The sequence below is a fragment of the Polyodon spathula genome, chromosome 8 (assembly GCF_017654505.1).
Source record: "Polyodon spathula isolate WHYD16114869_AA chromosome 8, ASM1765450v1, whole genome shotgun sequence".
In the NCBI taxonomy this organism is placed as follows: Eukaryota; Metazoa; Chordata; class Actinopteri; order Acipenseriformes; family Polyodontidae; genus Polyodon; species Polyodon spathula.
The window spans coordinates 44990980-45063068 of record NC_054541.1 but is presented as its reverse complement, the minus strand read 5'-3'; the positions used below and the strand labels follow the sequence as shown (position 1 = coordinate 45063068).

The 72089-nt window shown below is 39.1% G+C and overlaps 2 protein-coding genes across 2 annotated transcripts; both read right to left on the bottom strand.

Moving 5' to 3' along the window:
- Positions 1-14140: 14140 nt before the first annotated feature.
- Positions 14141-48024, bottom strand: LOC121320024 (potassium voltage-gated channel subfamily A member 2-like). The gene is made up of 3 exons (XM_041258136.1): positions 44997-48024; positions 23656-23769; positions 14141-15288 (listed from the first exon to the last, which is right to left on the bottom strand). The coding sequence occupies exon 1, from the start codon at positions 48017-48019 to the stop codon at positions 46331-46333; it is 1689 nt and encodes a 562-aa protein (XP_041114070.1). The 5' UTR covers positions 48020-48024; the 3' UTR covers positions 14141-15288; positions 23656-23769; positions 44997-46330.
- An 8189-nt stretch (positions 48025-56213) lies between these two features.
- On the bottom strand, positions 56214-58409 carry LOC121320023 (potassium voltage-gated channel subfamily A member 5-like). Its single transcript, XM_041258134.1, has one exon. The coding sequence runs from the start codon at positions 58261-58263 to the stop codon at positions 56719-56721; it is 1545 nt and encodes a 514-aa protein (XP_041114068.1). The 5' UTR covers positions 58264-58409; the 3' UTR covers positions 56214-56718.
- Positions 58410-72089: the final 13680 nt, after the last annotated feature.

Genomic DNA, 72089 nt, shown 5'->3' with positions numbered 1-72089 from the left:
GTTAGCTCTCTGATAATGTAGGTAGTTAAGTCTCTGATAATGTAGTTAGTTAGTCCATGTGTCCTCCAGAGTTCTCAATCATAATGTGGATGATTACCTGCTTGGGTGTTTTCTGGGTTGCTGGCACAGTAAGTATTGCCTTGAGTTTGGAGTGAGATGGCCAGCAACATGGAGTGTAAAGAGGCAACTGACTTGGTCATGGCATTGGAGGACCCCCAGTGACCTTTAACAAATTCCATTACAATGCATTATTATTTTAGCAATTACTCTTTATTGCTAAGGAATAGACATGAAAAGAAAATCTAATAGGCCCTTTCCTGAAAAAACAATCAATTGAATAGAATTTTCTTTCAAAAGTAAATTTAAAACGGAGGTCCCAATAGAGTCTCCTTAGAAAGATAATCTTACCAGAATAGTTTAGGAAAACTTCTCAGAATAAATCCAGTAAAGGGTTGTTTTAATGGTGTAAACACCTAACCATTTACACACTATTGTGACTACAATCTTCTCAAGAAATTAAACTATTTTAAATCTGAGACATGCCACATTTTTCGGTGCCAGCATTGCCCTGGAGTCAGATATAATTTGTAAAACAGGAATGTACCAGTTTGCCCATTATCTTAATGACATTCTATTGATAAGCTGTTCTCACATTGGAATTTTCCATGAAGTATGTGGGGAACACCAATGGCATAAATATGTATCACTGTTGTAACGTTATTAGAACTGTAAATATGGCATATGATGCCCATTTACAATGTGGTAATGTTTCTACTTATTTATTTATTTACGTTTGTAATTGTACTTTATCCTTCATAAAAACCAGACATATTTTTTGCTCATCTTCCATTTCTACACAACTTCAATAAGCCAGGAACTCAAGAGCGACACTACCGTACGCCAATCAAAATACAGTTTATAATCTACCAACTACCAACAATGTTTAATTAATCAAGCTAGTTTGTCATGAAAAATATTATAACCGAGAGCCTTATAACACTCCTCGGGTATAACGCTCCTACAGTATGTCCCCCAATTCCTTATATCATTGATTCATGCAATATTTCTAAAGTAAACACAGTACCGGTGTTGCTCAAACTGTAAACAACTTCTCAGTCTAACTAGTCTCTCCCTTTTGATACAGTATTTGAACTGAAGAAAAGCTGGGCTGGCACTTTATAACACAGACATCTTATTCAGAATTCGTATATTATAACTAAATAAATATTAGGCCTATTACGTGGTTCTTTCGTAATGTATTTATTTACTTTTCTAAGCTGCAAGAGGAGCTACAGCTTTCTCCGGGAGAGGAAACGCTTCAACGCCGCTCCGGCAGCCGCACCTGAGGCGAGCCCATTTCCTCTTCACCCCTCCTGACCCGCTCTCCTTGTCGCCCTTGGTTTGCTTGTCTGTCGTTTCGAACTAAACCTACCGCTGTTTATCCAGGCTATTTATAGATTAAAAACTGCTAGTTAAAATGATCCACGAGTGGGAATGTTACCTTTTTTTAAATATAGCATTGATTACATAGTGCTTTAGGCATGGTTAATTCACGGAAAGTTATTTTTTTCTTCACTATATGTGCATTACGGAGAGGGAATTATTTTGTTTTGTATTTCAGTCAGGTGTGTGTTGTTATGTGTCCCGCAGGCGCATCACACAGGGCGTGGCAATCCACACACTGACTGAGGACGGGATCTCGCACTAAAACATAGCGCCAATACCGCCGTACAAATGAGCCGGCTCCTTGCAGAGTATATGGAGCTTATGTCTTTCTGTGTGATTACGTCACCCACCAGCCCTGGGGCTGCCTTCCAGCATGCTCTCTTTTGTACAGCGGTATCGGCGCTATGCTTTATTGTATCCCGGGTCCGCGCCCGCCCTTCGCCTGTGTGTGGATGGCCTTGAACTGGGTGATGCACCTGCCTGCGTTAACCGAGATCGCTACTTTTATATATATATATAGTGTGTATATTTAATGTTACAGTCTATATAATATCTCCCAGGACATGCCTGGAATCTGAAATTAATTTTAATAATTTGCTAATGGTGAAATTATATATATATATAGAGAGAGAGAGAGAGAGAGAGAATACAGTGAGTTGGAATGCTTCCCAGTGATGTCAACATTGTTAAACATCGCCCTCTACTGTGCACACCATAGGGCTGCTAAAGGAGCGTTAAAGAGAGCAGTGGTTCCCAACACTGGTACTGGGGACCCCCTGTGTCTGCTGGTTTTCATTCCAACTGAGCTCTCAATTACTTAACTAGACCCTTAATTGAACTGATAATTTGCTTAAATAGACCTTTGTAATTGTTTCCACGCTCTTAAACAATTGCAGATTTATAAATAACTTGAACTCTGCAACTGTGTAAGAACTGAAAACAATTATCAATTCAATTCAATTAAGGGCATAGTTAAGTAACTGAGAGCTCTGTTGGAATGAAAACCAGCAAAGACAGGGGGTCCCCATTACCAGGGCTGGGAACCACTTAAAAAGTAACACAAAGGAAGAATCCTACGGAATGTATAACTTATTTATACATTATTATTGGGAAGGGGACTTAGTTAGGGGAAACACCAGTATGTGATGGATGCCTAATGACTTTCTACATAGATAGCAGGTAGCAATTATTGTGTTTAAAGGCTAGGATCATAAATTGGAATAGAAGATTACCTTTTACCTCTTAGAGGATTTAGATTTTTTCCTCTAACAAATGGTTCCTTTATAACAGACACTGAGACTAATTTTCAATTTCACGCCTGCATTATTAACCCTAATTTTAAAAGTATAGTTAGGAGGAGGAAAAATACGGTAACACATGGGCTCTCGTGGTCATTGTCATGTGAATTGTTAATTTTGTTATGTCATTTGACTTCCTGGATCAAATGAAAGAAGACTGCTGTCCATTCAAAAAGCTTAAATAACTTGGCTATGGGAAATCGTTCAGCACAGGATAATAACTGAGTTGTGAACTTTTGAACATTGAATATAGAGAGGGGTAGCAAAGGCCGGGGGAAATTATTTTATTGATGGTAGGAAGAATCCAACTGGACACCTGCCCCCTGCTGATTTCACCTGCCCCCTGCTGTTTTCACCTGCCCCCTTCTGATTTCACGTGCTCCCTTCTGATTTCACCTGCCCCCTGCTGATTTCACCTGCCCCCTTCTGATTTCACCTGCCTCCTGCTGATTTCACCTGCCCTCTGCTGATTTCACCTGCCCCCTTTTGATTTCACCTGACCTTTGTCACTAGCTCTGACAAGAAAAGTTTGTTTTTTTCCAGAAACCACACAGTCCCTGTCATCTGTCCTCCATGCATTAAATAAGCAGCTGTGATTTTCCCAGTTACATTTTGTCTGAAAATTATACTTTCATATTATTTACAGAGAAGATTAAAAGACTGCATTGTTTTCATAAAGATTTCAGAGAAAATGATCCATCGCTGTCGCATATGTAATTTGATAAAAAAATGTGTACATGAAACTTTTTCTAATAATTTTTAATATACTGCCAGTATGTTCTTCATTTTTTGTCTATGTAAACACATGCAAATGTTTTTGTTTCATCTTGACTGTGAAAGGGAACTGGCTTATTTTGTCTGTTGTGATGAAGGATATATAATTTCTTACCAGGTGACACAAGCACCAGATGCACAGGAAACAGAGACCACTGGGATGTGGGCAGCAGGATTGTTGACAGGTGAAGAACTGAGAAAAAAATAAAAGCTGAAGACTGAACTGATAAAGCAGAGAGATCCAGTCCCATGCATGCTTATCAATATAACAACATTATTGAACTCATAGTTTTAATATGAAGTCTTTATGAAGATATCTGGCACCACTTTCATTGATTGGTTCCTCTGTTATATTCAGTAAACTATAATGAGGCAACTTAAGAGCACCTTGACGTTGTTTCTTGGTAGCTTGAAAGTTCACAGCTTTGTATCCTGCTGCCTTCTTTGGTGTTTAGTATTGTGTGCAGCTGCAGGAACTGCAATGTAAAGTCATGGCTGCGTTTGCCTCTACATTATTATTTATTTATTTATTTGTTTGTTTATTTATTTATCCAGTGTGACTTGCAACTGTTCCTAAATATCACAGTACAAAGTATTGCATTTTAAAATATCACGCTACAAGTTATCACATTATAAAATATCACATTACAGAATATCATAATACAGATAAGAGCAGTTATGAAGGTACAATAAGATGAAATACAAGTAAGAGCAAAATAAAGAGTACAATAAATTATAAGTAAGAGCGAGTTTGACTAAGAGCAGTTTAAACTTATAGTAAATATTTGCTTATACGAGTGAAGTCCAGTAAGAATACGTAGTAAGTATGACAAATGGACGAGAAAGATTTCAGATAAGAGCTATTACAAAAAATGTGAGTACGGTTACCTATAAGAGTAAAATCAAATACAAGATGCAGTAAGTAGTTATAGTTAGGAGCAGTAGTTGAATGTGACAAGGTATGGAGCAGTTTAGTACAAGTACTGGTACAATTGGGTGCCTATAGTCCAGTATGGTTAAGATTTGTGATGTTTACAAATACTGTCTGAGCAGGTGTGTCTTGAGGAGGTGCTGGAATTTTGTCAGGGACCGAGCAGTCCTGATCCATGGATAGGATGTTCCACCACTGAGGGGCAACTGTGGAGAAGGAGCGGGCTCTGGAGGCGGGGGAGCGGAGGGGGGGTACAGCTAGTCTGCCGGAGGTGGAGGAGCGGAGGTGGCAAGAGGGGGTGTAGGCAAAAATGATAGTCTGGAGATAGGTGGGAGCAGAAAGGTCAAAGCTATAGAGAACCAGTGCAAAGAGCGGAGCAGCGGTGTACTGTGGAAGAAAAAAGGAAGGGAAGATAAGGCAAACAGCAGAGCTTTGGATAAGCTGGAGCGGACGGATAGCAGAGGCAGGAAGGCCAGCCAGAAGGGAGTTGCAGTAGTCAAGGCAGGACAGTACCAGGGCCTGAACTAGTATCTGAGTGCAGTAGTCGGTGATAAAGGAGCGATTTCTGCATATATTGCTGAGGTTGAAACATCAGGAACATGCCAGAGTAGAGATGTGCTGAGAGTAGGAGAGGGAGGGGTCAAGGGTGACTAGAAATAGAGATAGAGAGATCTGTGGTGGGGAATGAAGAGGGGGGGGGAGAAAATGTCTGATTTGGAGAGGTGTTGAGTTTGAGATGATGTAAGTGCACCCAGGAGGAGATGGCTGAGAGACAGGTAGAGATACAGGAGGAAATGTTGGAGTCAGAGGTGGGAAAGGAGAGGAAGATCTGAACATCTTCTGCATAGAAGTAACACGAGAAGCCATGGGAGGGGATGAGGGGACCCAGGGAGCGGGAGAGAAAACAGGACAGGTCCCACAACTGAACTTTGGAATCATTTAATCATTGTATAATGTATGATTTATGTTAATAGATTACATTTTTCTAGATCAAAAAGTTTGACTAAGTAAACAAGCCTAAAACAATGACCCCGGTTCCCTGAAAGAGAAAATAACCATCAACGTATGAGACATTGCAGTCAGGCAGTAGGGATTGGCTGAGCTTTATAGCAAAGCTGCCGATAGGCCTCTGTGCGAGCTGCCATGTAAGCCCGCCCCCCTGGGAGCTTACTATACGCAGCACGCAGAGAATCTCTTCCTCTTTTGCTCTTCGGGCCGAGAAGGCTTCCGGAGCGACCTCGCGGGTTGATGGTTATTTTATCTTTCAGGGAACCGGGGTTGCATCCGCAACCTATTGTTCCCTTTCAATTTGAAAATAACCATCAAAGTATGGGAACAGTGTACCCAAGCCGTCGCGAGGGAGGATTCTCGGCAGTAGGACAGACTTACGTCATAACGCAATTGCGTAGGTAAGACATCTAGGCATATGCGGAGCTGCGCCTCAGCGTCTATGCTCGCAATGACAGCTGTCAGAAGTGAAATAGTAAACATCGTACTGGCATCCTAGGATGCCATAGTGTGTAGTACAGAAGCTCCAAATAGTGGAGCAGAGAAATCCAGTATGTTTAACGGGTAAAACCTCATAAAGTATGCGGTGTAGCTCAACTGGCTGCCGCGCAAATGTCGGACACCGGCACTCCCTTAAAGAGGGTCCTGGATGTCGCCATACCCCTAGTGGAATGCGCCTTCAATTGCCCTGGTGGTGGAAGGCCTGCAGACTCATAAGCTAATTTAATAGCATCCACTATCCAATGGGAAATGCGTTGTTTAGACAACAGCTGACCCAAGGTCTTAGAACCATGGCATATGAACAACTGTTCTGTTTGCCTCATAGTCTTTGTACGGTCAATATAACACCTCAATGCCCGCACAGGGCAGAGCATGTGTAACCGTTCTTCCTCTGGGTAAGAAAAAAGAGGAGGATGGAACGCCATCAACTCGACTGGCTGGTTCATGTGGAACAGGGATATGACCTTTGGCAAAAAGGCTGGATTTGGGCGCATGGAGACCTTAGAACCGTCTCCTGCGAAATGAGTATATGAAGGATTCACTGAGAGAGCATGTAACTCGCTGACACGTTTAGCTGACACCACTGACAGCAGAAATGCAGTTTTAATAGACACGAGCCTCATATCCACAGTGTGGAGAGGCTCAAATGGTGCCTTGGTAAGGGCTTCTAGCACCTTTGAGGAACTGTGATGCCAGAAAATGGCAACCTGGTGATAACCCGTCAATGCGTACATGGCAAGCTGATATGGCGGCTAAATACACTTTAAGTGTAGAGGGAGATTTCCCTTCATCTAACAGTTTCTGTAGAAACTGTAATATCACTGCCATAGGACAAGATATTCCCCAACCTTGGTTGGAAGCATCAGTCGTAATCACTTCCCTCCGGAAGATGAGACCCAGGCGAACGCCCTGGCGGATGTTTGACTGAACTTTCCACTCGGGATACCGTCAACCTGCGGTGTTTGTCTCTCCGCGGATGTAACGCGAAGGCATTGAACCAGGCCTGTAGAGGTCTCTGGTGGGAAGGGCCACCTGGGGCTGTGCCATCAGCCCCAGGTGCGCTGGCACAGCTCTATGCTGATTGTTTCTCTCAACCTGAACAGGGAGAGACACCATTCCAGTGAGGCAACTCTTTGTGTCAATAAGGTCGCTTCCATGGACACCGAGTCCAGATGCAGACCCACAAATTCAGTCTGTTGGCTTGGCACGAGGCGGCTCTTTTCTGAATTGACCTTCAGACCCAGCCGCTGAAGATGGTCCATAACCATCACTGTGTGCTGTGCCAGCTGCTCCTTGGACTGCGCACAGACGAGCCAGTCATCCAGATAGTTCAGCAGTCGGACACCTTGAGCCTGCAAAGGAGCTAAAATGGCATCCATACATTTGGAAAAGATTCGAGGAGCTAGTGACAGACCGAATGGGAGGACACAAAACTCGTACACCCTGCTCTGGAATGTGAAACGCAGATACTTCCTGTGACCCGGGCAGATGGGAACGTGAAAGTACGCTTCTGTCAGGTCCACGTGGTAAACCAGTCGCCATGTCGGACTGACTGGATGATGTGCCTGTGCGTAAGCATCCTGAATGATAACCGTCGTAGGTATCTGTTCAGTACTCGCAGATCTAAAATAGGGCGGAACCCGCCATCCTTTTTGGGCACTAGGAAGTATTTGGAATAGAACCCCTGGTCGATCAGAGCAGGGTCTACTTGTTGAATGGCACGCTTCCTGAACAGTGCCTGTATCTCCACATTCAGAGCTGAGGACTGAGCCAAGTCCTTCACTGCAGTTACGACCACCCCCTGAAGGGGGGGGGGCTTTAACCAGAACTGAAGGGTGTACCCGGTGGAAATGGTCTTGTGCACCCAGATGTCGTTGGCGCACTGTTGCCAGAACTGGAGCTGTGGAACTGTATAAGGGTGGGCTAATAGCTGCCTGGGTGCCTCAGGGCTGTTTTGGCTGTGCTCGCCCACGAGGGGCCTGGCCAGAGCCACGAGGACATGACCTGCCACCTCCTCTAGGGCGCCATTCTACGCACCGCGGCTTTGTAAAGCCAGGCTGGCCGCGTGCTGATGGACCTACGGGGGGAGGTTCTACTACCCCGTGGTTGCACCTGCTGCTGTGGCGGTGTCTTACTCCATGGCTGTTCCTGAGGCCGCTTCGGCTGGAACTGCTTATTTGGCCACATCTTGGCCATTTGCTGTGATGCCTACCATGCCTTGATGGAGCGTTGCAGCATCTCCTCCACTGCCGGACCAAATGTGTGTCCGGGTGTAATTGGAGCTTCCAGCAAGGGGGCCTTGTCAGGCTCCTGCACTCTCGCCTGCAAGAGCCAGAGCTGTCTTCTGGCCACAACCATAGAAGCAATGCTCCTGCCCTGAGCCCGCACGCAGCTGGCTGACTGTGCCTAGCTCGCTTCTGAGGGCCGCAGAAGGGCACTCAGGTAGGTCTATAATGAGTGCCGCTTGGTAAACCGCCAGTAGACTGGCTACATTAGACAGTCTGACTGCCTCCGTGGCCGCAGAGTACCCTTTTTTGAGGTGTATCTCTGTGGTCCTGCATTGCTTATTAGGACACGCTGGGTCCTTTGTAAGCCCAGATAGTGTCCGCATTTTAACCAATGCGGCGAAAAAAGCGTCCACCGGTGGAAAGGACGCTAGACCAGCCTCACTGGCCCCCTGCATAGTAAAGGCCGAAGCCTTGCGAGACGTCGCAGGAGCAGAGGCCGGGGCACCCCAGGGAGACTGCACTTCCTTGACTGATGGGAATGGGCTGAAGGCGACTTAAACAGAGATCGCCGGGGAAGCTCTGTCTTGGGCCAATCGATACCCAAGTGGCGGGTTGCCCTGTCTACCACAGACCACATAGGGTCGTCAGTGTCCATCACCTCGGACTCAGAATCCTGGTCCGAGTGGTGGGAGGCTACCTCAGCCTCTACATTGTCCCCTTCCAGGATGTCAGAGGCTTCTCTGGAGACGGTATCGATATCCCAGTCCTTCTGCGGTTGCATTGGAAGGGAAACGGCCAAGGGAGATTGTGGGGGGGCCACTGGTTGGCTGGTGACGGGCCCAGTGGGTTGTTCTGGGGCTCGAGGCACTGCAGTAGCTAGAGACATGAGAAGGTCTCAAACTCCAAAACTACCGACCTGTCTCTGTATCGCCTGTCACGACGAGGGGAACGAGAGCGTCCTCTATGTCGAGGCGATCTGAAGGGCAAGCTAGACTCCCGACAAGGGCATGCCCTAGGAGGGAGGGGCTACTAGCCCAAGTGCGTTTGGTGGGGGACCTCTGACCGGCTGTAATCTGGGAGGCCGGGCTCGTGGAGAGCTGCAATCGCCCTGGTGGCGTCGCAATAGATGACGGCGGGGCTGAAATGGTGTGGGAAGATCCCAACGAAGGGGAGTGCCCACCCACTGACTACTTAGCCCTTTGCCGAAGGGCACGTGCTTGAAATCCAGCACAAAGGTGGCAAAAAGCCTTATCCGCCAACGCGGATGCAGCATGTTCTGGCCTAAGACATGCCACGCACTCTTTGTGAGGGTCACTGGCAGACAGCTTTGCCTGGCAGGACGTGCAGTGGTGAAAGCCAGACATCTTAGTCGAGCGCGGCATGGCAAACATCGACCAAGGCACCGAGCGTCGAGAGTCGAAATGCCGAGCGTCTAGCGTCGAAGCGCCAAGCGCGAGCGGCAGAGCGTCGATACGTCGAGTGTGTAGTGTCGAGGCACCGCGCGTCGAGCGTGTGGTGTCGAAGCACCGAGCGTCGAGCATGAAGCGACGTAGCATCTAGCGTCGAAGCTCCGAGCATGTAGCGTCGAGCATGTGGCATCGAAGCGCCGAGCGTCGAGCGAGTAGCGTCGAAGCGCTGAGCGTGTAGCGTCGAGGTGCAGAGCGTCGAGCATGAAGCGTCGAAGCACCGAGTGTCAAGCATGTGGCATCGAAGTGCCGAGCGTCGAGCGTTGAAGCACCGAGCGTATAGCGTCAAGGCGCCGAGCGTCGAGCACGTGGCATCGAAGCGCTGAGCGTCAAGCATGTGGCGTTGAAGTGCCGAGCGTCAAGCACGTGGGTCGAAGTGCCGAGCGTCGAGCATCAAGAGCCGAGCGTCTAGCACGTGGCGTTGAAGCGCAGAGCGGCGAGCGCGTAGCATCAAAGTGCCGAGCGTCGAGCATCGAAGCGCCGAGTGTATATCGTCGAAGCGCCGAGCGTATAGTGTCGTGGCGCCGAGCGTCGAGCACGTGGCTTCGAAGCGCCAAGTGTCGAGCATATAGTGTCGTAGTGCCGAGCGTATAGCGTCGAGGCGCCGAGCATCGAGCACGTGGCGTAGAAGCACCGAGTGTCAAGCACGGAGCGCTGCACCGAGTGCGGAAGCGCTACACCGAGCGCTGAAGTGCTGACACCTCGCAGAGCGAGTACCGAGCGTCGAGACCCTAGAACAAGACGCCTAAGCATCAGCTGACCCGCAAAGAGGAGACGCTGGTGCTGGTACAGTGTCTTATTTGGTGTTAATACTTACCTTGGTGCTAAGGGAGTATATGCTTGGTGGTCGTCTTCTTATGGTGTCTCAAGCTGCAGCAAGTGCTTGGTGTACTTGGTGAGAGATACTGTAGGGCAAATAAATTTAGAATTATCTAATAAAGAGAAGATGAGGGAGACCACAAGGTTAAACAAAAACGCAACGCCGAAGCAAAGCGTGAAAGGATATATAAAGTAATATATAAATTATATATACACAACTATATAACCCAATAACCAATAATAAACCTAACTGAAATAAACTCGGAGAAGGGGCCAAAACCAGTTTCTCAAGCCTAAGCTTAGTGAGTACAGACAGTCAAGTACCTACCGCTACCGATGCTGAAGACAAAAGAGGAAGAGAGTCTATCGGCAGCTTTGCTATAAAGCTCAGCCAACCCCTACTGCCTGACGGCAATGTCCCATACGTTGATAGTTATTTTCGAATTGAAAGGTAACTATTTAATAGCATTGACTGAGGTTAATATCTGTCCATTTCATTGCAAAAAAGCATAATTGCTTTTGCCGATATATGTTTGAGATTAATGTCAAAAATAATTATAAAAGAAAGCCACATAAATCCACCTGTTATGTTTGCACTTTTTCTGTGTTTTCCTGAAGCGATGAGTTGGTAATACTCTCAACCCAGATGTTTAGCACTGTCGCAGACCCAGCCATTCATTCTTCAATTGTTCAGGATCAGTAGAAAAGTAAGATTTACACTGCTTCCGTTTTCCATGTGGACCTTTAATACAGGCACATTTCCAGACCTTTAATACAGACAACACTAATTCTAGCAACTGTGCTGAAGAGGAATGATGTCATTGTGTTCAGTTTGCCATCATAAATACTGCATTGCATGTATTTCTTAAGAAAGTACTTTAGAGGGAGAATTTGCTTATAAGGAATGGTCAAAATTCAAACCCATTAAAAAAACAAAAATGGAAATGGCCACTTAACATATTGTTAGCTGAGTTTCCTAACCTGTAATTAATCAACCTTTTATGGTTTACTGGAGAAACAATAACTTTTTCCGAAGACTGTTGCAGTTTTCGATGTTTGGGATGTGGCCAGGAAGTGGTCAAAATAGAATAAAGATGAACAAATATCCAGATAACTTTACACTTCCTCAGTTAGAGCTGCACGGACCGACTATCATATTATTGGGAATGTGCTTTCCTCAGACGAGGGTCGTTGGTGCGGATTGGGTTAATTGACCATTCCAAGTGAAACAAGTGAAGAAAAAGCCGCTTGAGTTTGTGTGGATCTCTGTTCTCCAGTCTAACAAAAAGCAGCAATCATCACAAACCCAAGCAGCTGTTTCTTCACTAGTTTCACTTTGAATGATATATTAGCCCATTCAGCACCAACGACCCTCGTCTGATTGTCAGAGCCTGATTTCATTGGAGCTCAATCCGAATAACCGAATTGGTTCATGCAGCATTATTCTCAGAAATGGCCAAATCTGCAAAGCTTTTACAAATTCTGAAACTTTGAATCGCCAGTAAATCAAATCTGCACTGTGTTTGAATTTTGACCGCCTCTTGTAGACAAACTTAGTAGATCCAAAGATATCTGGTTGAAACACAAATCTCCTGAAGACTCTGATTCGCATTAGGGATCATGAACTGGGCATACACATTTAAGCCCATGTCAAGGCAGTGCCAGGCTGTGAATAAGGCCAAGTAAGACCAACACTCACTGCAGCAATAAGTGACATATTTAATTCTGATGTCTATTCCAAAAGTAAACAGGTAAGGTATGTATGTATTTATTTATTTATTTATTTATTTTACACTTAATGCACAGAACATCTTATGAACAAAATAAATGGCTTCTTTTCTGTAGTTTGTGGGGTTTTTTTAATACATTTTAGGATCACAATTATACCTGTTATAACCGTGTGGTTTTACTAGTAAAAACTGTAACATGATACAGTGTGCATGGGCACAAGAGCAGTTTACAGGTTTGTCTGGGAAAATGGAATAGACCCTAAACAAAGTTTCCACAAGCATGTTGCATGCATAATATCTGCTCTGTATAACAAAAACACTATCTGGAATAAATAGAAATCCCCTTTAATTCCTGCTCTGTTACAGAGATTGAAGATTTCATTTCTATCATATATAACCCACTGCTGCTGCAATGCCTGTTTAGTTACACAGACATGGCTGTGAGGTGACAGCTTGTGTGCCTGTGGCTGAAATTACATTTGGGGAAGGTAGACACACTGGATAGTCAACAAAGTCTTGTTTCTATGAAGTAGAGTGCACAGAAGACTAAGGTATTGGTGAATGTACATTACCAGACAGTGTCTGCAGTTATACATTGAAGTATAAAGAAGTGAAGGATGTTGGCCTTGAAGAATCACAATTGCTTTAATGAAAGTGTTAAACAAAAGTTCTACAAATGGAACACAATTAAATACAGATACATCAGATTCACTGTAAGCCCACAGGATATGCAACCACAATTAAATAGCCACAATCAATAATTAGTTCATGTAAGATTTCATGTTAGTTCATTCACATTTCTTATCTGTTTGCTTATAACTAGTTCAAATATTGTATGCAAGTTTTTGTTTTGTTTAGTTTTTTTTTTTTAAGTTTCATTAGGAATCCCCCCCCCCCCCCCCCCCCCCCCCCACACACACACACACCACCCACACACCCACACAAGCACACAAGCACACACACACCAAAAAACCCCAAAACAGTTAAATAGCAGCATTGCATTGCTTTAAAGCAATAGAGACTGATGGACCTGAATTTACATTACAAATACAGTAGTTTTCCCAGTATGAATAACCTTGGTAGGTTGTGGTACTGTAATTTCAAATGTATTAAACTGACTTTTATGTAATTTCAAATGTATTAAATATTTCCTGACTTTTAAAGGTATTGTGCTATATATATATATATATATATATATAGATATATATATATATATATATATATATATATATATATATATATATATATATATATATATATATATATATATATATTATATAATATTATTTCTTATTGAAAATCAACAAGGCTTGTGTTTCCTCTGCAATATACAGCATCAGCATAAAACACATTTTGGAAAAAAGGCAACCAATTTTTCAAAATGTTTGCTTTAACTTCCTGAGATGCTGTAATACAACCTCTTACTGCTGAAGGTAGAATCAGGAGCGTGGCTCTGTCCCTGTTTCATGATATCTACCTTCAGCTGAAATGTCCTTTGAGGAATGTAAACAAACTGGACTGCTTCCAGAAAGAGTAATGTGTAAAGGCTACAAGACTGGATAAAACAGACATCAACCAATCATACTGTAGAAAAAAAAACAAAAAAAAAAAAAAAAAACTGAACATGACAACGTAACTCTAAAAGCTCTTGTGATGTATTAGGACCTGTATTAAACCTCCATTACACTTTTGTTTATTAAAACAAACATACTGAATTATTTACTGTACTCACAAAATATTTGTAACATTGAAAGAGATTCTATTCTATTCCATATTTTATGCTATACAATAAATAAATAAATAAAATACTGAATGGTCAGTTTACAGATTAGATGCAATAATGCACAACTGATCATAAAATGAGTTATTTTGACTCTATAGATAGTAGATTTTGCTGCCACATTGTATTTATTAAATCTGTATTAGGATTGTATTGTGATACAATGTGCATTCGTAAGGACAACAAAAATATGTTGCATTTACTTTTGTTTAGAAAGCAATAAATAGTAAACCCTAAGTAACTGATGGTTATAAGGCAGTATGCCCATTTGTGATGCTGTGATAGTAAAACCATTGAGCACAGAGCAACAGCTTCTGGCAGATAGACACAAATAATGAGATTCTTAGACTATCCTCCATAGGTCATACCATTGGTACTAAATGTTCATTACATTTAAAATTGTAAAAGCTAAAACATTATCATTCAATTTTAACAAAAAAGAGCCAGATACGTTTAATTATATGTTTGGTTTAGAGGTGGTCTTTGTTTGTTTTTTTGTTTTGTTTTTTTTGTATCTGTGGTACATTATTAATGAATTAGGCTACCTAAAATATACTGTAATAAGCAAAAAGGAGTCACATATGTTCTCACCTTTTGTCAACTCTCTACAACTAAGAGGTCAGTTTGAGAATTGCCCACTATTACACAATGTACATTGTAATTACCAACAGGCAGTAGCACAGTGTACTCTCTGTGTATTTTGAGGTGAAAGTCCTTTGTACAGTAAGTCTTGTATTGTTAATGCCTACCTCTAGTTTCTGTTGTTGCCCCTGTTGGTTTGCTCTGTGTTCAATAGCCATGAAATTATTACTTATCTTCTTTAGGGTTTCTATTTACTTTTTAGTTCTGAAAGTGCCCGTCTTCCTAGAATTTCAGATATTGTCACAAGCCCTTCTTTTTCTTTCATCAATTGGCTTGGCAATGCAAACAAGGTTTCTCATCGGTTCCTCTTTGCCTTGTTTGCTGTCTGTCTTTGCTAGCAAGGCTCGATCATTGGCTGAGGCACTTGTCTTTTCTAACAGAAGCACACTAACCAGGTAAACACCGGTCATCCAATACAGTGTTTTTATCCGTCTCCAGCACATTGAAATCAATGATTTCAAAATGTCAACAGGATTAACCGGCATGAATTTATAAGGGATTTCCACTTTTAGTTAATGTTCACTTCATGTTCTGAAGTAGGTAGGCTTGAGGTTTACATAAACATAAACTAACAGTTTTACATAAAAAGAGCTGCGATTCTTTCTTTTGACGAAGGAAATTCTTGACATTTGCTAGATGAACCAAGTCTTCTTTAGGCACAAATTCTGAAAAAGAAGATAAAAGTTTTAACTAAAAGACACATCCACAGAGAACAGTGTGTAGGTGAGAACTAGTCTGTTAGATCAGCAAGGATCTGGAATAACAAATCATGCAAGGAAACATGGTTGTCTTTAATACAAGATACAGTCATCTAAGACTTAGCCAAAAAAAAAAAAAAAAAAAATATATATATATATATATATATATATATATATATATATATATATATATATATATATATATATATATATATATATATATATTTGCTATCATTTAGTTAGCTTTCACATTTTAGTTTTCAATTATTTACACTTTGTGTTTGTGACTCTTTCTGAGTGCGCTAGTTGTCAGCATTGTTCTTTTAACCAACACAGATACAATGTTTAATTGTCCAGAGAAAAGCCATGTTGTATACCAAGTGTGACTGCCACCTTGAGGTAATTATTCTGAACCAGTGGGCCTTGCTAAAGAAAGCAATGTCACAGTGTGCCGCTGCATAGCGTATAGGGCTTGAAATAAGACCCTTTTGCAGTGATTTCTGGGATAAAGACGCTCAGGTGCCCGTTATCATGCCTCCAGTATTTTCGTGTACCCATTTTATGACCAACTAACAGACAAATAACAAAGACAACTTAACTCATCTAATGCTTGCTTGCAAATAAGATGCCACTTTTCCCAGGTACTTTTAAAATAATTGATACTATACGGTATTAGTAGTGTGGTGTGCGTCCGTAGGAAATCTGTCCATTGCTTTAAAAATGTGAGTTTCATCCCTTAAAACTTTGTGTCACTGAAAATGTATTACACTATAAAAAACTGGTTACCATTTCTTAATACACAAATGTTACCGATTTTATTAAAGTAGAAAATTGGTCACTCATTATAATAAATTGTTTATGAAAACAATTAGTTCTTTTGAGTTGAGGATTAAATTGATTAAAAAATATTAGGTTAATGGCACAAGTTACTTTTAGTCTATTGCATCTGTTTTTTCACGGTATATATATTTTTTTTATACTGCCCAAAATACTGTAATCTCTTTCAAGAGAAATGTATTCATGAAACCTGCTAATGTGCAAGAATCTTTCACATTTCATGTCCCCTAGGTTCTTATTGTAAATAAGATGGGGTGCATTAATATCCAACTTCTCTGCCCTCAACACTGTGTGTGGAACGCATGGTATGTGTCGATTTATTTTTTTTCCAACCCCTGTAGTACACTGTATTTTTGCTTTTGGAGTCATGGCCTCACTTGCCTGACACTGTTCAACCTGTAAAAGTAGGGGAGCGTTGCGTCTCCAGATCTAAATCATTCACATTATTGGAAATTCGTTTTTCCGGAGGTACAGGTATTGGTTGAACCAGTTAATCTGCAGTGACACATAGTATTGACTGTACCAGAGAGCTAAGCAGTTTGATTCTTTAGCCCTTCATCTCCCAAGTGGCCAGACGAAGTGTTTTGCCATTGATTAGGCAAAAATCTCGGGGATATTTAAGTACAGTTTGTTTGGGGCTTTTTTTTTCATAAAGAGGTTGTTGTCAGTACTTCCCTGCCTGATTGAGGAAAGTTTGACTAAGTCTGACCTCAGATTCATTTTGCATATAAAAGATAGCAGTCACTTTCTCGTACCAGACAATGAAGTCCTAGAAACTAAGTCATTAAAAACCACATTTGAGAAATTGACTTCAAGGTCCTTTATAGACAATGCACAGGTATTGCACTCTTCCCATTAGTGATCTGCAAGCTCATCTCACTCCTAACCTGTGTACACCCTGCTTGTCAGTCCTGGGCCATTCTCAAGTAAACACACTGATCTTTGCTTTGATCTTTAATGATCTTTAGCTCAAATTAAATTAAATCCTAGGATCTCTATAAGCACTTTTATTTCATTGACCTATCCTAGCACTTCAGCATGTTATTTGCTTGTTTCATTCTTGATGTGAAGTATGTCCTTCTGCAGTGGTAACAGGCACCTTGGTGCTGCTAAGCCTTTTAAGTAACATTGCAGCTATTATAAAATGTTGAGTTTTAACTTTGACTTCACAGCAGAAAGTCCTCTGGCTATATGTAAAGTTATTTGTTCATGAGTTCTGTCTAATTTACCTTTTGGTAATTATGTAAGGTTTTGCGAATGCTACAGGCTCTTTCTTGCTGCAAGACCGTTGTGACATTTGTCATTTATTTCAACTCAGCTTATGCTTGGATATGTTTAAAAAATCCATCCCAGTTCAGCAGTGTTTAAGGTCCTTTTCATAAAGCTTCAACTCATGAGTTACATTATTTAAAGTTGTGTTACTGATCACATAAGCCAACTTGTCAAAGTTGTAGTTTTCACATACACAACACCATTTTACTCCCTAGCAATCACTCCTTGTTACCTAATTCAGATTCACAATTCACTTATGATGGACAACAGCAATGTTGCATCACCTACAATGAAGAGAACACAGTAAATGTACAAATTAAATGCATTTAATCATCTCTTTGAACCACCCCTTAAACAAGCGCAGTAAAATTCATCCTGCAGTTTCTGTCTTAGAATAATTGTAGCTAACAAAATAATTCCATAATTCTTACCTTGCACTTTCATGTCTACATACTACTGGTAATCAGTTTGGAAATCAACATGTGTTACAGCAAACATATTCATTTTAAAACATGGTACCTGGTACTACTTTAAATGAAAGAAAGTTCTCAGTGTCGTCTGGGTCAAAGCATGCTACTGACTGAAAGCATGTATGTCAATAGGGGAGCTGCTGGTGGGTTCATTACAGGAAAAAAGCCATTGAAGTGGTGAAGACAATTTTGCCCTACAGGTGAAATGAAATAGCAAGTTCAGTGAACAGAGATTTCTTTAACCAAGTGTAGTACCATATATCATGTTTTTTGACTATAACAAATTTGACATTTGAGACCGGTATATAACGAAATGTAATATTTATGAAATTATTTTTAGTTTGCTACAATCACTTTAACAAGGCCCAAGTAACCCATATCCACCCTAAACCAAAGGCATGCCTTATCCTTGGCTCTCTTTGTCTTGTCTGACTAAAGATAGAGACCCCTCAGGTCATTATTTGACAAGCTTGAACGAAAACCACAAGGGGTCCTTCAGCCAATGGCACAACTGATAAGAACTCATCTCGATTTATACAGCGAGAGTGCGAGGAAATGAAAAATCCTCTGAGGCCTGCTGGGTTCATGCAGGGCAGCAGTCAAGAGTGAGTCATCCAGAGAAAACACTGACTGCCCATTCCAGCACAAAGCACAAATGAGTTGTTAAAACACAGAATAGCACTAAGTTGAATTTACCGAACCATTCTAACCCCAGAAGAACATCAATTACATTACAAATAACCCCATTCTGAACTTGTTGTTTTCTGTTGCTGTTAATACATTATAATGTCATGCTACCACCCTACATACGTTAAAAAAAATGAAGTACAAACTCTAGCTTACTCTCACAATGACAAATTTGTTTTGAAAAGATTGCAAAAACCATTTGAATTTGAGTTTGATAATGATGAGTTATCAGGTTACAAAACAATACTGTATCAGTTTGAATCATTTAGCAACAAATCGCTGTTCTGTGTGAAGTTCATGCTCTTTTAGGTGGCGTGTTTACAATGGGACAATTCCATTTCACCACAACTGAGTTTCTTAAGCCAAAGTCTTCTCTTAGGCGGTTCCTATACACAGAGACTACTGTACACTGGTATTAAGATTGTATGCTTCTGTACTTTCAAACCTTTCTGTTTAGGATTGAAATGAAACAGAGTGAACATGTCACTTCCATCAATTTTGTTCACATATGGGTTCATCTGCATATCACTTCTTGATTTAGCTTAATTTTTGACTCTGACTACACAGTGTAATAATGGATCCAGTCTCTCCCTTTTGTCTGCCTGGCCACCTGTAAAGTGTGCTGAAGTTCATGATGGCCTATAAAAGATTAAGCCTGGAGATTTCTAGGACAGAGTTTGATAACAAAAGACAGGGCCCCTTAGTTCCAAGTCCTTTTCATGAGACAATGCTGTTGTTACAAAACTCATTGGAAAGGTGATACTCTGCTCACATAAGTATTGAATGCAGTCTAGCAGGTGAAAGGCAGAATCCAATATTGATACAGTCAGCTTTCTAACCCTCTGTTTCTCAGAATAGAGTGGTGTCACTGGTACTGAAGTGTAACTGATGCTGCTTATGGTTGCAAATTATTTATTTTTTTTAAACTCGGTCATGTGCCTTGGGTCTAACCTAGCCATTTCACTCACCTAAAAGAGCACCTTAACGTAAATTTTCTGAACACCATATTGCACACACTTGTGTCTTAAATAAAAAAAAAAAAAACACTAAATAATCTACTTTTACTGAAACAGAAAAAAGCAAAGCAAGTTCAGAGGTTTTTTTAGTTGCACACAAAGATGCTTCAATATAACACCCAGAAGAAATTCTTCACAAATATACAGTACAAGCGGTGGGGAGTGACTTCAGTAACCTTCCCCTGAAGATGAATGATCCAGGATGAATGATCAAAACAATCAAACAGTAAACTGTGAGAATCTAATAAAAGTCAAGAGAGTTCACTAAGACTCTAAAGGATTATTTACTAAATAAAGCAAAATTAACAAATTAGGATTTTTATTTATAGTCAGATATGACTGATAAAGGACTGCATTTGACAGCACTTTGAAACCCAGTCTTCCAAGTTTCATTGCTCTGCATAGTGGTTCCTAAGACCATCTTGGTCTTCTAAAGATTTTCCAACAGACCAATACCAGCATGGTACTAAAAACATACTTATTGATACTACATTTAGTACAAACTACAAAAGTAGTGGTAAGTTAGATATTATTGTTAAAGGGGTTGTACTACAGATAATGAAATAATTCGAAAACACAAAAATGTCAAGCATTTCCATTCATTTTGCAAGTCTCGTGTGAGCAGTTCATGAAAGAAGTTCACATTATAGCTATATATATATATATATACAATTCTCAGAAGTATATAAGAAGTACAATTATAAATAGAACAGCACAGCCACTCAGGGGATTATTTAATTAGCTATAACCACTTTAATTAAAAAATACATAAATAGACAAGCTAATTATACGTTCTATTGTCTAATTTGACCAAATTATTACACAAATTAATGTCAAATCCATATGTTCATTAACAACATTCCAGTATTTCAATTACCAAATATATACCCCAATAGATGTTTTTAATCTTCTATAATATCCTAAAACACATCACCATACACAAAATAACTCTTGCTCTTGTTGGCGATGTCCGTGCACTGTATGTTTTTCAGCACTCATTTAGTGGGGCCATGCCCCCTTGAACACATGCACGCACACGCACACACACACCAACACACACATGCAGAGATATGCATACACGCACACACACATACCATCACACACATACAGAGATATGCAGACACACACACATGCACATACACAAACCACCACACACATGCAGAGATATGCAGACACATACTCACGCACACGCACACACACACACACACACACACCAACACACACATGTAAAGATATGCAGACACACATACACACACACACCCCAACACACACATGCAGAGATATGCACACACACACACACCAACACACATATGCTGAGACATGCAGACACACACACACGCACACACACACACACACTTACACATGCATAAATATGCAGACACAAACACGCACCCTCTCCCCTCTCCTTAACATCTCCAGTAATTAATTAAAAGTTGTTGTTTGTTTATTGTTCCAATGTAGACAGGACAGACAGTGAGCTCCATTACAGGACTGGATAAGCGATGCAGTGCTCTAGTGCTCGACCCCCCCTCCCCCCCGGATATACACTTACTTTGGGTCTCCAGTGTCTCCTGACTCACCAGGGGTTCAGTTTCACTTCCCAATTAGCACTCTTAATATGTGATTCTCCATGTCCATGACAACTCACCTAACACTGAAACCTGGTGACTCCCCTCTAATCCCAGGCTCGATCACAATGCTATTCAAGTGGAAACACCTGCCCAGCCAAGGACAGACATTAGCCCTTTAATCGAAATCTGGACCGGATACAGTCCACAAAAATGAAATGATGACTCACTAACTAGTAGTCCCCTTGAAACCACTGGCTTCTAGTGTTACAAATGGAAAAATAAATATTCATAACATTTCAAATCCCCAAACATGGCTTGTTCATAAAAATCCTTTGCATACATTTGAAGAGGAGGCAATACATTCTCTATGTATTCAATGTATACATTCATTTATAAAACTTGGTATTGAAGCTCCGCAATATAAAAGCAGTGCCTAAGGCATATACTGTAATGCAGTTGAGGTATCAGATCTGTTATTTTCCAAGAAGCTAATCCTGTCCTGTAACAGCAGATGGTACTGGTGCCAGTGGTCACACAAAGAATTGCATGACTCTCACAGTTCTGAATGATTGCGTCTTCTTCAGTGTTAAGATAGATCACTGTAAGCCACCCCAGTATATGCAATGGCATTAGACACAAGAATAGTCCCTGGGGTTGATGCTTGGATCATATTGTATTTGTTTAAATAACATACCATAACTACTCATGAACATTACTTACAATATCCTGCTCCAATAAAAAAAGAAGGAATAAGAACATTGGACAACATTTGTAATTCAATTTAATTTAATATTGGCAAGAATTACACTTTAAAAGCCACATTTACAATATATTATTTATATGTACATTATGTATAAAATAGCAAAGGACAGTAATGTAGAGTCTCTATGGCAAAAGCTCAGAATTCTTTCAGCCAAACTTTCAGTTTTGATGGCTTACCAAAAGAGTTTCCATAGGGACAGTTATGGTCACACTCTCGTCATTTTGCTTCAAAAGGATTAAACACTTAACTCCTGCTTATTTGTAATCTTTAACAAAAAATCTCTTAATTTCTTTAAAAACATGGCTGTAAAACAAACAAACAATGTGTTTCGACACTAACGTGTCTTCATCAGGTTCACACTGATACTCTTTTGGTAAGCAATCAAAACTGAAAGTTTGGCTGAAAGAATTCAGAACTTTTGGATTGCCGTAGAGACTATCTATCTATCTATCTATATATATATATATATATATATATATATATATATATATATATATATATATATATATATATGCTGCAACACAGTATTTTCATTGTATTTTATTAGCCAGAAACGGTTAATTTGCCAAATTACTCATATAGTCAGCTTTGTTTATTATTAGAATTTCTCCTCCAACCATTTGAAGTGATATTGAAGGTTTTCACAGTTTATTAGGAATCATGGTAGTAAGAAAAAACAGATTGTAAATGAACATAGTTCCTTTTATTTATGTAGCCTCTGGTTCCTTCTGCAATAAAAATGTGGCAAATCTGCCACTTGTGCCTTGTTTAATTTTGCCATTTTTATATTAAATGTCTAAATTAAACAATTAAAGGCATGACCTGTTTTTGTATCTAACTTGACTGGTCCCTTTACTCTAACATGGTTGTTGTTGCACTGTACATGTGAAATGTTTTTGGACAGATATTTCATGGGTTTTTAATGTAAATATCCAGCAGAGGGCACCAGCACTCTACACTGCTGCTGCTGTGCAGTATTCGCTCTGTCTCTTCGACAGCAGTGCAGATGATACTGGCCTGGTTCATTTTAACACTGCTGCTACTGTATGTAGGTCACTGGAGTAGGATATAGAGCTTATCATTTCACTCCATCAGGTAATCTTTTTGAACGACCGGTGGTATTCAATTTGAGGACTGAAAGGGTTATTTCTATAAACCATATTAAACAATACGGTTGGGCTGGTGTGTCCTAAACGTCAGTTTAAAAAAAAATACAGTGATACCAAAAACCATGCAGAGAGTTGCTGAAAGTTTTGAATATTCATCTTTATACAATTGTTTAAAAACCAACTAAGAATGATACTTACCTTATTATTAAAAATTAAAAGAGATTGTTAAAATACATAATTACAGACAGTGTACGGTACTGTACATGAGTTGGAGAAACTGAAACCTTATTTTAGCAAGAAATTACTCCATCTTGTGCTAATTAAAAAAATTCATGTCAATTGAATAAGCGGTCAGGCTATTTATGAAGCACGGTTCAGGGGTGTATTAAATATAGATTACAGCAACAAGAAGGTAAGAGCTAACACTAAACAATGAGAGCAGAGCTCGAAAGATTAATGACTACAGTAAGTCACACAACCCCTAGATGCACATTTTAACAATGTTTTTATATATTTATAAAATATATGGAATAACTTTCGTTAAAATGAATAGGTCTTTAATCGCAAAACATACAAAATGTTAATCTGACAGTACTGTGATTCTCCTACCTTGTTTACATACTGGGGATGTCCTATCAAAGTGTTCTTTGTTGTGTTTATGTTGTCTTGCTCACCGATGGGTGATTCTCTGGCTTCAGTGTTGGATTTTCAAGACACAGAATTCTAATAAAACACAGTGGGAGAGTCATAAATACCCATTGTGCGACACCACAGATTTATGATTTTCTGACAGTATTGTTCAGAAGCCCAGTTTAAAAACATGATGTACATCATACAGCATTCGCACAACAAACTCTAGTGGTGGGTAGCTGGGCCTGAAGCCTACGTGTCTCTCATCTTGAAACAAGCCATTCGGAAACCCCTGTCAGTTTTGTAATTCAATATTGTAAATATGCAACTGGTGCACCTTGTTAAATATTGACAAGTACTTCCAGTACTTATATTACATTGTGTCTCCCACGCTGTTGGTTCAGTTTTATAAACAGGATTGAATATGCTTGGTCAGATTGCATTGTGCTGGTGTTTGCGGGTTGTTGGGGATTCAATATCCACAGGGGTCCTTTTCTGATGACTCTAAAGTTAATAACAGTATGAGGCCTCCTCCACATGCAGGTGCTGGGAGTAGAATTACAGCCTGTTTAACTACAATATATATAGTGTGATAAGGGAAGATTTTTCCAGTATCAGAATCACATTTTTCTTTTCCTTCCAGAAGATTAAACATCCTATCCTGATACTTGGTAGACTTGGGAGAGATTGAGCCATTTTCGTTTGTGAAAAGAAAATCTAATTGTATATTTATTTATTTATTTATACAAACATTGTAACATGTCATTAGAATGCTTATTTAGGGATTAGTATGTGTGTCAATACAGTTAGTTGTTAGTCTATATTTAGTTTTTTTTAAACTTTTTTTCTTTCACAAATTTAGACATAGATAAATGTCACAGGTTTTCATGTTACTTGCCCAAGACAAAGGGATTTCAGCCCATACAGTCCAGTTCTTGATTCTCTTTTTAACCCACCAGACATTGTTATATACAGTAATATAACACAAAGAAAACACTAGAAGCTACAATAAGGTTTAAAATATCGCCTGTATTTTTTTTTTTCTCTGTAACATGATATATATGTAGTTGCAAATTTTGAGTGGCACACTAGGGGACATAACAAAAAGGTTAAAGGTTACCGTTGACCCCTTAGAAATACAGAAAACATAGCTGTAAGCCCATGACCATCAACCTTTATATTTCAAACAGTCTTTGGTGAATTGACAGCGAAATTATATAACCGTCTTTCTCTTGAAAACTTGTGTGACTCACATAGTGATACTGTAGAAGTTGTTGACATGAAATATCCTGACCACCACTGACTGACGCAATTTAACGTGACACCACTGGCACTTTCACTTCAGTGCTCATATTCTTCTATATATTATCATGGAACATATTTTCACACATATCTTATTTTTTAACATTTCACAGGAATTTTTTTTTTTCTTTTTCAGAATATTTCAAAATATGTAATAAAATGTATTGCTGGGATGTTTATATATATAATATATATAATATATATATATATATATATATTATCTATATATATATATATAGAATGGCCGATGTGTGTGTGTGTGTGTGTGTGTGTGTGTGTGTGTGTGTGTGTGTGTATAAACATGTCTATAATATTATTTTTAGAATAACATGGTACCATTAGAAACTTCTTTTTGTCCCGGGCCAGCCGGCCATGAAAAACTGGCTCCGTGGACGGGCACGGTAGCCATCCCCCTCCCCGGGGGGGGGGGGGGGGGTGTGTGCGGGAGGGACGGTTTGCATGAGTCCCCAAAGCTTTTCCAAACGTAGAAAAAAAGATATGAGGACGTTATTAATATGCTGTTTATTTAAATAGTTAACAGTCTTTTTTTCTGAATAAGAGATTATTAATTTAGAGTACCTGATGTTCTAAAAGAAATTAAGAAATATTACTTAGTTTTAAATCTTAATCTATCAAACAAATCATTTTAACAGTGATGTCATTATCTAAATACCGAGAAGACAAGTGCTTGCATACATAAGAGTGATATTAATTATAAAATCACATTCAGCAATAAAATTTGCTAAAGCAGATTGACAAAATGGAGAGAGTTTAGTTGCGTAAGCACATCATAACCAATGAGGGTTGCAGCTCGAGCTTTTCGGCTGACCACTCGATTTGATTGGCGTTTGGCTGTGTTCTGATTTATACTCATGAATATGCATTTTCTACTAATGTGATTGGCCAGCTGTGAGGCTCCTTGCAAACCGCAGCCCAATGAACTCGACATAACCCTCAACTCAACTACCAATGTCAATCATGCACTGTCTGAAATAAACCTTCAAGTATCCCACTTATATTAAATGCAAAAAGGGATGAAATGTATTTTTATTTGTTGCAAAGCAACGTGTAAAAAGGCTTGAATAAATAATTATTAGTATGATTTTAACCGAGGCACATGCCTCAGGTGCCTCATAGCTGGCTACGGTCTTGAAAAACTTGAGCTCTAATTCAAGGCTATTTGAAGGCTGTACTTCAAGACTATTTGAATTATGAAGGTTTTCTTTGTCCCTAGGGTGTGCTAGTGTGCTCGCTACAGACCAACACATTTCACATTGCTATAAAAAGAGCCAAGTTAGAAAAAAGGGTCAGCATGAGCCATCTTCAAGTATCTTGTTTTAAACGGCCTTGTTTACGTTAAACAACTACGATGGCTACAATCGTAAGCAGGTTCTAGCTTGGCAGCCATTTAGAATTCTGTTAATCAGGTAGTGGAGGCGTATGCTAGTATGTGATGTTATTACTGCACACTTGAAACCACTTCAGATACGAACAAGAAAACCAAGGACCCTCGCACTTACTAGTGCAGTATCATCTGTGTAAAATGTATCTAAACCTCTCTGCCAGATCAAGGGTTGTCTCTTACAAAATACCATATGTGACACCATGTATTCCATAACCTAATTCAGTGAGCTGTGATAGCATGGTAATGAAACTGAATTCAGTACAAGGACGTTACTCTGCTAAATGTATTCTGATTGCAATATATAAAAATGAAGCCCATGCAGCCAACAACACTATGGATAGCTCTCTGTGCAGCAGGTTCTAGGATCCCGCTTGACTTAACTAAAGTCATATATTCAGAAAAAAGGGAATTATATGTTTCTATTGGGATGCCCAATATCTGTATCACAGCAAGTGAATCTATAGTTTAAATGGAGCAGAGTCCAAATTAAATCAACAATCAGTAAATCGTTCTGTTAATAACAGCCAACAATATGTTTAAATTTTTATAAAACTAATGGAGTTACTGTACATACAGTACATGTACTTGCTTCCTGTACACATTCAGTGAAGCGGTGTTGCTTTAAGCACCCTTTCAGAAATGTTACTCTCTCTTATCTTTAAAACAGCCAAACCACTTTTAATCTTGAGAGATTAAATAATTCACAGAGCTTTGTCTGTTTACTGTTCTGCTATTATAATAAGAGAAGGCTGTTATAAATGTAATCCCCCCGACTGTACCACTTCAAAACAGAGTCAAAGAGCTTGTCTGCCAGGATATACCTTCCGGCCAGCCTGGGTTAGTGATGAGGTAAGGGAGGGGTGAAAAGCACCTGCATCTTCCTGTTGGATAATCACAACCCAAAACAAACTTGCTATTGGGCCACAAACGTGATTTTGCTGTAGTAATCAGCCTGTAATCTTTGCTGTAGTAACCAGCCTGTAATCTTTGCTGTAATAACCAGCCTGTAATCTTTGCCGTAGTAACCAGCCTGTAATCTTTGTTGTAGTAACCAGCCTGTAATCTTTGCTGTAGTAACCAGCCTGTAATCTTTGCTGTAGTAACCAGCCTGTAATCCTCATTCCAGTGTTAAACAAGAGAAGACCGTATAATAACTGAAATGTACAAGATATTAACTAAAAAGCACTAAATTCAAAACAAAGGTCACAATCACAGCCATGTCCATCAAGCTATCAAATTAAAGTATAACCTGCTGCAGACCCACAGCCAGCATAGAGGTTTCTGTCCAATCATTTCATGTTTTTCTATAAAAATACAGTACAAATCCTGAGATTGTATTGATTTTACCATACAATTGCTCACCTTAGAAGGGAACTGTAATTAATTACAAGATGATTTTTTTCATTTTCACCAACACAGTGATTAGAGATCTTAGGGGTGGCATTGCTACTGAACTAGAATTCATACAGTCCGCAGAATGCATAAAATAATAATACAACAGGCATACTTAATAGCCATAATCAGCCTAAATTCACAGAATCACTGTAGTGCTTGTTCCTTATAGGCAGTAGATGGTCGACATTCAGATCACATATTGTTTACCAGCTGCAGGGAAGGTGCTACAGCACAAAACCAGTGTCATAAAGAGTATATGAGGTTGCTTTTTCTTTTTTGATTACATAAGGGGCTTTCTTCATGAAATGCTCTACCATACCATGACACCAGTACTGCATTATTGATTTCCTGATTGATTTTTTTTTTTTTTTAATGGATCACAGGAAGTTACTTGATGCGGTGCAACTACAATTTTTCTTTGCATGCATTCAATGAAAGAATGCCCACAAGAGAGAGTTGACCTGAGTTGCTTTTGCAAGTTCTGAGTGAGTCTGAGTTTTAAAGAACCAATGCTTCATTTGAATCTGTGCCATTATGCTGTTACTATGGAGCCACTGAATCATGTGATGTGCCTTTCTGGTTCAGTAACCAGGTCAGGCAAGGCTGATGTTAAGAAATAATTGGCATGCAGCTTCTTTCAATACCTCTGCCCAGTAACACTCAGGGCTAGGTTTCAGCTATTCAGAAACTAAATCAAATGTTACCACAGTAAGTAGCTGGGCAACTGAGACCTGTTGCACAAAGAACATATTTTACAAATATGAGTCGCTTCAATATATGTATATCACTCTAAAAGGTGTTTGTTTGCTATTCCTTGAAGTTAGTTTCAGCTTTTCAGCTAATGGGAGACCAGCTTTCTCTTGAAACCTGCTTGCCTCTGCATCAGTCTATGAGACATGTGGGCATGCCCTAGCAAAGGTTATACATTGCATCGTAATGTTTTTATAGCTCAGGAAACAAACAGACATTTAAAACATTGTACGGTTTCACTGGTTAGATTTAAGAGACACATACTACTACTACTACTACTACTAATAATAATAATAATAATAATATAATAATAATAATAATAATAATAATATATAATAATAATAATAATAATGAATCTAAGCTAGGAGCATTAGGAATGTGGATTGTTTTATGATGATAGGTTCTACTGCTGACACATAGACATTGCTCTGTGTGTTATACCATATATAAGTAGTATATATTATATATATATATAAGTAGTATATTTATATACTATATATGTTTAATTTATAGCTAGACAAGAAAAAAAAAAAAAAAAACAACGTGTTTAAGGTTGTGCTTTCCACGAGGAGTAGAGGGTTAATCTCTATTTTCTTGATTAAATGGTGTGTACTAATACCTCCTTCCGTCACATGTTCATTTTGCATGCTATCCATAGAAAACATCAAATATCATACACAAGTTCCATGTAGTTGTTCTTCATGATACAAAATCTCATGCAAATAGAATAGGACAGGCTGTTGCTTCCACCATGCAATAAAGTTCACATACAGTATGTTAACTTTGTGTTATTATTACTTAGCTATAGATGCACTGCATCCACTTATTAAATATATATATATATACTATATCTATATATATATATATATATATATATATATCTATTATATATATTATATTTATATATATATATAATAAAATGAAAATTTTTTTTTTATATATATATTTAACGTTTAAAAAAAGAATAGTATGACAGAGAGAAAGGTATATGTGAGATTAACTATTGTGTCACTATACATGCAAATCAAATAAACCACAAAAGCTTAAAGGATCAAACAAACCTATTTTCACAAAGAACGAGCATGATGCTGCAGCAGTACATCAGTGCACCAGATTGTTAATGGGATATGTGAAGACTGTACAATATGGAAAACCTGCACAATAACCCAATAGCTGCATGCAAGCAGCCAACAGCAGCAGACATGTGCATGTCTTTTAATGTACCCTTTAAACAGCAAGGCAGAACATCCAGAGGCTCCTTATAACCAGTCTCTTCTTCTATACTCAAAGGGGATTTATCACCAGAGGCACCAGGAACTGACTACATTTAAATTTCCCAGAAGCTAATTCCAAAAGTGGCTTTTTGGAAAGCTCCCAGTTAACCCTGACGAAGGCATAATCCAAACTAGTTGCCACAATGACTTTAGTAACTTGGGTAGTTTTGCCTTAAAGTGTTTGAAGTTATGGATAATAAATAATTGCGCTGCAGGTAAGTTTAAACGAACAATCATGATTAAACTTTATTGAGAATGCCGTGAAGGGCTGAACATGATGGTGAAATGTATAACACCACAATGGCTAAGGGAGTACAGTAGAGATTCTTGTGTTAATATGGAAGTACTAAGATTGCGAATGAATAGCTGTGCTGAAAGAACTGTCTCTATGTGTTACACTGAAACTGTTTGTCTTGCTGTTATTCTCTTGTTTTCCAGGATTGTTCAATTATTCAGTTACCACACCATGGGCAGGATTTTCAAAATGTCATAAATGATAACTCCAATGTTAATCAAGAAATCTGTATGCAGCATTGATTTTGGCATTTTCAAGCCTATTGCGTTATTAAATAATCGAACAGGTGTTACGTGTGCTGTTTAAAAGTAATTTTATTCACAGTAAAACAGGTTTAAAAGGCACTGCATATCAAAAGGACACTCAGTACTGCATCTCCAGCCCTGCCCCACTCCTTCTTCGCTTTATTTATCACATACCTCTTCATAGTCATGCATACTGATGAGTCATCTCCTAATCACTTGTTTTATCACCACACTCCTCAACAATGCTATCCAAGTCATTATTTTATTACTATAACATCTCAAAAAGCTCAGCAAATGTCTGCGATTTTCTGTGAGCGCTGGATGCGGAGAATACGCCACATGCATCCCGGCACAAGGACTACCCTCCTTTGGCAACTACAATCCAGTAGTGAAGGAGGGAGAAAACAGAGTTTGCTAAAGAATTAATGATGTAGTAAATATTTTTTCTCAAGATTACCCATATATCAAATACCACAGCTGTTTGATGTACAATGCTGTATATATATATATATATATTTACAGCTCTGGAAAAAATTAAGAGACCACTGCAAATTTTTCTTAAATCAGCATCTCTACATGTATGGCAGCCATTCCATTCCAGTGTCTGTTGAATTCAAACACAGGCACACCTCATTCTACTGAATGAGGTACTGATTAGGGGATCACCTGAACCAAATCTTATTTAACAAGGAAAAGTATAAAAACCACTCCTGTGGTCATCACTATCCTCTTGCAATAGGACCAGCTGGATGGCAAAACAGTGCTAGTAGTACCTCAAAAGTAATTGGAATAAAAAAATAACTACTGACCATGCCCAAAGAGTTGAAAAGGAAAGTTTTGAGTGTGGAAAAGAAGGGTTCAATTCTGTCTTTACTGGCAGAGGGATACAGTGAGCGTCGGATTGCTTCCATCCTTAAAATTTCAAAGATGGTGGTTCATAAGAACAAGGTCAAGCAGCACACATTGGGGACAACAAAGCTACAGACCGGCAAAGGGCGAAAACGACTTCACTGACCGGGATGACCGCCAACTCATTCGAATGTCACTCAGCAACCGTAGGATGACATTAAGTGACCTACAAAAAGAATGGCAAATGGCAGCTGGGGTGAAGTGCATGGCGAGGAAGGTTCGAAACAGGCTCCTAGGGGCAGGGCTGAAGTCCTGCAAAGCTAGAAAAAAGCCCTTCATCAATGAGAAGCAAAGAAGAGCCAGGCTGAGGTTTGCAAAAGACCATAAGGATTGGAAAGTAGAGAACTGGAGTAAGGTCATCTTCTCTGATGAGTCCAATTTTCAGCTTTGCCCAACACCTGGTCGTCTAATGGTTAGACGGAGACCTGGAGAGGCCTACAAGCTACAATGTCTCGCACCCACTGTGAAATGTGGTGGAGGATCGGTGATGATCTGGGGGTGCTTCAGCAAGGTTGGAATCAGGCAGATTTGTCTTTGTGAAGGACGCATGAATCAAGCCAAGTACAAGGTTGTCCTGGAAGAAAACTTGCTTCCTTCTGCTCTGACAATGTTCCCCAACTCTGAGGATTGTTTTTTCCAGCAGGACAATGCTCCATGCCACACAGCCAGGTCAATCAAGGTGTGGATGGAGGACCCCCAGATCAAGACCCTGTCATGGCCAGCCCAATCTCCAGACCTGAACCCCATTTAAAACCTCTGGAATGTGATCAAGAGGAAGATGGATGGTCACAAGCCATCAAAAAAAGCCGAGCTGCTTCAATTTTTGCACCAGGAGTGGCATAAAGTCACCCAACACCATTGTGAAAGACTGGTGGAGAGCATGCCAAGACGCATGAAAGCTGTAATTGAAAATCAGGATTATTCCAACAAATATTGATTTCTGAACTCTTCCTAAGTTAAAACATTAGTATTGTGTTTTTTAAAAATGAATATGAACTTATTTACTTTGCATTATTCGAGGTCTGACAACACTGCATCTTTTTTGTTATTTTGACCAGTTGTCATTTTCAGCAAATAAATGCTCTAAAAGACAATATTTTTATTTGGAATTTGGGAGAAATGTTGTTAGTAGTTTATAGAATAAAACAAAAATGTTCATTTTACCCAAACACATACCTATAATAGTAAAACCAGAGAAACTGATAATTTTGCAGTGGTCTCTTAATTTTTTCCAGAGCTGTATATATATATATATATATATATATATATATATATATATATATATATATATATATATATATATATATATATATATATATATATACACATACACAGTACTGTACAAAAGTTTTAGGCAGGTGTGAAAAAATGCTAAGAATGCTTTCAAAAATAGAGAAGTTAATAGTTTATATTTATCAATTAACAAAATGCAAAGTGAGTGAACAGAAGAAAATTTACATCAAATCAATATTTAGTGTGACCACCCTTTGCCTTCAAAAAAGCATGAATTCTTCTAGGTACACTTGCACACAGTTTTTGAAGGAACTCGGCAGGTAGGTTGGCCCAAACATGTTGGAGAACTAACCACAGTTCTTCTGTGGATTTAGGCAGCCTCAGTTGCTTCTCTCTCTTCATGTAATCCCAGACAGACTTGATGATGTTGAGATCAGGGCTCTGTTTTGGGCATACCATCACTTCCAGGACTCCTTGTTCTTCTTTACACTGAGTATAGTTCTTAATGACTTTCGCTGTATGTTTGGGGTCGTTGTCATGCTGCAGAATAAATCTGGGGCCAATCAGATTCCTCCCTGATGATATTGCATGATGGATAAATATCTGCCTGTACTTCTGAGCATTGAGAAGACCATTAACTCTGATCAAATCTCCAACTCCATTTGTAGAAATGCAGCCCCAAACTTGCAAGGAACCTCCACCACGCTTCACTGTTGCCTGCAGACATTCATTCGTGTACCGCTCTCAAGCCCTTCGGTGAACAAACTGCCTTCTGCTACAGCCAAATATTTCAAATTTTGACTCATCAGTCCAGAGCACCTGCTGCCATTTTTCTGCACCCCAGTTCCTGTGTTTTCGTGCATAGTTGAGTCACCTGGCCTTGTTTCCACGTCGGAGGTATGGGTTTTTGGCCGCAAGTCTTCCATGAAGGCCACTTCTGACCATACTTCTCCGGACAATAGATGGGTGTACCAGGGTCCCACTGTTTTCTGCCAATTCTGAGATGATGGCAATCTTCCGATTGAGAAGGGAAGTAAGCATGATGTGTCTTTCATCTGCTGTACTAAGTTTCCTTGGCCGACCACTGCGTCTACTGTCCTCAGAGTTGCCTGTTTGTGCTTCCTCAAAAGAGCTTGGACAGCACATCTGGAAACCTCTGTCTGCCTTGAAATTTCTGCCTGGGAGAGACCTTGCTGATGCAGTATAACTACCTTGTGTCTTGTTGCTGTGCTCAGTCTTGCCATGGTGTATGACTTTTGACAGTAAACTGTCTTCAGCAACCTCACCTTGTTAGCTGAGTTTGGCTGTTCCTCATCCAGTTTTATTCCTCCTACACAGCTGTTTCTGTTTCAGTTAATGATTGTGTTTCAACCTTCATATTGAATTGATGATCATTAGCATCTGTTTGGTATAATTGTTTAATCATACACCTGACTATATGCCTACAAAATCCCTGACTTTGTGCAAGGGTACCTAGAAGAATTGATGCTGTTTTGAAGGCAAAGGGTGGTCACACCAAATATGGATTTGATTTAGATTTTTCTTCTGTTCACTCACTTTGCATTTAGTTAATTGAGAAATATAATCTATTAACATGTCTATTTTTGAAAGCATTCTTATTTTACAGCATTTTTTCACACCTGCCTAAAACTTTTGCACTGTACTGTATAGAAATCTTTAACCAAGGTTTAAGATTTAATTCACTACTACGAATAGTTTACCGTTTAATATTTAGAATCTTGTCTAAAATTGTTGTCAAAAATAGACTGGCCGAATATGTAAGTGTTACCCTTGATGTTTGCATAGTATTACATATTCATATTTAAAGCGTCTTTCCTGTCTTTTCCATACAATTAAATGCTGTACACCTGCAGTTTTATACGCAATATATGCTGTAGTACTTCATGAAAAAGGGATGGTTTCTTATGAGGGCTTTTCTGTTTGGTTACAAACTTTCCCACTATATCAAATCTTAAACGAGCAGCAAATGAAAGTAAAACTAACAGCCCTAATTCCTGTTTGTCACACACAGTGGTGTAATAGCAAGCAGGCTTGAATGAGGAAGTTGAATAGTGCACCTTTGGGGAATACAAACAAGCTCAAATGTTAAAAAGGTTGAGAACACACAATGCTTAACTATGAAGGAATGCAGTAAACAGAACCCAAGGAATCTATTTCAGTGTAAAATTGAACATAAATGTGGGCAGCTTTGAGTTGCAGATAGAGACTGGGCTTTACTTGATGGATAAATATTGATCTCCTGTATAGCAGCAGGTGGAAAGGGAAAACACATACTGGGCCTGAAGAAGCAAATGTTCTCCTAGCTTTACCAAGGTGATATATTTGAAATATTACACAATGCTGTTATGTCGCCTTCGGCGATGCTTATTCCTGTACATTCCAGTATGTTTTTGACGCAATGCAATCAGCAAGTACATCAATCACCAGTACATCGTGATTCACATTATTTCAAGGAAAAACAATATAACTTTGTTACAAATAGTTATTAATGACTGAAATGAGAAATGTTAAAATCCCAACTTTCAACTCTCTTCGCCTAATTAATGAGGGAATCTATAGCTAGAAGAGCCAGGGATTCAATATTTTCAAGAAGTGAAACAGGCTTGGGATTGCTTGTATTGTAAACCTGGTCACATGAATAAATGGCTTGATAGCATATTTCCCATTAGGAATTAATTGCAGTTTGTCCAGATGTGGTTCTCACTGTTCCCTCTAGCATGGTAGTATATGAATATTTGGGTCTAGTGTCACTGTTTGTCAGATCAATGCAACGTCCAGTGAAATAGCCTGGAATGAGCTTAAGTGATTCTTTAGCAGAGGCCTCCACTAGCCTACTGCTACTGATCCACGATAATAAAACAGCGCACCCTCTCTCATCCCTCCTCTATCTCTGTTCATTACATGCAGAACATTCTTCTCTCTGCTTCAAGGCCTCAACAATAAAGCAAGGCATCGTCCAGGTCACCATGGAAACCAATGAAACGACTGGATTCAGTTGCATAATTGCCATTCAAGCTGCAGACAGTGCATCACAATAATTTTCAATTTTCGATCTTCTGTATATTCAAGGCTGTTAGAATGCGATTGTTGCTGACATCACTATTTGTTTACATTCTCTCTGGGAATGCATAATATGACTCCTAACAGTGGTGTAAAGAATCACTCTAATGGTGCTAAATTTACAGAATGCATTGATTCTCCTCAACTGTGGCTGCAAATACAATATTAGAGCTGTCAATATAAGAAGTAGCTTTTTACCAGTACAGCAGAAGGACTGGGTGTAATACCCTCAAGTATATTCCATCTGCCTTGTCAGTCACTATTGCAGAAAAAAATAAAATAAATCAATAGCAGTAAATGGATGTCAGTAAACATTATTGTTTGGGTTACCACTGCACATGTGCATATATTTGAAAAATGTATGAATATCTATACAGGGCTACTTAGATATGTAGTAAGCAAGATCTGAGTGTGGTAAAATGCCAGCATATGTAACAAGTGTGACACCTCTATAAAAACAGCTAACAGGTTTTCTAGAAAAAAATGCAAGTGTGAAACTACATCTATATGTACGTGCGTCTCCACTATACCCCTGCTGAATGGGATAATGTAACATTTTACAGCCTCCATTATTCAGGCTACCTCATTTCTGTCAAACAAAGGCCTCATCTATAAATGATTGGATGTCAGCAGTCCAGGACACATCAAAGTCACCACTAAAAGCATCTGTACAACACACTTAGCTTTTTAGAAATGCTAAACACAAGAGTAACAAACCCAAGCCAGTGCAAACCCCCCAACATGAATCAGTCTTGAAATACATGCACCAGAGAAACCATTGGTAACACAGCATTAATCTCCATACTTCAAAGAATAGGGCCTCTGTGCTATGAAACAAGAAACTGGATCATAGATAAAGAGGTTAGGCTGGTACCTTAATTTAGATTTAGCTCTGGTACAGTCTATGAATTATACAACCCAAGTTTTATCTTGCTGAACTCTGGGTAATGTTCACATAGCGGATGCTAAAGACCAGCTTTAAAATTGGTTTGATTATTAAAGAGCACTCCGGTAAATTGGTTTTCCTCAAAACACAAAATGATATTCAAGCACTGAAGATAAACTGACAGTAGTAAATTCATATTTATTTGTATGTTTTATTATGGGTAATTGCATTGATTTACAAACCCCTCAGCCTTTACCAAGATTAATACACTACTATTATTTAAACATGTTTAATAACAGGAAACATTACATATCTTGCATCTTGTTCATATAATCCACTTTAAAATCCTTTAAAACACCAACCGGCAACCCTGCTTCTCAACAGCTGCAACTACACAAGGTGTTTTTCTTTAAATCCCTAACTATTCATCTGCATTGCTTTCTTGAGAACTAAGAACAAGTATATCTGTAACACACATCCCCATGGCCATCAAATCAAAATCAAAGCTACATATCAGTATTAGCAAAAAGGTTATGACCATGACGTATCTCAGCAGACTGCACAGAATGGTATAGAATAAGAAATGGCAAGGGATAGTTTCATGAAAATTGAATAAGTAGTATTTAAGGCCTAGATGTTATTAGGTAACACATAAGGTGTTAGTATAACAGTAAAGTATATGAAAAAGACTAATTTGCAGTATGTGGAATAACTTTTTGTGTTCTCCAGATACATTCAAAAAGGTGTGATGAGTGGATTTACATACAGACATCCACATATATCTCCCAATCTAACAATAACGTAAGCCAAATAATGTTAATAGAACATTTTAATTGGATAAGTTTTAATTGAAAAGATGCGTACAACCGCCTACACTGCTGTTGAGGGGGATTTCATCCTGTGTGGTGGATACAAAAAAGGCACTACTTCTACAGTGTGCAGTCATTTTATTACAAGGGGAATGTTCATGCTCATGGGCATTCAGTCAGATGACAGAGCCCCTCAAAATACCTCTGATTTCTGTTATTTCCACCAGCCTGTGCTGAAGACTGTCCTTGGATAGGCAGTTCTCTAGATATACTGTGAAACTATAAAGTGTGACACACTTTTTACCATGTTGACTGCCAAGACCACATTAGACTTTCTCAGAGGTAGAGTGCAGCTACACAGAGATACATGTAAATGTGTCAGCCTCGGTTGTTTGTGGTACTAACAGCCTGCAGCTGTCGACCCCTGTTTTAGTGAAAGTGGTGGATGTTCCCACAGATGCTCGGTATGAACTATATAATAAACCAGATAATGGGCCTTCCTTGAGAAGCCCTGGCAGGTCTCACAATGTTTTGTTGCTGGCAGACCAGGAGAATAGCAGACCAACCATTTTTCCCACCCTGGCAGGAGGTGTGCAGATGTGTATGGCCTAATCTGCTCTGCAATTTCAGGTATTTCAGAGAAAGTAGGAGCCTTTCTCTCATTGAAATTCAAGGGTTGTTTCCAATCAGTTAAAACCACACACACACACACACACACACACACACACACACACACACACACACACACACACACACACACACACACACACACACACACACACACACACACACACACATTCATTAGACTATGAATTATTTCTTTCTTTCTTTATTTTTTCAACAAATACCAGTACTGTAGTGTAATAAATATATTATTATAATGTGCTTCTCATGTAAAAACATCTCAGAGCCCTTCACATAACCAAATACTGTACATAAATATGTACAAAAAAACTAAAATAAATAACAATTGAACAATTCTAGTACTAGTCACCATATTTAATGTCACCAAACTGTAGCTTTAATCCAGTCACCGGTGGAGGTACTTTCTGCTCACCAATACATTTGCAGCGGTGAATAAAACAACATGCCCTATTACTGCTCATTGTGATGGTGGTTGATGTGACCTGGAGGACAAAGCTTAAAAACGATTTTTGATTGTAATCATTTAGCTTTTACCATAGGCTGGATTTAGGGTTAAAAATGTGGGGTGGGGGTGGGGAAAATTCACAGCTACAATGCAATATTCATGATCAACACCATGGCATCAGATCATGAACTGTTTGTTCTGTTTTGGCATTTTGACATAATGAACACATGGCATTGGTGTTTATTTACACTGTGTGGTGAAACACCTAGACTCCAACAAGTTCAATTGAAGGGAAGCTGTTCTATATCTGATACATTCAGTTTAGCACACAAAATGTTTTGGAGACATATCTCCTAAAGAAGGGGTGGCCTCAAAGCTGACGAATGGTTCCTACTGGTTTAAGGTAAGAACATCTACTGGTGCTTTTTTAATGAGATCTGTATACTTTCGGTAAAGGGTTGTCCATAAGTCTGGCAAATTTGCTTACTTCATAAAGTGAGTTCCCAAGTGTCTTGTCACTGGGACCAATTTGAAAGCCACTTGAAATCAGACCTGTTTGTTTTTATGCTGCAAAATTGGGGCTCCATCAGCCCCAATTTGTTAAACATGGAGGCAGAATGAAGGGCTGCCAATCTGTAATTCTATTATAGAGAAATACTGGAGGTCGTTGAAGAAATGTATACATGGGAATTTAACAAAAACATTTAACTGACACATGCAGTTTGTCATTGGGATGAGATGATATTGAGTTTTACAGAATGCCATGGTGCAGATAGAAACTTGGCATTAGCTTATCCTCCCCTTTTATTTGATTAGTGTTGGTGCTGGAATTTAGAATCCATGATTCCTCTGTTAATACATTCATTTAGTACTCGAGACCATTAGTTCAAGTACATGACAACTAGTTAGCATTGTCTTTTAAGATCCATTTGCTAAGATATCAGGTATTTAGTGTAGCTAATCATAGCAAGAACTCTTACAATCACATTTGGTCAAGAAAGCTATTTACTAGTTTTCACAAAAAATGGCACTTATCAAGTACTTGCACCGATCAATTCTTACCACACACAGTGCTACTGACCATGCTTGTCTCATTGAGTTAAGCAGCTGCTTCATATGAAGAAGCAGTGATGTTTTCGCTTGCCCCAGTCTGAGTCCTAGTGTTTACAGAAACTCCCTCCCAATTACTGATATTAGCTTTATGATGCAAGGGCTGATGAAGTTATGCAGGCCTGCTCAATAATAGGGTACAATACATTAATGCTCTTCAGAAAACAAAAAGGAGCCTGTAATGAGCATTGTGTTTATACCTCCTGTACTGCTCATCATGTGTTCACTAGACCCAGCAGCCCTTTTGTACAGGTTGTCAGAGAGACGGTGCATCCACTGTAGCACTTGTGAATTGATAATTAACTATGGTACCCGGCTAAACGAGATCTGTTCATCAATGGATGTTGCCGACACAAGCTTATTCTTGGCTTGTTGTTACTATGCTAAAAATGTGCTTCCCTTTCACTTTTTGCCATCCTGAGCAAAATTGATAATGAAATTGTAATGTTTGCTTGCTTGTCAAAATCAGTACAGCACCTTTAGAAAATCAAGAAGTCATCCATAATATCAGACACCTAATCATAAATACTGCTATGTAAGAAACTGAAGGCCCAATTCAATTATAATTTCTCTGGGGAAAAGCATAACAGTAAAATAGAAATGTATGCAATAAACAGTCCGATGTGTTTACCCCATCAACAATGCTAAAATCAAAAGCTCTGTCAGACACGCTTAAAATCATCAGTGAGGCTATTCTAAACTCACTCTGAACGAGAACAATGTCCAAACAGAATGTCAATCTTCACAGCGCATGGATGCACATGCAATCTGTTTATGACATCAGTTTGTATTTTTCTAAACCCCTTTTTTTCCTCAGCTAAAAGTTTGCATTCGGTCCAGAATCAAATTAAGATTGACGAAGGCTTTCGTCAAAATGTGTGTCTGCATGACGTGGTTTCTTATAAATAAATAAATAAATAAATGGGTTTGACACGTTTTCAAAAAACAATACAACACAACCTGCCCGTGTTTTAACTTCACTAGCGGATTTTCTAAAGGGGCTCGCTGAGTGTTCTTTTCACAACTATCTTGTTCCTTAAGAAGTAAGCAGCCAATTAAAATAATCATTTACATGCAGAACAACGAAGGGTTCTATAAAACTGAAGAATTGGTGGTTCCATAGCACAACAATTTAAATATGTATATGAACCCCAAATTGAGGAACCATATGACACTAAAAGGAACTATATTTGCTTAGCTCTGGCTAAATAGATTGAACACAAAATGACACTAAAGACACAGACTAGTCTACATGATTTTAAAGACAACATTCAGAGGGTGTGAGATTTCACAAAGCAGGAAGTAAGTAATACAGAGATGCATATTTTCATATTTTTCTGTGTAGTTTGACGGATAGCATTCAAGAGCCTTTTACTGGCAATCAGCTGTGCTATTGGCCAATAATGTAAAATTCAATTTTCTAACAAGGATACCCTAACCCTAGAGTCCCCGAATAGGAGATTCTGACAGGTGGGTTAATCTGTCAGAATATCCTGTTCTTTCATTTTTGTTCACAATGGGTTACAGGAAGGTATGTCATTATGAAAAGAGAATCCTCTTTACCTTTTCAAGCAATTAGTTTTTTTGTGAATAGACTGAACCATACCTGAAAGAGACACTGTGAAGGAAACCCAACAATGCATAGAAGTTTATAATGTTCTCTTGCTTCCATGGTGTTTATGTGCAAATGTGAGTAATGGGACAAGAGGATGAAATCTGACAGCATGGCAAAAAAAAAAAGAAAACGTATGGTAGTGGAAGGGATGTGCTCACACATACAATATACTGATTTTGGCAGCAGTATTTTCATTTCTAAAATGTGACAAATTTCAAAGATATGTGAACTTGTGCATGTACTTGTACAGTTGTTTTAATGCTTGTATTTGTTTGAAATACTATATTGAAAACCATATTTAAAACAAGTCTAATGCAACAGATTTTAAAGACAAACTAGTGTTTTTGTTTGAGAATATGTAATGTCGTGATCTCGGTTAAAGCAGGTAGGAGCATTACAAAGGGGGAGGCAAGCCACACACAGGTGGAGGGCCGGGTGTGAACCCAGGACCTCTCGCACTAAAGCATAGTGCTGATACCGTTGTACAAAAGAGACAGTTCCTTTGCAAGGAGCGGATATCAGGCTTATGTCTTCGTGTGTGATTACGTCACCTACAAGCTCTGTTGCTGCCTTCCCCCGTGCACGCTACACTCTCCCCTGCCAGCCTCAAGTCCGCCCCGGACTTGCTCACCAGGCTACAGTCCAACGAATGTGTGCCGGGGTACCTACATCGCTCTCTGACACCAATGTAGTGATCTTGGTTAACGCAGGAAGGTGTATCACACAGGGCGAGGCAATCCACACACAGGCGGAGGGCGGGAGCAAACCTTACAAAAGAGCCAGCTCCTTTGCAAGGCACATATATTGGGTTTATGTCTTCGTGTGTGATTATGTCACCTGCCAGCCCTGCTGCTTCCTACCCCCATGCACAAGACAATACTATATCCATGTTGATGTACAGTGTAGGCCTATTAATCAGATTTTGTGACAAGAAAAACAAAATATACAGATATTTCTATAAAACAAATGTGGATACGGTACTTTGACTCTGTTTACATATTTCATGTTATTTATAACATTTTGTTCATGTAAGGTACTGCATGCAGGCAATAAAATGTGCACTACAAATACCAAATGGTAGATACTGAAATTAAAGAAGGAATCTTTGAAAAAGGCCTAGGAGTTTATGTTGACTCAGAAATGTCTTTATCTAGACAATGTGGGGAAGCTATAAAAAAGCCAAGAAGATGCTCGGATATATAGTGAAAAGTGTTGAATTTAAATCAAGGGAAGTAATGATAAAACCGTACGATGCATTAGTAAGACCTCAAAAGGATATTTCTGCACTAGAAAGATTGCAAAGAAGAGTGACCAGAATTATTCCAGGTTTAAAAGGCATGTCATGTGCAGACATGCTAAAAGAATTGAATCTATTCAGTCTTGAACAAAGAAGACTATGTGGCAATCTGATTCAAGCATTCAAAATTTTAAAAGGTATTGACAATATCAACCCAAGGGACTTTTTCAATGTGAAAAAAGAAACAAGGACCAGAGGTTACAAGTGGCAATTAGATAAAGGGGCATTCAGAACAGAAAATAGGAGGCACTTTTTTACACAGAGAATCGTGGGAATCTGGAACCAACTCCCCAGTAATGTGGTGGTGGTTGAAGCTGACACCCCGGGCTGCTTCAAGAAGCTGCTGGATGAGATTCTGGGATCAATAAGATACTAACAACCCAACGAGCAGAATGGGCCGAATGGCCTCCTCTCGTTTATAAACTTTCTTATGTTTTTATGTTTCACTGGGTACACGTCTTGTCAATCATTTAAATGTGTGCAATCTTCTTACAGATAAGCCAAGAACTAAAGACTATATAACTAGATTATTTATGTATTTATTTATGTATTTAAAGCTAAGGTGAAATGTTTATTTTTCTCAATCTAACAATGGCACTTTCTCAAAATTCGGTTGTTTATAACACATGGCTTGAAAGTGATTAATTCTTGAACTTTCCTCGGCTGTTATTGTGCATGTCCAAATTCGATATGACACTAGTTCAGTTAAGAGCGATGGAACATGATTAAGCTGCTGTGAGTAAGAAATTGTTGAGAACAGAGGAAGGACCCTGTCGTGTCAGATTGACTCACTCAGTCTGACTGGGGGTTAGCTTTCAACATATATTCTACACACACACAGATGCATGCACACACATGTGTATATTTATCACCTAAATATGATTAAACTGTTACAAATATACCTTGCAAGATAAAACTAAAACTAAAGGGCCACTTATTCTGAAATGTTTGTTGTTAAATCATAGATAATCTCATACTGTACATGAACATATTATTATTATTATTATTATTATTATTATTATTATTATTATTATTATTATTATTATTATTATTATTATTCCTTCCAGAACAAAACCAACCAATGAATACATTATCTGCATGTATCTACTACTCTTTACCCTGCAATTTAACTAAAGCAACGATCCAGATCAAAGAGATAATTATAAACTGCAACATGCCAGATGGCAGCAGAACTGTGTTAATGCCATGCTGTAGTAAATATGCTCCTAGTTGTTAATAAGACCTTGATATTAGGGGATTCTTTGTAAGGAAACGCTTAATAGATACCGCCGCTCAATTACTACAGCACCTTTTCTATGCCCCCCTGAGCTCCATACTTAAACTCATACTTGAGAAAACTGTTAATGCTCAGAAAAAAATTCCATTGCACGAACGAATTAAAATGATTGAATATTTTTGTGTTAGTTTTCTCTTTTTCAATCTTAGTGTCCTCAGCAACTATGTTCCTTAACATCCCACCGGTATATACGTTTTGAACATGCCCTAGACGCTACTACCCTTTCACGTTGTGTCATAAAAAATGGCAACATCCAAAAAGCTTTTATTAAACTGTTTTAGCTGTTTTACCCAATCCGATTGTCCGTCTTCTATGCATATTTAGGTTTTGTGCCGATATAGACGAATATATATCAGTCTCTTAACTGCCCTATATCAACAACATATTGTAATCAAATGAGTTTAACAAGTTTTATACCGTTGCTCTTCACCGAATGGCCAGATAATGCGTGGTTCTGAAGGAACAGCGCCAAACGACTCAACAGTTCGCCAGCTGGAAACGATAGTCAAACAATATTTCAGAATTAAAATAGAAACGCACTTTATTCAAAAACACAATACTATACAACTCGTTTAAATCAATATATCGCTGCTTAATTTGTCGAGTAATGTTTGAAATATCAATCAATATATGTCTCCATATACGTTTATTTGTCTGGGTCCCAGTGAGTAAAATGTATTTTAAGTCGATTGTTGTTGTTGTTGTTGTTGTTGTTGTTGTTGTTACAGGGAGAGGGGTGGTCCAGGAATGGGGTTAAACTCAAGGTCTGTAATAATCATTTCTCTTTTGGCAACTGCTCGCAGTACGCCCAATACATTGTTTTTGAGCTATATATGTCTCATTGAGCTTCAGAAATGCTCTCCTCTGATTTAGAGGCGAAGCATATAGTACAAGGCTATTAATAGCATTTAACAGACAACAGGGGTATTCTGAACTATTCGGTCGAAGCAAATATAGTAAAATTGTCAAAGTGTTGTCTTTAAACGTCCGATATTATTTATAATGTAAACGCAAAATACTGACGTGGAATTAATTAAACCAAACCGATATATTCCTCTTTTGTGTTTCAATTGTCATGACTAATTTTTCAGTATCTCAGTTGTAGAAAATAAAATTGACTGTTTAGGAACTCCCTGGTCATTACTATCTCTTTTCTCAAAATGTTAGACAGTTCTGGGTTTGTCTTTTATTTGATAAATATGAGTGTAATCGATATACAGGCCGCTTTATGTTGTGAACAGCTTAATTTACACGGTATAGATGAACTCCTATGCACGGTAAATGCTTTTAAATAAAAACACAGTTGGGTACTTATATAGACACTGACCTTTCGTCTTTGCCAGCAAGCATCGGGGCTCTTCTCGTGGGATTTGCTTCCTTGTTTTACTCCAGCTGACCTCCTGGTCTGCAAATGCTTTCGGGGAATGGAGGCAGATTCCCTCTGTTCTTTAACGCAGTCAATTGTCAATAGATTTCTCAATGAAAACACTAGGAAACGTTATTGATAACTGTCTCAGGACGTTCTTATGTCATTACCATTAAAAGGATACAACTCAGACCATGACAGAATATGACAGAAAAGTCATTTGTATTTAAAACATATATGCATCTGCTGCTGGGTGTTTTTCTAAGGTTAATTGTTGCGTGATGCGTTTCTTTACGTTGTTCAGAATATCGGTTTGCAAACACAGACAAAAAATCCATTAGAGTTTTGAATTTTCACGTGTTACACTGTTCTGCAACAAAAAAACGACACGATCTGTTGTGGTTCTTCTCGAAATCTCTTTAAAATAACCACAACGTTCATGAGCACATTGTTAAATTTTGAGAAGGCTGTAGAGTCAAGTAACGGGTTCTTTGGATATTAAGCAGGTGGATGTCAAAAAAGAATAGCAACACAAGGCTTTTATACCCGCGGTAGTTGTAAAAGGTAAGGGGATAATCACACATATATAGATATCTGTGTTCCTAATATTCAATAATAAAATTAACACTCAAATATACACATAAATAAAGGATTAAGAAACAATCGATGATGTTCCCCTGTTTTAACCTCACAGCACCAAATTCCATACATTAAACATTAAACATTGTAAAAATTGTTACTTGTTCAATATTAAAGCCTTTTTTGATACGCGTGCTATGTATTCCTGGCCCAGTTTATAGTTTGCACTTAGTTTGGGTATCTATCATATAGTCTTATTGTTGGTTTGTTTTTGTTTTCCATCTGTTACAAAATATAAAGTTGATTTCAAAATTCTGTTGTTGTTGTTTTTTTTTTTTTTTTTTGTTTTTTTTTTTTGTTGTTTTTTAATTGCACCACATTAGATATGTTTGTGTTTAAATAGAGACATTTACTACTGTACTCAACAGCACAAAAGCCAGTATTGTAACAGTATTGAATACTTTCGGTTATCTGTACTGTAAACGTAATACATTACAAATATTTAAATAGTTTATGTTATAAAGTCTACGCACGACACTTAAATGTGTTGATCAATCTCACTGCGCAAACACTGTAAAAAATATATATGCATAGGCCTATGTGCAGTTTATATGGGCTTGTTTGACATCAAGTGATACAAAAGAAAGCTCTCAACAGCAAACACTGTCTATATTAGAATTGATATCTACTGTACCTAACCGAACACGCACTTTGATTTACATGTCTGTCGCATTACTTGTCTCTAAGCAAAGCGCATAAAGAGACCTTTTAAGGTCCACGTTGCTATTTGTTTTGAGGTTTTCTTTTTCCATTGATCGTCCATTATTGACCCCATCACTGATTTCCAGTTGCGATTTGTTAAGAGATGCGTTGCTGCGGTTCCTCTTCAAGTCACTACAAGGGCTTTCCTGGCCACTATTTGGCTCTTCCTTAAGAGAGGTGTGCTCTTCCTGGTCAGTTTCTCTGTGATAGAAGTAATTGAAGTTGGACACAATGACAGGTACTGGCAATGCAATGGTCAACACGCCGGCAATAGCACACAGGGAGCCTACAATTTTCCCTCCGACAGTAATGGGTCGCATATCCCCATACCCTACAGTCGTCATGGTTACCACAGCCCACCAGAACGCATCAGGGATGCTGGAGAAATGGGACTCGGGCTCATCTGCCTCTGCAAAGTAAACACCGCTGGAGAACAGAATGACGCCGATAAACAGAAAAAAGATTAAAAGACCAAGCTCCCTCATACTGGCTTTCAGTGTCTGACCCAGAATCTGAAGCCCTTTGGAGTGTCTTGATAGCTTAAAGATCCTAAACACTCTGACCAGGCGAATTACTCTTAGGATCGACAGTGACAACGTTTGTTGTCCGTTGTTGCCTTGTTGCTCTGCTAGTTCTGTGCCAAGGGTGATAAAATAGGGGATGATAGCCATAATATCTATTATGTTCATCAGGTTTTTGGAAAACGCCGATTTACTGGGACAGGCAAAAAATCTTACAGTAAGCTCAAACGTGAACCAAATCACACAGGTAGTCTCAATTATAAAGAAAGGGTCTGATGTGCTACTCGGTGGCGGAGCCTGAGTAGTATTAGTTCCAAGGACAAACAGCGGTAGCTCTCTCTCATCTCGAAACTCTGGCAGCGTCTCCATACAAAAGGTTATAATGGATATGACGATCACCAGAACAGATACAATGGCGATCCCCCGTGCTGGATTGGAGCTCTCCGGGTACTCGAAGATGAGCCATACCTGTTTCTGGAAGTCATTTTTAGGCATTGGTCTCTCTTCCTCCTTAATAAACCCCTCGTCCTCCCTGAACTTCTCCATTGCTTCTTCCCCCAACTCGTAAAAACGGATCTCATCCGCAAATATATCTATGGAGACGTTCACAGGTCTCCTTATTTTCCCACCTGATTGATAAAAATAAAGTACCCCATCAAAACTGGGCCGATTCCGGTCGAAAAAGTATTCGTTTCTGAGGGGGTCAAAGTACTTTACCCTTTTATGGGGGTCCCCGAGCAAAGTGTCTGGGAACTGGTTCAGGGTTCCTAGTTGAGTCTCGAACCTGAGTCCAGCAATGTTAATTAATACCCGTTCGCTGTTCTCACAGTCAATATCCAAGGTGTCTTCATCTAAAAGATGAGGGCTGTAATCAGCCCTGAGAATGGCATCCGTGTCATCCTCGCTGCTGCTACAAGTATTATCCATGTCGTTCACTTTCCCAGAGTCCTTTTGCAGGCTGTTGCAAGAGTTCATCTCTTTGCCTCGGACCTTGTTCAGCCGAGATTGTGCAAAAGGTGCTTGGGGGAGATCCAGACAGCTCGCGAACCCTCCACTGGCATTGCCTCCGCTCACAATGGCAGTAGCACCACGGTTTTCAAAAGTTACCAAAGGTATCTCCATTCCAAACCCATTAAATATTCATCAGGAACACACAACTGTGCAGTTAGATCAGCACTTTTCCCCTACTGCACACGCGCTTTCTTCAGATAAAGAGATAAGCACCAGAATAAACAATTAATAACTAGAACTCCCCCGAAATGATAATAACAATAATTAAAAAATAACAATAATAAGACCAGCACAAACACCCGGGTCTTTATAAAATGACACCACAAGAGGCGAGTGGAGACCCGGATGAGAAAGTAATAATTATTCCTGACGTCAAAATAGCTGTTCTACAACCAACTCTGCCAAGGAATCCTTTGAAAAGGTTTCTCCCTAACTGTCAAGCAATCTTATTTTTTTATTTATTTTTTCTCTTTATAATATCAAGTAAAAGGGGGTTGGACTGCGAGGGCGTTCCTGTGCTTGTTCAATTTTCACGCATCTCATCCAGCACAGGCATCGAATAATCGGTAATGGAATGAGACAGCTGTAAGTCCACTTTAATATCTCATAACATTTTTTTTTTTTTTCTAAAATCCCTGGTGCTTTATGAAAATGCGCTCCATGCATGCATGCACGGATACTATTTTCCACTGAAACTGAAACAGAGTAATAAAAAAAAAATCACCATTTGTTTGTCATCTTTGAATGGTGCAGGCTTGAATCCACGTGTGTATTTTATTCCCTAGAGATAATCAGGTGTGTTTTTCTTTTCGTTGTTTTGTTGTTGACATACACCTGCATTCTTTAAAATGTAAACGAATTCAGTCAATATTTTAACAATGTGACGTTGCTGTCAATATATAAAGGATGATTTGAGTTAAACATTTGACTAAAACATTTTTTAGCATTCTTCATAAGAACTCAAATAAAGTTACAATAAATAAGCCTGTTGTTGCGACAAAACAACTTTACTGCTATATGTTAAAATGTAATCAATACAAAGCAGGCTTGCAAGTAGACGGTTTTGTCGTCTGCCTTGTCATTCAATATTCTTGTTCTGTATGAGATAGCCTATAGTATTTAACACTGTCAGTCATTTGAAGAAACGTGAACCCCCCTGAAGGAGATTGGAATTAGCACCGACAATAACCGCGTGATTACGTTATAAAAAATTAAAGATGCTGATACTGGATTTGGGTAGTGTAGTTAAATATATTCGGTCAATAGAAAATTGTGTTATATGGAGCATCAAATGTACAAAAAATCAAACAAAAAAAAAACACAACTATTTTATCAGGAGTTTATTTTTTATTTTCCAGTTTTAAATCAAGGAATTATTCCAAGATATATATATATATATATATATATATATATATATATATATATATATATATATATATATATATATATATATATATAATACATATTATGTATGTTACAAAAATGATACTTAAAAGTTTTGAAATGTGTGTCAAAACTTTATCACAGGATTCAGCATTTAAATCACTGTGAATATATATATATATATATATATATATTGTATATATTTATTTTTTTATATATATATATATATATATATATATATATATATATATATTTTTTACAGCTCTGGAAAAAATTAAGAGACCACTGCAATTTTTTCTTAAATCAGCATCTCTACATGTATGGCAGCCATTCCATTCCAGTGTCTGTTGAATTCCAACACAGGCACACCTCATTCTACTGAATGAGGTACTGATTAGGGGGTCACCTGAACCAAATCTTATTTAACAAGGAAAAGTATAAAAACCACTCCTGCGGTCATCACTATCCTCTTGCAATAGGACCAGCTGGATGGCAAAACAGTGCTAGTAGTACCTCAAAAGTAATTGGAATCAAAAATAACTACTGACCATGCCCAAAGAGTTGAAAAGGAAAGTTTCGAGTGAGAAAAAGAAGGGTTCAATTCTGGCTTTACTGGCAGAGGGATACAGTGAGCGTCGGGTTGCTTCCATCCTTAAAATTTCAAAGACGGCGGTTCATAAGAACAAGGTCAAGCAGCACACATTATCCGAAAAACATGATCTTTCAGCATTTTAAAGTAATTTAAATGTTTGTCATTAGCAAATAAGTCCGGAAAAATACACGTTTTTTCAAAATAAATATTTATTTTGGAAGTTAAACCTGAAGCTAACATGCAATGATCCCGCCCATTTAAGCGTTTGACTAGGCACTTTATGCATAGAGGCAGGGAGCGTCTTTTTTCCCATTGTGAAACGCTTCAATGAGGCTGGGGGCGTGGCAGGGGCGCGGTTTCAACTGAGAGACTGTTGTGATTGGATACAAACTGAGCGGTTTGAAGCAGGGAGGGAGAGGAAAGTGAAAGAGCGGATCATTTAACGAGACAGAGAGTGTCTAATTGTCGTATACAAATACTAGTTCATTTTTACCTCAGGATGTAATAAGTTCTGTTGTAATGGTAACGGAAGGATTTGCACCGACGTCTTCAGTTTCCATACTACACTGTGCGTATAAGAGAAATAGACTAGATTTTCAAACAGCTGTAGGAGACCGTAAAGCATTTTCTAATAACACTGTGTAACACAATTTTCCTTGCTGGGTAGTAAGTGTTATTTACTAATTGCTTATGCCTCAAAAGTATAGAAAATGGCTATTATTCCCCACAAACTTTGCTTTTGTGACCAGGACAGTGATATTTCAAAATATCACTATTTCCAATGGGAAAACGGGCAAATGTGTGTCTTTTCGTTCACATAAAGTCAGACAAAAACAACATATGAATCCAAATTAACATGTATTTATATTAAAGTAATACAAAAATGACTACAAAAGATTTAGAAGTGAGTAGTTTTTCGAGATTTACGATTAAACTGTAAATTACGCCTATGATGCCGATTAAAAAAAACATTGATCGGTTAATCTAGTCTACCCACGCGCTGTAGCAAGAAGCAGTGCGCCAGAAAGAAATCAAAAAAGATGGCGGAGAGTCCCACATGTTGCTATAGCTCAGAACAGTGTTTTTCATATGTTATTAGGGGGTGCAAACACCTGACTGTTTTTTTTTGTTTGTTTGTTTGTTTGTTTTTAACTTCCATGGTAAAAGCTCCACGGTAAATGGCAGACTCAGTAGGTCTCCAGGATGAAATCGATTTCAATTACAGGGTTTTATTCAATGGGCTTTTTAAATCCTCCATCTCCATACTTTCTCAAGTGGAATGAAGAACGAGAAAACGAGAGCGCAACATTTAAGTGACTAGTTTTTTGTATTAGTGTTAATACAATTACGAATGGTGATTGTAATAAGGTGTATCCATTTTACTTATATCTCTGAAGGTAATTGCTTATTTATTTAATAAGCAATTGTAATTTAATCTCTGAAGGTAATTGCTTATTTATCGAATTGCTTATTTTATTTTATCTTTGAAAAAATAAACCATGCCAGTTTAGTTTAATTTATAATACAATAGCGACCCTTTAAAAATCCACCTTACTGTTTTCCATCATAAATAAAATGTTTATACATTATATGAAAAATCAAAGATGCAAAAAATATATTTCTATCGCCCAAACTCAGTCTGAGGGTGTATACTATAAATTGCAAGGCTTTGAAAGCTTTATTTAACATGTAGCACAATAGTCAGTAATGAAGGTTCAGTCACTATGAAAAGTACAGCGGCTCCGGAGGCTCTATTACCACTACGAGGCCCCGGGGGCTCTGTTACCACTATGGGGCCCCAGGGGCTCTATTACCACTATGGGGCCCCGAAGGCTCTATTACCACTATGGGGTCCCGAGGGCTCTATTACCACTATGGGGTCCCGAGGGCTCTATTACCACTATGGGGCCCCAGGGGCTCTATTACCACTACAGGGCCCCAGGGGCTCTATTACCACTATGGGGTCCCGAGGGCTCTATTACCACTATGGGGGGCTCTATTACCACTATGGGGCCCCAGGGGCTCTATTACCACTACAGGGCCCCAAGGGCTCTATTACCACTACAGGGCCCCAAGGGCTCTATTACCACTACAGGGCCCTGAGGGCTCTATTACCACTATGGGGCCCCAGGGGTTCTATTACCACTACGGGGCACCAGGGGCTGTATTACCACTACAGGACCCCAGGGGCTGTATTACCACTATGGGGCCCCGGGGGCTGTATTACCACTATGGGGCCCCGGGGGCTGTATCACCACTACGGGACCCCAAGGGCTGTATTACGACTATAGGGGCTCTATTACCACTACAAGGCCCCAGGGGCTGTATTACCACTGTGGGGGCTCTACTATCAATACGTGGCCCCGGGGGCTCTATTACCACTACGGAGCCCCGGGAGCTGTATCACCACTACGGGGCCCCAGGGGCTGTATCACCACTACGGGGCCCCAGGGCTCTATTACCACTATGGGTCCGCGGGGGCTCTATTACCACTATGGGGGCTCTATTACTACTACGGGGCCCCGGCATCTCTAATACCACCACAGGGCCCTGAGGGCTGTATTGCCAATGCAGGGGCTCTATTACCACTACTGAGACTATTACCACTATGGGGCCCTGGAGGCTCTATTACCACTATGGTGCCCTGGGGGCTCTAAGCACTACAGGGCCCCTGGGGCTCTATAAGGACTATGGGCCCCAGGGGGCTCTAGTACCACTATGGTGACTCCATTACCACTAGGGGCCCAGGGGCTCTATTACCACTGTGGGGGCTCTATTACGACTACGTGGCCCCAGGGACTCTAGAACCACTAGGGGGGCTCTATTATCACTACGGGGCACCCAGGGGCTGTATTACCACTACAGGGCCTTGGGGGCTGTATTACCACTACAGGGGTTCTAGCCATTACGGGCACGGGGGGCTCTATTACCACTACAGGGTTCTAGCCACTACGGGGCCCTGGGGGCTCTATTACCACTACAGGGGTTCTAGCCAGTACGGGGCCCTGGGGGCTGTATTACCACCACAGGGCTCTGAGGGCTGTATTACAAATGCGGGGAGTCTATTACCACTATGGAGGCTCTATTACCACTATGGGGCCCAGGGGGCTCTAGTACCACTGTGGGGGCTCTATTATCAATATGTGGCCCCGGGGGCTCTAGCACCAATATGGGGCCCTGGGGGCTGTATTACCACTATGGGGGTTCTGTTACCAAGATGGGGCCCCAGGGGTTGTATTACCACTACGGGGCCCCAAGGGCTGTATTACCACTATGGGGGCTCTATTACCACTATGGGGCCCCGGGGGCTGTATTCTCACTACGGGACCCTGAGGGCTGTATTACAACTATGGAGGCTCTATTACTACTATGGGGCCCCGGGGGCTGTATCACCACTAGGGGCCCCAGGGCTCTATTACCACTACGGGGCCCAGGGGGCTATAGTACCATTATGGGGGCTCTATTATCAATACGTGGCCCCGGGGGCTCTATTACCACTACGGAGCCAAGGGGGCTGTATCACCACTAAGGGGCCCCAGGGCTCTATTACCACTATGGGGGCTCTATTACAACTACAGGGCCCCGGGGGCTCTATTACCACAACGGTGCCCTGGGGGTTCTAAGCACTACAGGGCCCCAGGGGCTCTATAAGCACTATGGGGCCCCGGGGGCTCTAGTACCACTATGGGGACTCCATTACCACTACGGGGCCCCAGGGGCTCTATTACCACTACAGGGGTTCTATTGCCACTACGGGGCCCCAGGGGCTCTATTACCACCACGGGGCCCTGAGGGCTGTATTACCAATGCGGGGGCTCTATTACCACTATGGATGCTCTATTATCAATACGTGGCCCCGGGGGCTCTAGCACCAATATGGGGCCCTGGGGGCTGTATTACCACTATGGGGGTTCTGTTACCAATATGGGGCCCCAGGGGTTGTACTACCACTATGGGGTCCTGGGGGCTCTATTACCACTATGGGGCCCCGGGAACTGTATTACCACTACGGGGCCCCAGGGGCTGTATTACCACTACGGGGCCCCAGGGGCTGTATTACCACTACGGGGCTCTGAGGGCTGTATTAACACTAGGGGAGCTCTATTACCACTGCGGGGGCTCTCTTACTACTATGGGGCCCCGGGGGCTCTATTACCACTGCAGGGGCTCAAGTACCACTACGGGGGCTCTACACTACGGGGTCCCGGGGCTGTATTACCACTATCGGGCTCTATTACCACTACTGGGCCCTGGGGGCTGTATTACCACTATAGGGCCCTGGGGGTTCTATTAGCACCACGGGGCCCTGGGGGCTGTATTACCACTACAGTGTTTATGCTACTGACTCTGTTTGACAGTCTGTTGAACCGAATACTGTTTTATTTTTAGACGTTTATTTGTTTTGTTTTTTCATCGCCAGACGCGGTCTGGATGCAAAAACAGCGCTGACACTCTTAAGAATTATATTAAGTGAGGTTTCGTGTAAATATATAAAGAAAAAAGGCACTGTATATTTTAGCACTAGTACAAAACCATGTACGGAATTAAAATGAATGGACTAAGAATACTATTTTTTTTTTTTTTTTTTTTTGCATCAATTTAATTGGTTTAAAAGCAAACACATTGGTCGATATAAATCACAAATAAATAATCGCTGCAAATGAAACAATTGGAATATAAGTTTTGAAAACTAAATAATCGCTGCAAATGAAACAATTGGAATATAAGTTTTGAAAACATAACAAAGCATTGTGGTTGATGCAGCAGAAACGTTAAATAGGTAACGTTTCTGAGTCTAGTGAGAAGGTTAGCATGATAACGTTTTTGCTGTGAGACCAGGTTGTACAGGGAAAGGGGTGGTCAAGGAGTAATTATAATAATAATATTATTATATTATTAATAATAATAATCAAATTATTATTATTATATTATTATTATTATTATTATTATTTGCATTACAGGGAGAGGGGTGGTCAAGGAATGGGGTTAAACTCAAGGTCTGTAACAGTGTAATAACCATTTCTCTTTTGATAACTGTTTGCAGTATGTCCAGTTGCTTTTGAGATATGCCTCATTGAGCTTCACAATATGTTTCCTCTGATTTAAAGGAAACGCATCGAGTGCAAGGCTATTAATTGCATTTAACAGACGACAGGGGTATTCTGAAGTATTCGACAGCTTAATTTACACGGTACCAATGAACTGTAAGTAGCGGTTAAATAAACACAGCTGGGTACTTATACAGACACTGACCTTTTGTCTTTGCCAGCAAGCACCGGGGAGATTCATGTGGGATGTGCTTCCTTATTTTACTCCAACTGACCTCCTGGTCTGCAAATGCTTTCGGGGAATGGTGGCAGATTCCTTCTGTTCTTTAACGCAGTTAATTGTCAATAGATTTCTCAATGTAAACACTGGGAGATGTTATTGATAACTGTCTCAGGACGTTCTTATGCCACTGCCATTGAAAGGATACAACTCAGACCCGATGAATCTGACAGAAAAGTCATTTGTATTTAAAACATATATGCATCTGCTGCTGGGTGTTTGTGCAAGGTTAACTGTTGCGTGAAGCGTTTCTTTACATTGTTCAGAATATCGGTTTGCAAACACAAACAAAAAATCCATTAGAGTTTTGAATATTCCTGAAACACGTGTTACACTTTTCTGCCACAGATCGATACAGTCAATGTGGGTATTAAAAAACAAACAAAAAAAAAACAAAAAAAATAAAAAAATAAAAAAAACTGCAACATACAAACGAGACGATCTGTTGTGGTTCTTCTTGAAAACCCTTTAAAATAAACATAACGTTCATGAGTACTTTGTTAAATATAGAGAAGGCTGTAGAAACCTTGCAACTGCTAGTAGCGGCTTCTTTGGATATGAACTAGATGGATGTCAAAACTGAATAGCAACACAAGGCTTTTGGACCCGCCAACGGTAGTTCTAATAAAAAACGAGGTATTGACACACACACACACACACACACACACACACACAGAGAGAGAGAGAGAGAGAGAGAGAGAGAGAGAGAGAGAGAGAGAGAGAGAGAGAGAGAGAGAGAGATTTGTGTTCAATACATTCTGAAAATTACGTCTCAAATATAAAGAAAGGATTAAGAAACAGCTGATTTCCCTTGTTTTAACTTGACAGCACCAAATTCCACACAAAAAAAAATAATAATAATAATAATAATAATAATAATAATAATAATAATAATAATAATAATAATAATAATAATAATAAAATAAGTAAATTTAATTGTTCCTTGTTCAGAATTAAAGCCTTTATTTTAATACACGTGCTATTCCTGGCACAGTTTATAGTTTGGATTTGTTTAAAAAGAATGAAAAAATGAATCTGTGTTTCTTTCATAATCAAACCATGTGTATCTAAAATATAGTCTTACATTGTTTGTTTTTTCCACCTGTTTACAAAATATAAAGTTAATTTCAAAATACTGTTTTTTTTTTTTTTTAAAATACCACCACATACGTTTGTGTTTAAAGAGCGACATCTACTACTGCACTCAACATCACAAAAGCCAGTATTGTAACAGTATTGAATACTTTTGGTTATCTGTACTGTAAACGTAATACATTACAAGTGTTTAAATAGCTTATTTTAAAAAGTCTACTCACGACTCTTATGGGAATAAATGTGTTGATCAATCTCACTGCGCAAACACTATAGAAAATATATATGCACAGGCCTATATGCAGTTTATATGGGCTTTTTTGGCATCAAGTGATACAAAAGAAAGCTCTCAACAGCAAACACTGTCTATATTAGAATTGGTATCTACTGTACCTAACCCAACAAGCACTTTGATTTACAGGTCTGTCGCTCTACGTGTGTCTAAGCAAAGCGCATAAAGAGACCTTTTAAGGTCCATGTTGCTATTTGCTTTGAGGTGTTCTTTTCCCATTGACCGTCCATTGTTGACCCCATCACTGATTTCCAGTTGCACCGTAGACTTGTTAAGAGATCCGTTGCTGCAGCTGCTCTTCAAGTCAGTATAAGGGCTTTCCTGGCCACTATCTGGCTCTTCCTTAAGAGAACTGTGCTCTTCCTGGTCAGTCTCTCTGTGATAGAAGTAATTGAAGTTGGACACAATGACAGGTACTGGCAATGCAATGGTCAACACGCCGGCAATAGCACACAGGGAGCCTACAATTTTCCCTCCGACAGTAATGGGTCGCATATCCCCATACCCTACAGTCGTCATGGTTACCACAGCCCACCAGAACGCATCAGGGATGCTGGAGAAATGGGACTCGGGCTCATCTGCCTCTGCAAAGTAAACACCGCTGGAGAACAGAATGACGCCGATAAACATAAAAAAGATTAAAAGACCAAGCTCCTTCATACTGGCTTTCAGTGTCTGACCCAGAATCTGAAGCCCTTTGGAGTGTCTTGATAGCTTAAAGATCCTAAACACTCTGACCAGGCGAATTACTCTTAGGATCGACAGTGACAACGTTTGTTGCCCGTTGTTGCCTTGTTGCTCTGCTAGTTCTGTGCCAAGGGTGATAAAATAGGGGATGATAGCCATAATGTCTATTATGTTCATCATGTTTTTGGAAAACGCCGATTTACTGGGACAGGCAAAAAATCTTACAGTAAGCTCAAACGTGAACCAAATCACACAGGTAGTCTCAATTATAAAAAAAGGGTCTGATGTGCTACTCGGTGGCGGAGCCTGAGTAGTATTAGTTCCAAGGACAAACAGCGGTAGCTCTCTCTCATCTCGAAACTCTGGCAGCGTCTCCATACAAAAGGTTATAATGGATATGACGATCACCAGAACAGATACAATGGCGATCCCCCGTGCTGGATTGGAGCTCTCCGGGTACTCGAAGATGAGCCATACCTGTTTCTGGAAGTCATTTTTAGGCATTGGTCTCTCTTCCTCCTTAATAAACCCCTCGTCCTCCCTGAACTTCTCCATTGCTTCTTCCCCCAACTCGTAAAAACGGATCTCATCCGCAAATATATCTATGGAGACGTTCACAGGTCTCCTTATTTTCCCACCTGATTGATAAAAATAAAGTATCCCATCAAAACTGGGCCGATTCCGGTCGAAAAAGTATTCGTTTCTGAGGGGGTCGAAGTACTTTATCCTTTTATGGGGGTCCCCGAGCAAAGTGTCTGGGAACTGGTTCAAGGTTCCCAGCTGAGTCTCGAACCTGAGTCCAGCAATATTAATTAATACCCGTTCCCTGTTCTCACCGCCCATATCCAAAGTGTCTTCATCTAAAAGATGAGGGCTGTGATCAGCCCTAAGAAGGGCATCCGTGTCATTCTCGCTGCTGCTACAAGTATTATTCTTGTTCATTTTCCAAGAGTCCTGTTGCAGGCTGTTGCAAGAGTTCATCTCTTTGCCGTAGACCTCGTTCAGCTGAGATTGTGCAAAAGGTGCTTGGGGGAGATTCAGAAAGCTCGCGCACCCTCCACTGGCATTGCCTCCGCTCACAATGGCAGTAGCACCACGGTTTTCAAAAGTTACCAACGCTATTTACATTCTGAATCCATTACATTTTCATCGGAAACACACAACTGTGCAGTTAGATTAGTACTTCCCCCCTACTGCACACGCGCTTTCTTCAGATAAAGAGACCAGCTCCAGATTAAACTGAAAATAATCCAGAACTCCACCCCCCCCAATAATAATAATAATAATAAATAATAATAATAATAATAAGGCCAGCACAAACACCCGGGTCTTTATGAAATGAAGAACACCACAAGAGGATAGTGGAGACCCGGATGAGAAAGTAATAATTATTCCTGCCGTCAAAATAGTTGTTCTACAACCAACGCTGCCAAGGAACCCTTTGAAAAGGTTTCTCCCCAACTGTCAAGCAATTTTATTTATTTCTCTCTATAATATCAAGTAAAAGGGGGTTGGACAGCGAGGTCGTCCCTGTGAGCGTTCAATTTTTACGCATCTCATCCAGCAGGCATAATTCCACTTTAATATCCCATAATTATTTTTTTCTAAAATGTCTGCTTTATGAAAATGCGCTCCATACATGCTAGGATACAATTTTCCATTGAAACTGAAACAGAGTAAAAAAAAAAAAAAAAAAAAAAAAAATCACAATGTGTTTGTCATCTTTGAATGCTGCAAGCTTGACCACGTCTGTATTTTATTCCCTAGAGATAATGTGTTTTTGTCTTTGTCAATGTAAACGAATTCAGTCAATATTTTCACAATGTGAAGTTGCTGTCAATATATAAAGGATGATTTGAGTTCTTATAAAAAATGCTAAAAATGTTACATAACATAAGCCTGTTGTTGCGTTTTATATTGCGTTATATCGCCTCTGGCTATACTGTGGATTCGGATCTATCCAGGTCCTGGAGCTGGCTCGCAATTTTTACTGTCTAAAGGCTGTCACGTCGTTTCTGTGATCGCTTCTGGTGTGCACCGTGTTTTCGAAGCGAATTTTAAGTGTCGCCCCAGTAAAAACCGTGTAGTGTCTGGTGTGTGCGAGCCTGCGTATGACTTAAGGGGCGTTCACAGCGGACGCGGCGCGCTACAGCCGCCGCAGACCACTGCTCACACTAAAACGCAGCAGGGGAAAGTCAGTGGACGGTCTGTTCTTGCGTCACGGCTGCATGTACAAGCAACAAACCCTAAATACCAGCGGGAAGGGAACACAGAAGACACAAAGCTGTGTGTGTGTGTGTGTGTGTGTGTGTGTGTGTGTGTGTGTCTATATATATTTAAAAAAAAAAAAAAAGATTTAAAGACTCAAGCTTTTTTCCCCCAGGTTTAATTGTCATATTCACTTTTAATTGTTAAATTTGCTATAAGCATTTTCAATATTTATAAATTATATCTGAAGGTACACATTTCTAAACTTCTAAGTATGTTTTTGTTAACATGTATTACGCTAAAGCTGGGGGAAAAATCAATTTTTTTGTTGGTTAAATCTATGAAAAATGTGTGATTTAAGTGTTTGTTTGTTTGTTTGTTTGTTTTTTTTTACACTTGCTCCCCATAGTGCTACACTGTACATAACAGGTTTGTCTGTGTACACACACCAAAACATATTTGTGTTACAGGTTTAAAAAAAAAAAAAAAAAAAAAGAGGGGGGGGGGGGGGGGGGGGGGGGTATATATAGTATTGGTTATAGTGCTCACGTGTTCAACACTCAAGTTTTCTTTTCATATTGCACATTCAAATAAAAAATACGTATGTGAAAGGTTGTGGACAGGTTTATAAAAAGCAAAAACAAGATGTCTTGAATTCAGCGTGGGAAGCTCGAGCTCCCTCAACTGCATTGTACATTGCATTGTATTGTATACTTTTCCAACCAAGCATTTAAAGAGCCGTTTATTTTGTTATGTGTCATAAATAACACAATGATATTAGACCCAACCAACGTTGAGCTTTTTGTGTGTGTGTGTGTGTCTGATTATTATCATTATTATTTTAAGGTATTAATTTTAAATCATTTGTAATACTTATTTGAAATCATAACTAAAATATAACAAAGTTGATTAAATGCGCTAAGTTGTTATCAAACGAAATTTCAGTAACATCTATGCAAACTATACAGGCTAGGTGTTAATCACACATTTACCTTAGCGAAACACTATTCTAGGCCCATTAAAAAAGGTCAATTCAGTCTACAACATAGTGTGCTTGTAAATATGCAAATCTCTTCAAAAAAAAAAAAAAAACCGACACCTCGATGTTAATTTACTAAAACGTTTTTAGAGTGATTGTACAACCAATCTTTACGTATACGTGTGTGGATTTTGTTTTCTCTGTAAAAGAAACGAGGGTACAGTAAGCTATATAGTTCAGGTTGTGTGACTAAACTGCATTAATCCTCGCAGAAAAATAGAGAGTGGTTGTGGAAATGGGGTCTCTCTGGGAGATTAAATAAGCTTCACGCAGGGTTTAGCGGAGGAGCTATAATTGCTTTCACCAAGGCATAGGGACGCACGCTTTCTACGGATTAGCGGTACAATATATAGAACAGATTCTATTTTATCCATTTGATTAATTGACATCATGCACTCTTAATAGAAAAAACAAATCTTGTGTATTCTGCTTTTACTATACCGAAAACACTATAGATAATCCTATATCATTGATTCAGTATCAAACCAAATGCTGACACTAGGGTTTAGAAGAATTCCCTAATAATAATAATAATAATAATAATAATAATAATAATAATAATAATAATAATAATAATAACTAGAACTGCCAGGCAGTTTTACAGCTTCCAAGCTCAGTAGCAGTTGACAATTTTGGCAAGCTGTAGCATTGCAGCACGAGTGTCAGCAACAGATCAGTTTTGTGGAGCAGTTTCAATTCAAAATATTGCATTAGTTCATTATCTCACGATGCTTTATAACTTTAAACACCATAGTAACCATGACCCTAACTACACACTAAGGAATTATAAACCCGTTTTACATTTAACCTTAAGGAGAGGTCAAAGGTCATGATCAAGATCATTTTTGAATAGATCATAGATGGGTTTCTAAATGTGTTATATAGTAACCATAACTCTATATGCACTCTAAGGAGATATAAGCTGGTTTGACATTTGACGTTAAAGAGGTCAAAGGTCACAAGGTGAATTTTGGTTAGAGGCTATATGGGTTCCTATCTGTGTTCCATAGTAACCATGACCATATCTGCACTTATTATAAACCAGTTTTGCACTTGATTTTAAGGAGAGGTCAAAGGTCACGGTCAAGGCAATTTTTGAATCACGCATTTATGGTCCCTATTTGTTTTCCTTAGTAACCATTACCCTATCTGCACTCTGTAAGAAAAACGTAGGTCTGGCGGCCATCTTGTTTTACAAAAGAACACCATTTTGCCCTATTTGAATTCCATTGTCCCCAGGATGATGTCTACCAAGTTCAGAATTACTTAGTTAAATGGTTTTCAAACAGAAGCAGTTTGATTTTTGGGGCGCATTTCTGTGAATTTTCTGGTAGCCATTTTGGTATTAAAATTTATCGCAGCAACTTCTGCTTCGTAATTTTGGAGCAGGTTTGGTTGTTGATGATATATGCCAAGTTTCAGATCAATCGTTTCACCGGTTCCTAAGAAGAAGATTTTGAAAAGTTTTTCAAAAAAATCCGCCATTTTGGTTGACGCAGGAGTGCAATTTTTTGGTCATTGAATTGTATTCAACCCAAGATGACGCCTGCCAACTTTGATGTTGATTGGTTACATGTCGTTTGAGCAGGAACAGCTTTAAGTCTTCTGAAGAATTTGGGAATAAAAATTTAAAAAAAAATTCTTTACAATAACAATACACTCCCCAGCCATTCTGTCTAGGAAGCCTAATAATAATGACGATGATTATAATAAACACTAGCATTTCTTTATTGCCAACATGTGTGTTTTATTATGCATCTAAAGTATAGTCTAACACAATTATGTCTAACACAAATATGTACTAAAATGTATTTATAATCAGTTCTATAATATTTATTTTAAATTCATAAACAATTGGTTTAACAGTGGGTTCCAAAGCATGCTAAGAGTTCTCTTTGGCAGTGGAATGGGTTATTTTTAACTAAACTCCTGCAATGACACTTGATTGAGAGAATCATATAACACAGTTGTGTATCAAAAATGAACATAATGAAGATTTTACTCATCATTTATTTAGAGAATATTTTTTAAAAGTCTGCTTTATGAAAATAATGCAGTTTGATATTCATGGAACTGTTCTTTTATATAGAACAGTTTCATAGTGAAATATACAGTACCTTTACATTTAGCATAAAACACTATATTCACGTTTTACTCATGGTGTTGTTTTTTTTTTCCTCAAAAATTCTGTTTTCATGAACAAGTCTGATATTCCTGAAACCGTTCTGGGCTATTGTTGGTTTTTATTAACACGAGAAGAACTGTTTCAGGGATATTAAACTTGAGATTGTGGAAACATTTACTAACACTTTACAATAAATATCCCCTTTAGATGTGCCTAAAATGGAAACACAATTACAAGTGAAAGCCAGGTCTATTGGCTGGTCATACCCACCCCAGAAGCCATTCTTGTCACTCAGTATTGCAGATACCTTTTTGGGGGAACCCACTACAACTTTCTCATTAAAACAAATTGTGTGTTTATCTGTTCATCTACTCAGAACAAGATTTTTTTTTAGGTAGGGGGTCTGAAAGGCAGGTTGGAGTAAAACAACAAATTCCCCAGGGCAAGCCATTGTGCCATAAGTTTTTGGAAGCAATGGCAGCAATTTCAAATCGTTTTCAATTGGTTTCAATCAAATTAGAAATGTTATCAGCCTTTCTGATTGAATGGTTTCTAAACATGAAGCCAGATGGCTCTGTAGAAAATATCCGTATCATTGATATGGTATGTGGCAATGAAGCAGTGGTGTAATTTAAATATGGTCCACGGTGGACCAGCATCTCAATCTGTCCTTCACAATGTGGTACGATTGAGTGGCTGGAGAATAAATGATGAGTTGAAAACACTCCCAGCATGCTAATGCTGTGCGATGCCCATTCTAGAGAGAAACCACCTACTGTAGTAAAAACTGTATAGGCTGGACAGGGCAACATCAGCCACAAGCCATAAACAACAACATGATCTGAGAATGAGTCTCCTGTGTCTAGGAATGACACTGCAACTGCAGACAGTCACAGGGAAGGGGATGGAGTTGCTGATAAGGTTTCCAGTCTCCAATGCTTGCCAGCAGAATGGTAGGTACTCCAAGGATAACAGATTGCTTACTATGATTTGCAATTGCTTTGCTGTTTTATTATTATTATTATTATTATTATTATTATTATTATTATTATTATTATTATTATTATTATTATTATTAATAATAATAATAATAATCAATTACATCAATTCTCATTAATACAGACTCTGCACAAATTTCCTCTGGAGTGCTATATTTTATATTATATTGACTTACCTGTTACGTTTAAAGTAATTGTAGCTAACATAATAATTCCATGAGTTTCATTTTATCAATCAATCAATTTTATTTGATTTATTTTATATAGCACCTTTCATAGTGGAACATCATCACAAAGCGCTTTACAAGATGCAATAAATCCAAGAAAATCCATAATACTTCAAACGGAGAAATGCATAATACATGATATACAGTAGAAAGTACATAATACACGATAGTACCATAATACACAGTACACTGAATACAGTGGAAAGTGCAGAATGCATGATAGTAGCATAATACATGAACTAGTACAATACAGTGGAAAGTGCAGAATGCATGATAGTAGCATAATACATGAACTAGTACAATACAGTGGAAAGTGCAGAATGCATGATAGTAGCATAATACATGAACTAGTACAAAATACAGTGGAAAGTGCAGAATGCATGATAGTAGCATAATACATGAACTAGTACAATACAGTGGAAAGTGCAGAATGCATGATAGTAGCATAATACATGAACTAGTACAATACAGTGGAAAGTGCAGAATGCATGATAGTAGCATAATACATGAACTAGTACAATACAGTGGAAAGTGCAGTAACAATACGTGAAATAGTAGCAGCAGCTAATAACAGATAACAGATTTTACACTTCTATTAACTCCATAGGTCTCAAATGTGTATTTTTAAAGAAGCACGTGTTAGAGCCCATTTTCACAATGTGTGTTTTTAAAACAGACATCAAGTACAACACAAGCTTTAATATAGGGCCCAGTTTGCTTGCTTTGCCTTCCAGGAAGTCTATTACTGCTTTACTTCCTTGACCATTTCACTCCAGTAGTGTCTTCTGGGTCAAAGCATGTTATTGACTGAAAGCATGTCATTCAATAGGGGAACAAGCTGATTGCTTATTGACAGGAAAGAAGCCAGTAAAGGCCAGTGAAGGGCTGGGGACAACTCTCGAGGTGAAATGACCCAGGAAATGTAGGAAGTGACCTGAGCTTGACTCAGCTAGAGCAAAAATAAGACAAACTTAATGATTAACGGTAATGAAATAGTTCCATAAAAATCATACCTGTTATGCACTTCCATTCACAATCTATACCTCACAAGTGCTGTTTTGAAATATCCCTGGTACCAAACTTGGGAAAAGAAGGCTTTCAATTTGCACCTCTACTGTCGGGTTATCAGTTTCACATTTCCCTAGGTATGCTGCCTTAGTAGTTTCTCTGGGGTTCAAATACAGGATGTTGATCACTAAGGAAAGCACAGCGGTTTATGGATCTTTGTTATGAGCTTGAATGACTGTACCGATACAGAATAATTGCAAAAAGGGTTAGCACATTAAAATTAACTGCCCATTGTATTTTTGTAACAGGAAGGAAAAATACTTTATATTGCATTAAGTATGGTGCAGCCTCTGAAATGCTGGATTATTCAAACGTGGTTCACAGTGGCCTATGCAGTATAATGACATACATATCCAAACTACCTAAATACAGATAACTTGTGTCATTCAAATGGTAGCGTCTACAGGGTAAGATGATTTGTCAAATGAAAGCAGGCTTTAATGAGCAGTATGCACAAATTGGTCAGAATGTTGCCTCCCAGTAATTTTAGCACCGTTTCAATTTTTTTTCTTCTTTTAAAGTGACTTTGTTGTCTCATTTATATCCAATTCTGATCCAATTTTGTATATGTGGTTAAAGTCACGGCAACCTAAAATAGTTTGTTTCATTTATGTCATGGAATAGAAACCCACTGGCCTATGCCAACTATTCAGTTGATTAAAATGTGACAAAACCAACTGTCAGACATCTAGTTCAAAATGTACCTTTCAGGCTGTGATTGATAGGTTTGCATTAGCAATATACTGTAGATACTGAGGATGCATCCAAATTGGGATTCCTATTGAAATATGTTCCTTGGTTCTTTCATAGTTTAGACTCTGTAACTTGGTTATTAAAGCAGTACAGTGTTTGTTTTCAAAAGTCTAGTCTATTACATTAGCAGAACAATTTATTTTAGTTAACCTCCCCATTGAATGTAAATGTCATCCTGTGAACCAATTGGGACTTTTTTTAGGTAGAATAGATGTTGTAACCTATATTATCAGGGAAATACTGGAGGTAGGCAAACTCATTCCACAATGGTTTTAGGGGTTAATTAGTCATACTGAACAATGACAAATATAATTTAACCATTTCATATACCTGAAAGTCTCATCTTCCAAGTTGTACTAACCTGTCACTCAAACCACAGCTACTTGCAGACTGGAGTATTCACTGCACACCGAATCGACCTCTTTGGTTTTGAAACGAGATGAGCTTATATAAATAAGTTCTGTTTATCCTCCACTTCCAAATGATTAATGATGTATAAATGTAAATAATACTTTGCTTCCCCTCGCTGTCGAAGCCAAGTGTTCTCTAGAACTTTACTAATGGGAAAGCCTGGCCTTTGACCAACGGTACCATCTACTGTAGCTGCCTCCTTCCTGGAACAATGCAGTGGCATTATTTTCCATTGCTTTCAGATCAAATTATATAACCCTGAGAGCTAATGCACTTGTCACCCCCCCTAGCAACCATGTTGTGGCAGGAAGATCCACTCGTTCCTGCTTCTACAGAAACACTTGTTTAATTTTCAAAATATTTACACTTCACAATTGCTATAACATGGCAGCCCATTTAATCTTGAAAAATATATAAGTGACAGGAGAGGCACAACACTTTCCAGGCCTGTGCTCCTTGCTGTCATCCTGGGATCCATCTCCAGTGAAGCCTGATACAGAAATCTTAGTATTTTATGAATCACAGTACATTAATCTGCACATCTCTGCAAGACACACACAAGGACATCACATCTCTGGCTGCTTGTGATTTAGTTGACAAGAACATAGTAAGGTTTGCTGCGACGGCACTTTCTGAGCTACAAACAATAGGATAATATACTATTACCCTCTGATGCAAGACTCAGCTATGTACATACTGTATATAAATGATGCATTCATAACAAATGCGCAGGTAAAACTCTGAATTGAATAATTTGCTTTGGGTTAGCACTAACACCAGTATTAAAGTAGATGTGTAAATATTTTGAAATACAACATGATAGGTTTAAAGTTTTGGTTCCTCATTTAGCCTTATTGCTGTGATCCCAGGATCTCTCACTGGTAATAGATGGAAAAAATATTTCACATTCTTCAGAAGCTTATGAACTACGCCACATGGTTTATGTGGCATGTGGTTCCAATATGCAGTTTAAACTGCTGACCCACATTGTGATTGGAATCCTGTAGCACTGTTCAAGCAGTGCTCAACTCTGCTCCACTAAGGGGCACTGTTGGACCTGTAGCTAAGGGGTGTAATACAGAAGCTAATTCAAACGTCACTAGTGTTAACCTCAATTTATAGGAATAGCAGAATTTACAGACGAAAAGAGAGACCACAGAACAGATTGAACTGGTCCCTTCTCATTGTGGGACAATGATTAGCATCTGAGATTGTATGACTGTGGAAATATGTGATGAAATGTGGGTATTGTATGTTAAAAAAGTCCAGGCCAAAGCCAAATTAACCAATTAGTAGCATAGAAAACCCCCTTGGTATGAGGGAAATGCATGCTGTGTGCATGGTAACACAACATGAAGACCAATCTTTTCTTATTTAATTCAATGGGATATAATGATATAACCATTATACATGTTTATTGTGGTCTAGTAAAACCTAGTGAAAATACAGTACTGTGCAAAAGTTTTAGGCAGGTGTGAAAAAATGTTGTAAAGTAAGAATGCTTAAAAAATAGACATGTTAATAGTTTATATTTATCAATTAACAAAATTCAAAGTGAGTGAACAGAAGAAAAATCTACATCAAATCAATATTTGGTGTGACCACCCTTTGCCTTCAAAACAGCATCAATTCTTCTAGGTACACTTGCACACAGTTTTTGAAGGAACTCGGCAGGTAGGTTGGCCCAAACATGTTGGAGAACTAACCACAGTTCTTCTGTGGATTTAGGCAGCCTCAGTTGCTTCTCTCTCTTCATGTAATCCCAGACAGACTTGATGATGTTGAGATCAGGGCTCTGTTTTGGGCATACCATCACTTCCAGGACTCCTTGTTCTTCTTTACGCTGAAGATAGTTCTTAATGACTTTCGCTGTATGTTTGGGGTCGTTGTCATGCTGCAGAATAAATTTGGGGCCAATCAGATGCCTCCCTGATGGTATTGCATAATGGATAAGTATCTGCCTGTACTTCTCAGCATTGAGGAGACCATTAATTCTGACCAAATCCCCAACTCCATTTGTAGAAATGCAGCCCCAAACTTGCAAGGAACCTCCACCATGCTTCACTGTTGCCTGCAGACACTCATTCGTGTACCACTCTCCAGCCCTTCAGCGAACAAACTGCCTTCTGCTACAGCCAAATATTTCAAATTTTGACTCATCAGTCCAGAGCACCTGCTGCCATTTTTCTGCACCCCAGTTCCTGTGTTTTCGTGCATAGTTGAGTCGCTTGGCCTTGTTTCCACGTCGGAGGTATGGCTTTTTGGCCGCAAGTCTTCCATGAAGGCCACTTCTGACCAGACTTCTCCAGACAGTAGATGGGTGTACCAGGGTCCCACTGTTTTCTGCCAATTATGAGCTGATGGCATTGCTGGACATCTTCCGATTGCGAAGGGAAGTAAGCATGATGTGTCTTTCATCTGCTGCAGTAAGTTTCTTTGGCCGATCACTGCGTCTACGGTCCTCAACGTTGCCCGTTTCTTTGTGCGTCCTCAAAAGAGCTTGGACAGCACATCTGGAAACCCCTGTCTGCCTTGAAATTTCTGCCTGGGAGAGACCTTGCTGATGCAGTATAACTACCTTGTGTCTTGTTGCTGTGCTCAGTCTTGCCATGGTGTGTGACTTTTGACAGTAAACTGTCTTCAGCAACCTCACTTTGTTAGCTGAGTTTGGCTGTTCCTCACCCAGTTTTATTCCTCCTACACAGGTGTTTCTGTTTCAGTTAATGATTGTGTTTCAACCTACATGTTGAATTGATGATCATTAGCACCTGTTTGGTATAATTGTTTAATCATACACCTGACTATAAACCTACAAAATCCCTGACTTTGTGCAAGTGTACCTAGAGGAATTGATGCTGTTTTGAAGGCAAAGTGTGGTCACACCAAATATGGATTTGATGTAGATTTTTTTTCTGTTCACTCACTTTGCATTTAGATAATTCATAAATATAAACTATTAACATGTCTATTTTTGAAAGCAATCTTACTTTACCGCATTTTTTCACACCTGCCTAAAACTTTTGCACAGTACTGTATATCAAAGTGTATACGTTTAGTCAAGCATAGGCGTGGTTTACCATATTTGTTAAAGCACTGGGAACTATGTTTTAACATGGTAAACAATCGTTAATTATGACATACAGTAGAAACAAATGCAAAGTAAAAAAAAAGGTTAGTAAATTAGTAATGTTGCACTGTAAAATGACCATGTGACCCATGTACTGTCATCATTTAACTCTAGAAATCATTTATACATTGAGAAACCATTCAAACATTGAAAAATCATTTGTACATTAAGAAATCGTTCAAACATTGAGAAATCATACAAACATTGAAAAATCATTTGTACATTAAGAAATCGTTCAAACATTGAGAAATCATTCAAACATTGAAAAATCATTTGTACATTAAGAAATCGTTCAAACATTGAGAAATCATACAAACATTGAGAAACATCCATACATTCAGAAATCATTGCTGTAATTACAGTCTTACTAAGTTCTGTTGAATGTACATGATTGATTGTTTTACTAATTGATAATAATAATGGGCTCGTTTCACTAAACTGTAATGGTTGTTTTAAGCAGTGATTTGCTAAATCTTATTATTGCTCAATGTTTGAATGATTTCTCAATGTTTGAATGATTTCTCAATCTCTCCAGAAAAACCTAATATGCACAGCTTTGGTATATTTGATCAGTTATAATAAATAACAAAAAAACAAATCCAGTGATTAATTGCAGGACAAGAAAAGTTCATACAATACTGACATCATAGATCTTGGCATTCAGAGTAAAACCTTTAACTGTTCAGTGTAAAGGTGTCTGCATCCCAGAGTAGGACAGCTTCCCAATTCTTATCAGACTGGAACTTACGTCAAGGACAGGCACACAATCATAACAGCTTTATTAGCAGGCAGGCAAAAAAAAATCATTAGCAGGCACGCATCCAGTATACAGTAGTTAAACTGTCTAGAATGCAGACAGACCACACAAAACAGGCAATAACAAAGGAGTGTACGTACAGGCTTATTCCCAGTAACCCAAGGCAGCACCCTGCAGCTAGAAGCTACTTGTGTAACACTGGGGAGGGAAATGTTTTTTACAGACATCCTTCCATTGCATCTTTCTTGTATTTCGTGAAATTAAAATACCTCGTTTACAGGGATGTCGAAGCCTTATTTCATTATGAGAAATAACCAGGGATGAATTTATTCGATGTGTAATAAAGTGTATCCATGACCCTACTTACTCGTCTTCAACAGATGTAAATGGGCTCTATAATGTTCACAGAAGAGGCAGGACCTCAGTTTATCATCTCTTCTGAAGGACAGCACTTGCCCAGCAGCACAGTGCAGATTCACACCATGCTGGGCATTGGTTCAGCTCTGGCTGAGAGGTTAGGGTGTCCTATACAGATCCATCAACCACTATCTGCAGCACCTGATTTTCCATGGAGACCCTCCATCCTCACTGGGATAGAACCCTATTTAATCAGTGCCGAAGGATGGCAGTCACAAAGTGGGTTAGCAGGTGTACACAGCTGATTGGAGCCCCACGGTGGAGCCACATTGCGTAAGTTATTATGTTTTCCCATAATAATAATATTTTTCTTTCATTCATTTTGACAGTTGAAGGGGTGAAGTCCCTTCATATTTTTTTTGTAGACTTTCACTTTTACTCTGGTGATGTGTATTCAACCTGCCATCACACTGTCGATAGCAAAAGATTTTAGAACAAATTGTGTTGTAATAGAACATTATATTAAACCATGTGACTGCTGGCTGGCTTGATCAATGTGGAAACACGGCTTAAGTTTTAAATAGGCCCAACCTTTCTTAGCTGCTGAAATGGGACCAAGTGCCATAATTAGTTGACCCCCTTATTAGCCTTCAGCAACACAACCAACCCTGAGGAACATGCAGTATTGAATTATTTTTAACTTTCATACTGCATTGTTCAAAACTTGATTGAGCAAAAATTATTTTATATGGCCGTAACATAGCACAGACTATGTTCCAAAAATTATAAAATAAAATCTAAAGAAAACATTACAGTAGGTATGCTATTTGTTGTTTTGGAAATCTACCTGAAAACTTGATACAGTCAAATTGCAGCAGCATTAGATCCTGTGTGTGTGTGTGTGTGTGTGTGTGTGTGTGCTCTGTGTGTGTGTGCTCTGTGTGTGTGTGTGTTAGGTGCATACCTGATGATTAAGTTCTTAGAAGTAACACCAATAGTGGGATCTGTCCTTGGAAAGCTCATTGTGGAATCTGAAAGGTAACACTGTAACATAATGAGTTACAATGTGAGTTCAGCCAGGTAGATAACACCGTGTAACAATTTTTTTTTTTTTTTTTTTTTTTTTTGTTCCTGGGTAGTAAGTGTTATTTCCTAATTGCTTATGCCTCAAAAGTATAGAAAATGGCTATTATTCCCCACAAACTTTGCTTTTGTGACCAGGACAGTGATATTTCAAAATATGACTATTTCCAATGGGAAAACGGGCACATGTGTGTCTTTTCTGTGTGTGACTGTAAATACAGTATAATCGTAAATCTCGAAAAACTACTCACTTCTAAATCTTTTGTAGTCATTTTTGTATTACTTTAGTATAAATACATGTTAATTTGGATTCATATGTTGTTTTTTTCTGACTTTATGTGAACGAAAAGACACACATTTGCCCTTTTTCCCATTGGAAATAGTGATATTTTGAAATATCACTGTTCTGGTCACAAAAGAAAAGTTTGTGGGGAATAATAGCCATTTTCTATATTTTTGAGGCATAAGCAATTAGAAAATAACACTTACTACCCAGGAACAAAAATTGTGTTACATAGTGTAATTTTCAACTCTGAAAAAGGTATGTTAATAAAACATTACTTGTGCCCTCAAAACTCTAGAATCCCCATCCCGAGGTTGTTTGCGTCGGCCTCCTTTAATCAAACACATGTGTTTGTCCAAGATTATTTGTTT

Bases quoted from the DNA above. Each gene is read 5' to 3' on its own strand.
- LOC121320024 (XM_041258136.1), bottom strand. From the start codon at position 48,019: ATGGAGATACCTTTGGTAACTTTTGAAAACCGTGGTGCTACTGCCATT.
- LOC121320023 (XM_041258134.1), bottom strand. From the start codon at position 58,263: ATGAACTCTTGCAACAGCCTGCAACAGGACTCTTGGAAAATGAACAAG.